This window comes from Chlorocebus sabaeus, chromosome 24, assembly GCF_047675955.1.
Source record: "Chlorocebus sabaeus isolate Y175 chromosome 24, mChlSab1.0.hap1, whole genome shotgun sequence".
Lineage (NCBI taxonomy): Eukaryota > Metazoa > Chordata > Mammalia > Primates > Cercopithecidae > Chlorocebus > Chlorocebus sabaeus.
The window spans coordinates 22,954,185-23,026,273 of NC_132927.1; the positions used below are offsets into that span (position 1 = coordinate 22,954,185).

General features: G+C 33.9%; 1 long non-coding RNA gene across 1 annotated transcript; it reads left to right on the forward strand.

Annotated features, from left to right (window-relative positions):
* Positions 1-15,927: 15,927 nt before the first annotated feature.
* LOC103228916 (uncharacterized) lies at positions 15,928-45,024 on the forward strand. Its single transcript, XR_005235350.2, has 3 exons — positions 15,928-16,080; positions 32,880-32,974; positions 44,453-45,024. It is a non-coding gene; the product is annotated as an uncharacterized lncRNA (long non-coding RNA).
* The last annotated feature ends 27,065 nt before the right edge of the window (positions 45,025-72,089 follow it).

Below are 72,089 nucleotides of genomic sequence, written 5' to 3' on the forward strand. Positions count from 1 at the left end.
TAAGTGAAGTCCGATTTTATCATTTTTTTTAGTGCATCTTGATTTTTAATTACAGTAAGAAAGTCATTACCCATATCCAGGTCCCAGGTGAATCTACCCATGCTGTGTATATACGCATTCTTTTGATTCTTTATGATTTGAGGTACAGATCCAATTTTACATTTTCTTAAATGAATACTCAACTGATTTATACCATTTATTAAATATTATTATAGCATTGGCTTGATATTTCATCTTTATCACAAATTAAATATCCGTATTACTGGGTGGGTCAGTCTATTTTGACTTTCTATTTTGTGCCTCTCTCTACTCTTGAAGCAATATTGCTTAATATAGAAGCTGTAGGGCAATACAATCCAGTAGACTTTCAGAGATAATGGAAATGTTTAATAGCTGCATAGTGCAAAATGAGAGCCACTGGAAATATGGCCAATATGACCGATAAACTGAAGTTTTATTTTATTTACCTTTAGTTAATTTAAATTTTAACTTACAAAGACATTTGTGGCCAGTGGCTACTGTACCAGAGAGTATACTATCAAGGGTGTTTTATATTTGTCAGGGGTCAACTGTCCTCATTACTTTCATTTTTGATAGTTTTTCTAGAATTTATCGAATATCCATTTTGCCTTACATAATTTAGAACTGACTGTTCCCTAATCCCAGATAAAGAATGTTGGTATTTTATTGGCATTATATCAAAACATATAAATTAATTTAGAAAAAATTAGCATATATGTTTCCATAGTAAACAATTCAACCTTGTCCAAAAAGAGGTCTGACCTTTGCCTTCAAATTCTAGGATGTGACTTAGGGTGAGGGCATTGGGTCATGCAATATCAGGTTGAACTGGCAGACGAGATAGAGACTGAGGTCAACCTTCCATAAAAATCCTGGACACCAAGATTCAGGTGAACTTCCTTGGCTGTCAATGTTTAATGCCTATTGTAACACAGTGTTAATGTACATGACTTTACTGGAAAAGGACACCTGAAAACTGTATTTGGAGCTTTCCTCTACTCTGCTTTGTGGGTTTCTTCCCTCAGCTGATTTTAATGCATGCCCTTTCACTGTAATAAATGATAACTATGAGTATTGACAGGTTTCTGTGAGTTTTGTGAGTCCTTCTAGTCAATTATCAAAGCTGAATGTAGTCTTGAGTACCCCAATACTTGCAACTGATGTGCGAAGTAAGAGTGGTCTTGAGGACTAACTCTTCAGTTGGTGTCTGAATTAGAGTGATCTTTTGGACTGTTTTCTAACCTCACAATGTGACAATGCATTTCATCCAAAGATGCATTTTCAGTTGCTTAAAGCTATTTTTATATGATTTGAATTTGTTATGGTTTTTCTTATATAGATTTTGCACTTTTTTTTCCTAATTTTATTCATAAAAGTTTTTTCCTTTCTTTTATTTTTGGAATACTGCTAGTGTTAGAAGAGTTTTCCCTTCTGGCTTAACTCCTAACTACTTTTTGTTTGAGTATATGAAGGCTACTATGCTAATTGTATGTTTGGTTACTTTGGGAATTATTTGCCTTTAGTTCTATGATTATCAGATATTCTTCAGGTACATTATTAGTTCTTGTGGAAATAGGGATCGTTTTATTTTTTCCTAATTTTTGCCTCAAATTCTTATCTCTTTTCTAATTGTATTGGATAAATTGAATAGACACAGATATAAACTATCTATATATTCCTATTTTTATTGTTCTTTTTCAATCAAGGATGAGAGTTGCATTTTATTATTGTCTTTATATCAATGAATATGATGAAATATATTAATTTATATCATAATATAGAATTGTCCTTTCACTCTTGTATTCCTAGGGTAAAATCCTACATGGTTTTGCGGTAAGAAATTCTCAGTGTACTGCTTTAATATATGTGCTAATATTTTATTTAGAGTTTTTACACTGATATTTGTAAGTGAGATAGGTTAGCTTTCTTTCCATTTTCTCGTATCATTTTTTGTAAAATTTATCAAGTATGGATATCCATGCTACATTTAAATGTACATTTGAGGTTTAATACGTAAATTTGAGGTTTTTCACCATTTTTATTTTCTGGAACAATTTATATAAAATTGGGATGCACTGGTGTTTGAAGTTTGGCATTGTAAAAACATCTGGACCTGGTAAATTGGTGAATTGTGCATGTGTATGTGTGCGCGCTCGCGAGAGAGATGCCATTTATTAACAACTTACCTTCCTCTGAAAGTTTACCTCTCTGAACTTTTAATGACTGTGGGTCAATTTTGGTAAACTGTATTTCCAGCCATGTTTCTTACATTTTGTTTAACTTGTGTTGCACTTAGATGTGAAAAGAGTATTAAGTTTTTAAAATGTCCTGCTTCATTTGGAGAACATTTATCCCTGTGAATTTGTTTAAATATTATGGCTTAATGTAAGAATTTTAGGTTCAACATGAAATCTACCAGCGCTTGTATGTTAGGTTTTGTTCAAATTTCCAATGCTGTTCAAGGGCTAGTATTTACCTTCTGTGCTGTGTGAAGTCATTAATACAGAAGTGCTGGGGATTGGCTGAAGCTCCTCGGTAGCCTCAGACTTAGAAATTTTTTTACTTCTGACCTTGGAGATGTCTATTTATTTCTTTACTAGCTCAGTTATGTGCAAATAAAATAAAATAGATTATATATTTCATCAGAACTTTTTTAGTAAAAACAATTTCAGTATGTCCAATCTGCCATAAAATTTGACATAAAAGAATACAAATAACATTTTCCAGTTTATATTAAATAAAATGAATTCACGTTGATTGCTTTTTTCACTATTATCTGTTGTGTTATAGCACTAGTGATCCATTGTCTTCATCTATTTTCACTAACAGATGATGTAACATTGAAAATGCATCTTAGGATTTCTCATTTATAAGTTCACTTATTTTGTAAATCAGTCAATACTGAGGTTTTACATTTGAAAACACAACCATATTAATGCAAATAATTCTATTAAATAATATAGATTACTATGATTATATAACATCTTTACCAAGATCATTAAATTTAAACTATTATTTGTTTATACAATTTCTACATCTAATTCTTCTCATTTGCAACACTCTCCATCTGTAATTCATAATAAATAAGTAATATCTTAATATCTGCCTCTTCACATTCCTTTCATAGAACATCATATAAATATTTGGTCTTCATGGCAGTCAGTAAGTTTTATGGATTCTGTGTATGTTATAGAGTTTTTTAAAACATAGTTTTCTTGTAATTCCAGAAAAAAGGTTCTTGCTGTCAGTTCAAATAGAATAAATGCTAAATAACTAATTCACTAATGAGAAGATCAACTCAAGATCAACTATTTTCTGTGCTCTACCTAGAAATGTTACTGTGAGTAGAAGAAAAATTCTAACAAATGACTGGAGGTTATTTGTCATAAATAATTACTCTTGAATACAATACTAAAATCTGCATTAAAATAAAATATTTTATATCTGTACACAGAATATTCAGGTGTCAAAAGGAGGTCAACTTCATAATAGGAAAATTTAAATTATAAGTAACTGTTAGAAACATTTTTCATTGAATGCTTATTGCTTTATATATCAACATAAACTTTTGACTATTTTCCAGTTTTATTGAGGTATAACTGACAAATAAAAATTTTATATATTCAAGTTATACAACATGATTTGATATATGTATACACTTTGAAGTGATTATAATCAAATTAATTAATGTATATAATCATGCAATTACCCTTGTGTGTGTGTCTGTCTGAGTGTGTATAGCAAGGATCTTTCCCGAAGATTTACTATCGCAGCAATTTCAAACGAAGAATACATTATTATTAGCTAAAGTCACCATGCTGTACATTAGAATATTATATTTTATTCATCTTATAACCGATTTTTTGTACCCTTTTGACCAGTATCTCCCCATTTTCCCTAAGCCCCAACCTCTGACAACCACCATTCTACTCTGATTCTATAAGTTTAATTCTTTTAGTTTTCACATATAAGTGAGGTCATACAGTATTTATCTTTTTGTGGCTGGCTTATTTTACTTAGTATAATGATCCAGATTGTTGCAAATGGCAGGATTGTCTTCTTTTTATGATTTAATAATATTCCACTCTACATACACACCACATTAAGAAAAATTAAAATTATATCAAGTGTTTTTGTGACCACAATAAAATAAACCTGGAAATCAATAACAAAAACTTTGAATAATGCACAAATACAAACAACATCTCCTGAACAACCAATGTGTCAAGGAAGAAATTAAGAAGGAAGTAAATAAATTTACTGAAACAAATAAAAACAGAAATACAACATGCTAAAACCTATGGAATACAGCAAAAGTAGTACTAAGAGTGAAGTTTATACCAATAAAGGCCTACATCAAAAACTTAGAGAGGTTTTAAACAACCTAATGATGCAACTCAAGACACTAGAAAAGTGAAAACAAACCAAATTCCAAATTAGTAAAAGGAAAGAAATAATAAAAGTCAGAGCAAAAACAAATAAGATAAAGACAAAAATAATACAATCAATTAAATAAATTTGTTTGTTGAAAAGATAAATAAAATCAACAAGCTGTTAGACAACCTAAAGAAATAATAAAGAGAGAAAAACCAAATAAATAAAATCTAAAATGAAATATGAGATGTTACAGGAGATACACAGAACTACAAGGGATCTTTACAGACAATTATGAACAACTATATGCTAAATAAAAATGGAAAACCTAGACGGAATTTATAAATTTCTTGACAGATATATACTAGCAAGATTGAACCTGGAAGAAATAGAACAGTAATGACTAATAAGATTGAATCAGTAAAAAAGAAAAGAAAAGAAAAGAAAAGATCATTCTAACAAAGAAAAGCCCGGGACAAGATGACATTATTGGAAAATTCTACCTAACATTTAGAGAAAAATTAATAATATTTTTGAAATTATTTCAAAATATTGAAGGGTAGAGAATTCTTCCTAACTCATTCTATGTGACAAGCATTACCCTGATACCAAAACCAGAAAAGGACACTCCAATAGCAACAACAACAGCAATGAGAAAAAAACTAGAGGTCAGTATTTCTGATGAATATAGGTGCAAATATCCTCAAGGAAATACAAACAAATCCATAAGCACATAAAAAAGATTATACACCGTGATCAAGTTGGATTTTCCTAGGGATGCAAGAGTGATCCAGTATACACAAATCAATAATGTGACACGTCATATCAACAGAATAAGGAATAAAAATCATGTAATCATTTCAACAGATGCACAGAAAGCATTTGATAAAATTCAACATTTCTTCATGGTAAAACTCTCAATAAATTAGCTTTAGAAGAAACATACCTAAATGCAATAAAGGCCATGCAACAAGTTCACAGTCAACATCATAATGAATGGGGAAAAGTTGAAACTTTTGCTCTAAAAACTAGAACAAAACAAGGATGTCCACTTTTACCACTCTTAGTCAACATAATATTGAAAGTCCCAACCAGAGCAATTAGGGAAGAGAAAGAAATAGAAAATATTGGAATTGGAAAAAGGAAAGTAAATCATCTCTGTTTGCAGATGACATGATCGTATAATAGAAAAACCTAAAGGATCTATCAAAAATCTCTTGGGTCTGACAAATGAATTCAGTAAATTTTCAGGATGTGAAATCAATATATAAAAATCAGTAGCATTTCTATATACCAACAATGAACTTATAGACAAAAGTATCAGGAAAGCAATGCCATTTATAATAGCTACAAAATAAATAAAATAATGTAGGAAGAAATTTTCCAGGGAGGTTAGAGATCTCTACAATGAAAACTATAAAACATTGATTTTAAAAGTTGAAGAGCACACACACACACACAAATAGAAAGACATCCTATGTTTATGGATTGGAAGCATAAATTTTGTTAAAATGACTGTACTACGCAAGATGATCTACAGATTCAATGCAATCCCTGTAAAAATACCAAAGACATTCTTCACCGAAACAGAAAAAAAAAAATTCTAAAATTTATATGGAACCAGAAAATACCCTAAGTAGCCAAAGCAATATTGAGAAAAAAAAAAAAAAAAAAATCATAGTTAGAGGCATCAATTACCCGACTTCAAATTATGCTACAAAGCTATAATAGTCAAAACAGCATGGTGTTGGCATAAAAACAGATGTATAGACCAATGGAACAGAATAGAGAAGCCAGAAATACTTCCACATATTATAGCCGGCTGCTTTTCAATAAAGGTGCCAAAAACATTGGGGAAAGGACAATCTCTTGAATAAATGGTGTTGGGAAACCTGGATATCCATATGCAGAAGAACAACTCTAGCCCTCCATCTCTTACCATACACAAAACCAATTCAAAATAAATTAAATACCTAAATGAAAGACTTGGAAACTATGGAACTACTAGAATAAAACATAAATGAAATGCTTTAAAATACTGATCTTAGCAAGGATTTTATGGTTAATACCTCAAAACCACAGGTAACAAAAGCAAAAATAGTGGGATTATATCAAACTAAAAGTGTTCTACAGAACAAAAGAAAAAATCAATAGAGCTTAGAGACAACCTGAAGAATGGGAGAAAATATTTGCAAACTATTCATCTGATAATTGCTTAATATCCAGTATAGGTAACTCAAACAACTCAACAGCAAAAAAAATAAAAATAAAAATTGATAGAAAATATTCAAATTATCTGAATAGGCATTTCTCAAAGGAAAACGTACAAATAGCCAACTATATGAAAACATGTTTAACATCACTAATTACTGAAAGAAAACAAATCAAAACCACAATGAGATATCTCACTCTGGTTGGAATGACTATTATTTTAAAAAGCAGTGATGAGGATGCAGAGAAAAAGGAACTCTTATACATGATAGATGGGAATATAAATTCGTATGGATGTTCCTCAAAAAGATAAAAATAGAATTATCATATGATCCTGCAATCCTATTATTGGTTATATATGCAAAGGAAAAGAAATTTGTTTGTCAAAGAGATATCTGCACTCCCATGTTTATTACAGCACTATCCACAACAGCCAAGATATGCAGTCAACCTAATGTTCATCAACACATGAATGGATAAAAAAAATGTGGCATATATATTCTTCAACCATAAAAGGAATGAAGTCTTGTCATGTGCAGCAACATGGATGGGCCTGGAGGACATTATGTTAAGTGAAATAAGTCAGGCATGGAAAGATCAATACAACATGTTCTCAGTTCTAGGTAGAAACTTAAAAGTCGATCTCATAGAAGTAGAAAGCAGAAAGCAGAATAGTGGTTACTAGTGGCTGAGAAGAGTGTTTAGGAAAGTTGGTTATGGATACAAAATTATAACTAAATTGGAGGAATAGTTCAAGTGTTCCATAGCACTGTAGAGTGAATATAGTATACAATAATTATTTTATTTTTTCAAATAGCTAGAAGAGAGGATTTTGGATGTTCCCAACACAAAGTTTTGAGGGGATAGGTATGCTAATTACCCTAATTTGACCATTACTCATTGTATACATGTATCAAAATATCACATTGTACCCCATCAATATGCACAATTATGTGTCACTTTAAAAATATGTATTTTAAAAAAATTAAAAATATTTATTAGGCCAAGATCTGTGATGATATTATTCGGAACTTCTATAAACTTATTAATTTTCTGTGTTTTTTTTTTTGGAGACAGAGTCTTGCTAAGTTGCCCAGGCTGGAGGGCAGTGGTGCGATCTCGGCTCACTGCAAGCTCCGCCTACTGGGTACATGCCATTCTCCTGCCTCAGCCTCCCGAGTAGCTGGAACTATAGGCGCCCGACACCTCACCCGGCTAATTTTTGTGTATTTTTAGTAGAGACGGGGTTTCTCCGTGTTAGCCAGGATGGGCTCAATCTCCTGACCTCGTGATCCGCCAGTCTCTGCCTCCCAAAGTGCTAGGATTACAGGCGTGAGCCGCTGCGGCTGGCCATTATTTTCTATCTATTCTAGTAATTACTAAAATACGGGTATTAAAATATCTAGGTATGACCACAGATTGTCTATGTATCTTATCTGTTCTGTTGGTGTTCTCTTGATATATTTTGAAGCTTTGCTATTGGAAGTATGCACATTTATGGTTATTACGTCTTCTTTATTTAAAATTACCCTTTGTCTTTATAAAATTATTTTCTTTATCTCTAATCATCTTCCTGTCTTGAAAATTCACCTGTTTTTGTTAAAACAGTCCAGCTTTCATATGATTATTGTTTACATTGTATGTCTTGTATTCATCATTTTACTTTCCACCTAAGACTTTATCTTAAAAATACTTGTATTATAGTCACCATATAACTGTTGAGCTCTTTTTTAAAAATCTGGTCTCAAAATGTCTACCATTTAGTGGCATGTTTAGCCCATTTACATTAAATGTAGTTGTTGATATTGTTGAATTTGTAGCTACCATTCTGTCATTTGTTTATTATTTAGCTCTGTATACTTTGTGTTCCTCTGTTTCTCCTTTTCTGCTTTACCTTGGGTAAGTGGAATGCTTCTTTAAGATTCAAGTTTAATGTTTATATTTTATTTTGCATTTTTAGAGGATCCTCCTTGAACTGTACTGCTCAATACAGTAGCTTATATGTACCTATATGTATCTATTTAAATTTCAAATTTAATTAATTAACTTAATATAATAATTGGTCTATCACTTTCCTAGAGATAACATAATCAAATTTGCATTTTAGAAAATAATTCACATTAATAATGTTATAAAGGATATGCTCAAGGCAGAAACACACAGAGGATAAGAAAATGAAAACAGGAACATAGAAAGAGAGGATTTTAGAAAAATGTATTATGATTAAATAAGCTAATATAATGAGGGTCTGAATTAGAGAAATGGCAATGAGTTTAGAATGGATTCTAGAGATACTTGAGCAATAGAAGCAGTGGGAATTACTGAATGGTGTTAGTGACAGGCTTGTGAAAGAAAACAATGTCAAAGATGAGATCTGTAATTAGATCCACTGTTCTTTTGTTAATGTTTTGACAAGCATCAGGAATACAGAAGGAGGAGACAATTTTAAAGTGGGGCGAATAAAAAAATGAAATTAATTTTGAACTTAAAATTTGTGCCTATGGCTTTTGAATGTGTCCAATAGGAAGGATGGAAGAGCAATATATTTTAATTTTGTGCAGTTATTAAAATAACATCAAAGTCTCTAAAATTATACATCTCAGTACAGAAATTTATAAAATAGAAGCAAATAGGACAGTCTAATAGAATATAAAAATAATGAAAGGGCATCTCACTGATTGTCTGATCATTCTCTCTTTTTGGAAATAAAGATTCCCAAACTACCTAATGCTGATTTCATTACTATTTTGCTCTTGTTGTTTTAGAGTCTTCTGTTTCTGTTTTGGGTAGCCCTTTTCCTTGCCCAACTCCCTATTGCACTCAGTGAAAAGGGCTCTCAAGTTAACCTGTCAAATTCAATTAATTGCTGTAAGCTGTCCATGGTGACAGTTGCTATAATTAACTAAGAAAACCAGCATGAATGCACCCGTCAGAGTACTCTGTAATTGAGTGTAAAGTCTCATGAGATCTCTTGCTCAATTCCAAGTGCATGGAGGTTTTGGATGGTGTGTGGGTTGTGCCATAGAAACCATTTACAAACAAGTTATATGTGTGTTGCCCAAACTTCCAAATACCAACAGGTTTGCACTCATGAGTCATGGTTTGAGAATACTGAGAGTTTTCTGTGTAAACAGGCAGTTTTAACTTCTTTCTTTGCTTATTTATCCAAATAAGTATTTCAGATTTTTCTCTTCTTCTTACTCTCACCTGTCTATAAAAGAAAATTACTTCAATTTTCTGTAATATAATGACTATTGAATTGAACCGTGTTTAATTCTAGGTGATAATTACATAATAATTTAATAAAAATAAAAATAATTTGCAAATTACTTTCCTTGTTGTCCACAAAATTTGATATATTTTCATAGTAGTCAGATTCATTAACACAACTTCTCAAAAGAGAAAATATTAAAATGTGCAGAAATAGTTTAAAATGCCGTTAAAATCTAGGATTTCATGCTATTTTCTAAACAAGCCTTGAACGATATAACTTTGTCTCTGTAACAGAATTTGCAAACCTTTCTTGGAGTGCCAGAATGACAATTCTGATTAAAATTTAAATTGATCACTACTAGATGGTAGCCTAGGCAGGGATTATTGATCCATATTGTTAATTCCTAAGTCTGTGTTGGGACAATAAGATAATAATACATATATTATAATTATCATAGTTCTAGGCATAGAGTGGGCAGTTGGTAAATATTAGTCATTTTTATTTTTAAATTAACATTTAATAAACATTTACTGTATATCAGTCATGGTATTAGGTAATCTAAAAATTGATTTATTAAGCAACTATTTTAAAATTTTCAATTCTGAATTTTTACTAAACTTTGATTATATAGTCCATATATTATATAGAAATATATTTAATTTTATAAATTTTAGCACAATTATTTTTAACAATAAATTGATACTTAATTATAAGTACACTCTATCAATCTAAATTAAATACTAAGGCCTTAACATATTTTTCCTATTTTTTTACTTCAACATTTTCACACCATTTTTAGATTGTCAAAGCTCTACATAAAGATATTATCCAGAGTTACTTAAAACATTCATTTCAAAATCTCATGATATCAATGATCATAAGTTATAATGTTTCATGTAGTGTACCAAAAAAACGCCACACAACTCATAGAATAAAAACTACTTACCAGACTCTGTAGAAGATACAATGCATGACCTTTTCCTCAAATATTTAAATAATTTTTTAAATGTTTCCCCTGCATTTTAATAATTTGACCTTAGGTATTTTAATTTTACAAATGTAGATGTGCATTAAAAGACATTAAAAGTCTTATAATCAATTAGATATAAAAGATAAGATAAATAAAAATTGAATTCAGTGTATTCTTGTCATATTTTAACATTAAGACTTTATTTTTAAAATAAAAATAATGTATGTAGGTTGTAAGGAATATAAATCATTCTGATACAGAGACACATGCATGCATATGTTCATTACAACACTAGTCACAGTAGCAAAGACACAGAATCAATTAAATGCCCATCAGTTATAGACTGGATAAATAAATATGGTACATATAGGTCATGGAATACTATGCAGCCATAAAAAAGAATGATATTATGTCCATTTAGGTACACGGATAGAGCTGGAGGCCATAATCCTTAGCAAACTAATGCAGGAACAGAAAGCCAAACACCACATGTCCTCAATTATAAGGGGGAGCTAAATGATGAGATCACATGGACACATAGAGGGGAACAACAAACACTAGGGACTATTGGAAGGTGGAAGCTGGAAACTGGGAAGTGGAAGAGGATCAGGAAAAATAACTAATGGATACTAGGCTTAATACCTGCATGATGAAATAATCTATACAACCAACCCCCATGACACATGTTTACCTGTGTAACTAGCCTGCACTTGTACCCCTGAACTTAAAATAAAAGTTAAAAACAATAGATTTTTCTCTTAGCAGTGATGTATCTAAACTAGTGGATTCATTTACAATAAGAATCAATACTGCCATGATAACCACACACTCAGTGTCTAGGATTGGTGCATACTGTTTCTATAAGGCAGACTGGCACATAGTTCAGATTAACAAATGAAGATTGCTGGGGAGAGAATGACTTGCTGAGTCAGCTTAGAAAACGATTTTTTAAAAGTAGGCTACAGCTGCTTTAAAATGTACACAATTGTATGATTTCTTTATGGTGATTTTTAATGCATAATGCATTAAAATGTTGATTAATGTTGATTTCACAATTCAGTCTCTGAGAGCAACATTCATATTCCTCAATTCTTAGGGCTTTAGCTCACATTAACATCAAGATAAGGATAACAGTGTTTCTGTTTACTCTTTTTGTTTGTTTTAATCTGCCTGCTAATTCTTATCAGTTCCACTCTCTTTTAACTATGACAGTAGTTGAATATATTTTAATATCTAGAGAAAAATTTAATTTTTACTCTTCTATTCAAAACTGTTTATTTATTTTTGCCTCTTTCTTATTCAACAATAATTTCAGAAGTACTTGTGTTTTTAAATTTTTAAAAGTGACATTTTAAGATCATTATTGTTAAAGCCAGGCATGGTGGCTCACACTTGTAATCCCAGAACTTTGGGAGGCCGAAGCCGGCGGATCACGAGCTCAGGAGATTGAGACCATCCTCACTAACACGGTGAACCCCCGTCTCTATTAAAAATACAAAAAATTAGCCAGTCGTGGTGGCTGGCGCCTGTAGTCCCAGCTACTCGGGAGGCTGAAGCTGGAGAATGGCAAGAACCTGGAAGGCAGAGCTTGCAGTGAGCCAAGATAGCACCACTGCACCCAGCCTGAGCGACAGAGCGAGACTCTGTCTCAAAAAAAAAAAAAAAAAAAAATTATTGTAGTTAAATGAATTACATACATATTAGAATAACTGAAATGTTTAGACCTTCAGGCCATATCATTCACAAACACGATTTACTTCTTCATTGACTCAAGGTTTTTATATTAATAAAGTTTTATTTTCTTCATTTAGGTCTTACGTAATGTTCCTCTATTTTGTATTCATGTAGAATTATGAACAAGATTTTTTTTCATTATAATGTATTATTGCTGGTATTCAGAAAAAATCTTTATTGGAGAACTGGAATATTGGACTATTGGAAAAATTCTTTATCTCCATTTGAAATGGTCTTATATCCAGGCCATTTGTTGAACGATCTCATTATTCTTATCCATTTATACCCACCAGATCCAGCTTTATCCAAATGCTTTTATTCATTGAGGGAAGATGTATGACCATATAGCAGGCATTGTGCGAACCTGTGAAGATACAGAGATAAAGAACTTTTATAACCAGTGCATGAGGGCAACTTGTTCTAGTGAATGGGAAAGGATGAAAAGAAAAAAAAAGTGGATATTAAAGGTGGCATTGAAAAAAAGAACAAATATACAGCCTAGAGAATCAGTACATTACCATGAGATGCTTTACAGACTTGCCTCAAACCACTTTACTTGCCTTCAATTATAGATTGTGCTTGGCTGTGATTTTCCTTTCCAATATGTGAAACTGCTCTATCTCATTTGATTCATAAAGTGTTGAACATCTTAAAGATGTTTAATTGCCACATAATTATGCATATTAATGGGTTACAGTGTGATATTTCAATATATGTATACAATGTGTAATGATCAAATCAGGGTAATTAGTATATCCATTACCTCAAACATTTATTATTTCTTTGTGTTGAAAAAATTCAAAATCTTATTTTCTAGTTATTTGAAAATACACACTAAGTTATTGTTAACTATAGTCACTCTACAGTGCTATTGAATGCTGGAACTTACTCCTCCAATCTAGCTGTAATTTTGTTTGTATTAACCAAACTCTTGCTATCCCCTTACCCTTTCCAGACAGTATATATAATAAAGTCTTGCATTACTACTTTCGACAGATATTATGTTATTCTTAAAATTTATCATGCCAAAAAGACTTGTCTCTAGGCATCACAGTTTAGAGATTTTTGAATTTTGGGGCAAAGAATCCATCTGTGAATATGGATAGATCCTACAAAAATCATAGATATTCATTTGGAGTATAGTAGTATAAAAGCCTTTCTTTCTACTTTCAGAAAATTTCAAGTGATGATTGATTACTTTTGGGTGACGATGTTGAAAATGTATAGTATAAGAAAGCAATACATGACCTATGAAGCCATGAGCTGTGAACCCCAAAACTTTGATAGTAAAAATAATTTTTTTATATCCAGGGGCTAAAATACTAGTATTTATCTAAACAAAGTTAACACTATTTCCATACAGGACATATCTGTTTTGAAGAGACATTGATCTCTTCCAAGTAAAATAATGCCAAAATCTATTGATTTAATTGACATTCACCTTTTTAACCCCGAGCCCAGGAAAATTTCAGGCTTCATTACACTTCTCGTCTGCAATATCTCTTTTTATATGTTCATATATATATATACACACACACACACACTCAATATATTTATAAGTTAGAACCTCTAAATAATGTATATTCAGCTTTCTGTTTTCATATTTTTTTCTAGTCTGGGGTAAACAGTATGCCAATATGTATCTGATGGGGTAACAGAGCAGTGTTGTTTGCCCTACTGCTCCCTGATTTCAGCAACAAGTCACAATTGTGTGAAAATACAAAAAAATTTCCAGAAAGCCATGGGGAAATACTGCTGGGGTATCACAGAACCATTAGTAAAGTTACAGCCTCTGGCTTGCTGGGGCTGTACTTCTTCACTATGTTATTGGTGCTATTGTGCTTCTAATTTGAAAAGAAAAGGAATTATGTTGTCACTGGGGCAGCTTTTGGATATATGACTAATATATATTTTTAAATTTTCTGGCACAGAGGAACATCCTATACATTTATTGACTATTTTGTTTTAAAATTTCTAGGATTGCATTTGCATATGAATTACAAGAGAAAATATAAAATTTGGGTAAATTACACACAGATATAGTTTTGCAGTTTATCAATTATTAACAAGTATTTTTAACCATGAACTGAAATCACAGGCACAAAACCTAATGGGCCTTCAATCAACCATTATATTTTGGAGCAATGTTAGCCTTACAGATGTTTTTTGTGACCAACTATCTGGCTATCTGGCATAGACTTAATTAGCTCCAAGACCAATAATTTACTTTGTTATTTTTAAAGAATTACTTCTTTGTGTTACCGGGGGAAACATTCAAATGTCAAATCTACAAGCAGACTAGGAACTCAAAACACTGTTGAGAGACAATAGGGAAATGAATTTTCATCTAGAAGTCAAGAGACACAGGTTCTTATTATATTTTAACATCAGGATTACATGTGTGACACTAGGAAAATCAATCCTTCTGGTTTTCAAGTTTTTCCTTACAAAACAAAATGGTTGGCCTAAATAATCAATTTGAAAATGTTTTGATATTGTCACATAGCCGTGTTTAATGACTATTGGATATTGTAGAACAAGAATTACAGAAGTGAATTACAGAATTTCATTTACCACAATGAAAAATCATATCCTTGGGCTTATACAAGGATCAGAGTTCAAATAAAAATTTAAGATTGTTGAAATAAATTATTTTAGTTCTTCTACTTTCATTTTCCTTTCTATGATTATGTAATCTCATGAATTATGATTAGTTTATGAATAGTAGACAATATGTTATGCTATGCCACTGTAGCGGAAACGTAGACTCTAAATTTTTCAAACGGCAGGGTGAACATAACTAAAGACCGATGTTTGAATTCATATGGCTTTCCTACATGTAGAAATTTCCTTCTAAGAAAATTAGCTCAGCCCCATTTGAATCAAACTTTGGAATGTGTGGTAAGATATAAGGGAAAGTTTTACCATTGCAGAGTCCAGATTCTGCTGACTAGAACTCTGACACAGTACCTCCTGATTCAGAAAAGAATAGTGTACAAACCAAACTCTGCTGAAATAATCATTTTCATTAGCTCGATTTTCATCTGACCCTGAATTGACCCTGGAGCTCTAATTATACTTAAGCTTTAAGTATAATTGTGAACATACGGTAAATGAAGAATACGTGAACCTGAGTAAATTTACAAAGTCAGCTATGTAAAAACAGATTCTTAGAGGTCAAACTAAACTAATATGTAAATCCATAATGGTTTTCACCTCTAGAAATAGAGGTTATTCTTTCCTTCAAAATAATTACTATCATTCTAGCTTTATAAGTATGCATTGTTATTGCTTTGTAAGACAAGCTGATTTCAAATCTTACTTTTCCTCTATTTTTGAATCCTTATTATAGTATTTTTATGTTGCTCTAATCTCCTTTTAAAATGTTTCTATTTCCTTAATGCAGAAACAATTGATCTTGATGGAACAATCTTGTTTTTATATAAAATTTCAAGCTGGTGATGACACGTATAAAAGGAAAAGTGCTGCAAGCAGTAAATTCTGTTCAGTTTTCATTCCATTACATCAGCATATCTAAATGATCCTCTTTAGCCCAGTAAGTACCTATCCTGTGCTTACTCTTTCCAAAATGTTTTCCATTTCTTTAAAATCCAAGTTGATGATAATTCTTTCATAAGGCAGAATTCAAGTAAATATTGTAAAGGAAAAAAGACTTTGCAATGACCTTTTTATATGTGATTATACAATGTAATCCCAAATTATTTGAAGAGCTAAAGATTAGGCACTAAGCTGGGAGTTGAATGAGGAGACCTAAATCAATGATGATAATTTACATTTTATTTTTTAATGTAGAAAATATTTGAAGTATCATGTATATTTTTCTCTCTGTTACTATTTAATACTAATGAGACTTGGCCGTGACTAATTTATTTTTTGACTGGCAATTTAATTATGAATAAGCCAACAAGATTATCTCATACTTCAAAGAAATAGTCATTTTCCTAACAGTCTTTGTATTATCTGATGTATATTTAGGGAAATTATCACACTAACTTACCACCAATTATAGTATTATTGATATAAAAATGAAGACCACATACAGAATGATTACAGAAAACTAACTACAAGACATTTGAGGTTAGTTTTCATGGAATTATTAAATGAAAACCAAAGAAAGCATTTGATTTAGATCAGGCAAATAGAATCTTCTCAACTCAAAGCTCCAATATCATTTTATTTGATATTAAAGCATTAAAGTAACTAATTAGTAGTTCCAAACACATTTGCTACAAATCTAATCATGTTTACCTTTTAACGAAACTATGGCTTCCATGCTCTTCCAGATTTGACGTCCAAATACTTGATGCAACTCCTCAATTATCTAGCAAAGCAATGGACAACAAATCAAGACAAGGTATAGGAGACTATAACACAATTGGAGAGCATATGCAGTTTTGAGATAGAGAAATAGAATGTTAAGACTAATAAGACATCTGGCATCGTTCTTGGAACAGTGGGTGACAGATTATTTGTTACTTGATTGTAAGATTGATGCAATGACAATGTATGAATGACTGACTCCATTTGGCTAACTAGGATAACCCCACATGTAACGCAAACACATTCAATCACAGTGTTACTATAAAGCCCAGTACCAAGGCAAAAACACAAATTAGAAAGACATATGAGCAGCATGTGAATTATAATGTTAAAGATTTCACTTTTGAGTTATTTCATTTATTGAAGAATGAATAGGTTTATTCACATCTGGATTTATTTTGCCTACTAGCTTAGCCACAGATACCCATAATGCTTGTCAATCAACTATGCTGGTTCTCTGTGGCCATCACAGTGAATATTTTTATAAAAAATACTGTGGAACAGATGCACACATAATAGGAATACAACAGTAGGAAAACCATTTCTGCCACCTAAAAAGTACTCTACAGAGATTCTTGACTTTTAATGACATAAAGAGAAAGGATTCCATGAGCTTTAAGTCATATAGTATTTATATTTTATTCATACTTACAAAAGGGATTATATTGAGTATTTAAAATTCTTATACAAGATTACAATGTTTCTATAAACATTGCATTTTGAATTCTATCCTGAATAGACATTTGCAAACAGTGATGTCTCATATTAAACTATAATTTGTATTTTTTCCAATTTTCCATTATAAATTCTCCTTGTAACTTATTCTAATGCCTTAAAATGTCCTAAGTGAAGATCATTATTATACAATATAATAAAGATTTTCTGCTTCAAATGAAACTAGTCTCTTTTTTTTTTTTTTTTCTGAATGTTGAATATCTGGTCATTATTTTTTATAATATGTGCTTAAATTCTTTTGTTTGGTGAATGTTATTAAGTACCACATTAGTCCTATGTCTACAGCATCTGTAAATACATGTTTGGGAAATTAATGAGATTCTTATTTAAAGCAATTTTTTCTTTCATTTGAGTTTTGCATTTTCTACCTATAGTATTCTTGTGCAATTATGATACTTCCCTTACTAGATTTGTTTTCTTATTGAATTTGTTTTCAGTAATATTCTTTCTGATTTAACAATTTGGATAGAAATTAGGAGACTGATAAGATGGTGGCCTGATAATTTATGATAACTCCATATTCCTTGTGGAAAATTTAAAGAAAAATTGAACATGGTTGGCAGAGAGTAGGTACATCGGGAGCGTCTAAGACTCTGCATTCTTTTTTGTTCTTGAAGTATCTATATTTTTAAAGTTAAAAATGAACTCTAATCATGATTTTGTGTATACTAACTTTTTAAAGTATCTAAAAAATATGTCAGTTTGCCTCACTAAGATTACACCATTACTCGCCCATTCATTTATCACTCAATTTTTACTTGTCTTCAGCCTTCTTCTTTTGACTGTGCTTTATTACTAATAGAGTTCTTAATATTTACTCTTTATTTAAAGAGAATTCCTGTGGATAAAAAGAGCCCTGAAGGACTGAAAATAAGCAATTTCAGAAAAATATATATCAAAATTTGTTAAGTTCAGCAACAGTAATACCAATTAAATTAATATTTAGGAGAAATCTTGTCAAACTGATAGAAATTATAGGTAAATATATAGCAACAAGTACTATAAAAATACATTTTGAAAATTAACGCAATTAAAAAAATTAATGAACACTAAAACAAATTAAAAGAAAATTTAACAGCAATTAATGTTGATAAAATGAAATATTGCTTAAATTGATCCCAAAACAAAGGTTAATTTTTGGTGCTTGTTCTTTCCAAACAAAAAGTAAAATATTACACAAATGTCGAGTAATAATAATCAAAGGGAATTAAAAAAAGAAAACAAAAAAATTAGAAATAAAAAAGGAAACAAAATTGTAATATAGTAGAAATTGAAATATATGTGAAACAATAACCAGGATAAATTGCGTGCCAATACATTCAAAGACTTAAATGTAACCAATAGTTTTACAGGATTATAATAATTAATAATTTTAACTCATGAATTTATAGCAAACAAAATATAGCCATTAAATAAATTGAATTTGTAGTAAAACAGTTTTATAAAGGACAATTTATATTGGTATGTTTACCAGTCCAAGAGGCAGTTGGTTCCTATTTTACACAAAATATTTCACACAAAGTAGGAAAGATATCCAACTTGTTTTTATACTAAAATTGGAAAAAATACAAGAAATTTGCAAACATTTTTTCAGTTACAAATTTGAATACAAAATATTTTCAGACAAAATGCAGCAGAGTACCAGAATTTATATATCAGGGATAAAGTAGTACAAATACCATGAATATGTCATTCACCATCACATAAATTTATCAATGTAATTCACCTCATGAACATAAAAATTATTTTGTCAAGTGCAACAACTCTTCTTACTTTAAGAAAAAAAGACAGACAAAGCAAAAAACTTGGTGAATTAAGTGTAGATGAAATATATTATCTGTTGAAAATTGTAGCAAATATACTTTTTATATATTTTGTGTATTTGTACTGTTTTCTTTTTTAACTAATTTATATATTTTTAAAATTATAATATTGATTTTTAAATCATAGATTTTTAAATGATAGATTTTTAAATGATAGATGTGTTTGTGTGTCTATGTGCCCATGTATGTCTGTATGTGCATACACATATATTTGTGGGTTTGTGTGTGTGTGACAGAAATAAAAAATAAGAGAGAGAGAAAGTACCCAAAACTGGCTACCTCTAGAATACATACTGAGATTGGCAAGAGAGAAAGATGTGTTGGAATTTTCTTATTTTATTGTGTACAATATTTAGTGTTTGTATATTTACATAATATACATATTTTTTATTTTGTTTTGGAAACTTGTGAGTTGTTTATTTCTGGACTGTTTCTTTTTTAAAAACTTTTATTTTAAGTTAAAGAGTACAAGTGCAGGTTTGTTATATAGGTATCATGGGTGTTTGTTGTACAGATTATATCATCACTCAGGGATTAAGCCTAGTACTCATTAGTTATTGTTCTGATTTTTTCCCTCCTGCTACCTTCCACTTTCCGATAGGCTACTGTGTTTGCTGTTTTCCTCTATATGTCCATGAGTTCTCATCATTTATTAGGTTGGTGCAAAATCAATTGCAGTTTTTGTCATTAAGAGTTCCCACTTATAAGTGAGAACGCGTAGTATTTGGCTTTCTGTTCCTGCATTTGTTTGCTAAAGATAATGGCCTCCAGCTCCATCCGTGTTCCTGAAAGGATGTGATCTCATTCATTTTTTATGGCTGCATAGTATTCCATGATATATATGTACCACAAATTTCTTTTCCAGTCCATAATTGATGGGCATGTAGGTTGATTCCATGTCTTTACTATTGTGAAGAATGCTGCAATAAATATGTGCATGGATGTGTCTTTATAATAGAGTGATTTATATTCCTTTGGGTATATACCTGTAATGGGATTACTGGGTCAAATAGTATTTCTGTATTTTGGTCATCGACGAATAGCCACACTGTCTTCCACAATGGCTGAAGAAGACATTCATGTGGCCAACAATCATATGGGAAAAAAAAAGAGCAATATCACTGATTATTAGAGAAATACAAATCAAAACCACAATGAGATACCATCTAACACCATTGGAATGCCTACTATTAAAAGTCAAAAAAATAAAAGATTCTGGCAAGATTGTGGAGAAGTGACACTGTTGGTGGGAATGTAAACTAGAAAAGTCTATTTCTGATGTATTGACAAATCATGACTCAGACTATGGCAGTCAGAAAGCCAGTCCCTGTATTACAGTAAATTTATCATGGAAACGCCTTTCTAGGAAGAGTCTTGGGAGGAGACATGATAGCCTTCTCCTGGTGATATCTGACTTGACTGCTGGGTGCACATGACTTTTCTTCTGTGATTTCACATTTGATATTTGATATTTAATAAGTATCATGACAGAATGGTGAAATTTTGCTTTGTACAATAAAATATATTGAGAAACTATGGTGTTCAACAATAAATTAATATGTCTATTTCTCCTACATTCAAAAAACTTAATTGCTCTGAAGTGCTTAAATGTGAAAATAAATTGGCTAGATGAAAATGTGTGTGAAAATTTGCCTCATCTCTGGATGAAAATCACTTTCAGGGCATAAAAGTAACAAAATACGGTTGAACGCGGTAGCTCACACCTGTAATCCCAGCACTTTAGGAGGGCAAGGCAGACAGATCACTTGAGCTCAGGTGTTTGAGACAGCCTGGGCAACCTAGTGAAACCTTGTCTCTACTAAAAATACAAGAAATTAGCTGGGCATGGTGGTGCATGGCTGTAGTCCCAGCTACTTGAGAGTTTGTGGTGGAAGAATCACCTGAGCCTGGGGAGGCAGAGGTTGCAGTGAACCGAGATCCTGTCACTGCACTCCAGTCTGGGTGACAAAAGTGAAACTCTGTCTCAATAGTAATAATAATAATAATAAAATATTTTTTAAAAGTTAGTAGATTTTACTTCAACACATTACAATTTTATCTTAATATCAAAAAGTTAAAACTACAGCTGAAAAGCAAACATTAACTATTAAAAAATAAGGAAAAAAGATAATATATATAGTAAATTAACATTCAAAAGAAAATATTGGGTCAGGTGCTGTGGCTCAGGCTGTAATCCCAGCACTTTGGGAGGCTAAGGCAGGAGGATCACTTGTGGTCAGGAGTTTGAGACCAGCCTGGCAAACATGGTGAAGCCTTATCTCTAATAAAAACACAAAAATTAGCCAGGTGTGGTGGCGGGCAAATGCAATGCCAACTAATTGGGAGGCAGAGGCATGAGAGTCACTTGAACCTGGGAAATGGAGATTGCAGTGAGCCAAGATTGCACCACAGCACTCCAGCCTCGGCAACAGTGTGAGACCCTGTCTCCAAAAAAAATAAAAATGAAAAGTCAAAACCCACTATTAATAGACAAAGACTGTAAAGAGACAATTCACAAAGGAGGAAATATATAGGATTAATAAAATTATAAAAATGTGCCCAATGTAGTAGTAAAATAAACACAACACAAAAATGAAATATCTTAACTGTCAAATTAGAAATAACAACAATATTAACATTTAAAGATTGAATGAGACAGGTAAAGCTGATACTACTATTTGGAAAGTAAAATAACAAACTTTTAAAGAAGCAATTTGTTGATATTTACTTAATTCTGTTGATCCATTCTTTATAAGGAAAAGAAAATTGAATTCTATGTCCTGCAGGAAAAACAGTTGCAATCTCAGGCAGCCATTCAAAAAAATACAAAAAATAAAGAGCAATATTAAACATGCAAATTTGTATTGCTAGTATTTTGTTGGTACTAATACCTCTGAAGTTATCACCAAGCTACTTTCAGAATAAGTCTGGAGACAAATCTCACCTAATCTCCCTCTCCCTCTCCCTCTCTGTCTTTGGTGGTGATAACGATGAACGAGAGTTAAGAAACTAGTTCTCTAAGTGGAATACACACACAGGGAGTGCAAACACACACACACATGTTGCAGTTTGGATTCTTTGGGACAGTTGGAGGCCATGTCTACACGTCTAGGTTTTTGAGAGTGTGCTCTAGAGAATAATTAATTTTCTTAATGACTTCTCTTATTCTTGCTCTCTTAGTTTGTTTCTTCTTTCTTCTGTTCTGATCAATTCATTGTAGCACATAGCACATTCTCATAACCAAATACCAAACATGATTTTGGCAAGAGAAATTAAAGTATTTGAATCTTAACATACATCATTATAATTCTTCCTTGGAGATAATTTCTTCTGGAATTCTATACTTGTGGTGTTTGCCAAGGGCATGCCCATGGGGAACATGAAATAAGGCAGCAGATTTAACTTTAGGTGACTGTAGAAGTAACTAGTAACTTTTATGCCACATGAAATATTTACATGGTTAAAACAAGCTCTCTCATATTAAGTGTTAGGCCTCTGTGTGGGCATTCCTAGAACATGTGGATTCCTCATTTCTTAAGGGTTTCATCTCCCGAAAGAAAAAATATTATACATGTTTATATAAGAATTTAGACTATTAGCGTGCATCTTTTGGGATCCTTAAGAGGATTGGCTCCAGGACTGCTTGAAGATAGCAAAATTTACAGATGCTCAAATTTCTTATATACTTATCTCTATCCTGGGACTGCAAGAAAAATGGAGTAAGCAGAGCATTGACTGGAATGACTGTGAGACCATATGTGACAAGGCATGTACAATAAGGATACTTTTAATGTGACATTCAGTCATTAAGAACTCCATCTTTGAAGCCTTAATAAGTTTCAGAATCTATTCAAGGAGTTCAATATGTATTGACTTGTTTTATCCTCACAACACCACAAAGATAAAGGTAAATTTATTATCCTTATTTTAAAGCTAAGAAGATTGAGTTACAGAGAGTTTTGCTTGACAAGTTCACCCAGATCTTAAGTGACAGAGCAGGATTCAAATCCAAAAACTGTGTTCAATATACTGATCTCTGACTTCATTTCAGTGAAGGTATGTGCACATCTATCCAACTGCGTTTAATTTGGCATTTATTTTTAAGCAAAGATTTTGTAAAATTTATTATCTGGTTGATTATAAGAACAATTGATAAAACACTATTTTAAAATCTTCATAGGTTCCATAAATAAGCTAATTTCCTTTAGTTGCTTTATTCTGGAGATTTTATAGAAGGCAAAGAGTTGCCAGTGAAGCACCCTTTTTTATGTATACTTAACCCAGAATGTAGGACAAGTTTGAAGATCAAGGTGCTCAGAGTGCGTTTCTGGAACTTCTTCATGGATCAGCTTCTGTGTATGGAAGTGCTGTGACCTGAAAAATAGGAGTATCTGTGATAGAGAGAGGCTGTGTAAACCTTTCCCTTTTGTGTCTGGACACAAAACCAGGCCTTGTTTGCCAGTAGATGTTGACACTGGTGCGTGAGATAACAAGGAGGGAGTCACCCCTCACTCCTGCCCACCTCCAGTATCTCATCTGTAACATGATTACTATAGCAGTTCTCTAAAATTCTTTGCAGCTAGAAAATTTACGCATTTAAGTTGCTGTGAATATTCTCACTAAATCTCTAACTTTCCTAGTCAGAAACTTTTAAAAGGCAACCCCTTAGCACTCCAAGATTGTTAAATTCAATAGAATGCTTACCATGAATTCTAAAAGTTTGCCAATGTGTCATTCAGATATTTACAAAATTTTCTCTTGACTTGAATAGAAAATACCTTACTTCTAAATTAAGATCCTTTGCTTTTGCTATCAGAACAATTATGTTAACGGGAATTATGAAGGCAGTAAGAGGGGAGGGGAAGAGAGAAGAAGAGAGAGGGATAGGGAAAAAGGGAGCTGGAGAGATAGTGCAGGTTTGTAGCACTGCAGAACAAAGCTAAATGCTAACTGTGACAGAGTAAGGTTTATATGGCTATCACTTCCCATTGAAGTTACAAGTTTCATTTATTCAAAATGTTTTTAAAGCAGTCAGGTATTTAGCTAGCCACCCCCCCCCCCAAAAAAAAAACACCACCTTATATCTTCCTCCAAGAATGAATTCAATTCTGATTAATGAATAGCAGAGAGCTAGCTAATTTTATTTTTATACTAAATTTCACAGCATTGAATACTCTTGATAGAAAAATCAATCATGTAAAATACCTCCTGTCTTCAGGAATAGAATATTTAAAGTGCTTCTGAAGAGAAAGGCATTAGATTTTAAATAATTGAAAACAATTTTTTCAGGAAATTTATCTTCCTTCAGAATTGTTTACTGAATAAAGGCTTAGAATAAAAATGACATTACATGTGAGAATTACCTTTCCAGGAAAGGTTCTTTTCAAGAAAGAATCAAGGAGAGAATACAAAAGGGTAGCATAGGAGGGATTTGAAACTGTCATTATGATGACAGATAGGACAAAATTTAGATAGGAGAAAATGTGTAGTCATTGATACTGTTTGGTTTCTGTTTGTTTGAAAATATGGAGAGGTAGACATGTTTGGAAGTGATTATAATACAACTTAGAGATAATTTGATAATGAAGGAAAAAGAACTAGGCAATAAGAATGATGGGTATGATCAAATGAACAAGAATTATTACTGTCTCAGAAAAGAAGAGAAGAGGGAAGAGTGAAAAGAAAGGCAGAAAAGTAATTTCAGTGGTTTTAATATCAATTTAAAAAAATAAATTTATATTTTCAGGAGTGAAAATAAAGGAGATACGACTTTGGGAATCTTCTCATAACTGTTCCTTCTGGTTCTGCTGTAAAATAATCAAATTTCACCATATTCCTGTCTAATAGCAATAGTGAGGGCAGTGACCCATGCCTAACACCAAACGGTAAACTATGAAAGTTCAGCAAATACTTAATTAAATCACAGAAGTCTATTAGGAATACTTACTGCAAATTATTTGAAACTGGACCAAATTTTAATAAAAAGCATCAAAATAGGTTATATTACTTGAATTTGTTGATTTCTAAGTATCTTAATTCCTAAAATTATTTTATACCCTAATTAATTAAAGAATATAATTTGATGTTATAATTTCTAAATTCCAACTCAGATGCACATGAAATATGGCAGTATGACAAACTTCAGTATTGTAAGAACTCAGCTACATCTTTATGACATTTAAATTGTTCTGAGCATATTCTGGAAGCATTTTCTGTGAAAAAAATTAACATTTTAGTTATCAACAAAAATATTCATTTCAATATATAGAAAAGTAGACAATATTATTCAAGTGATTTTTTCATTCTTATTGATAGCAGGAGTATAATGATAGCTTTGTTAATAAAATCACTCTAACAAACTTATTTCTTAAAGTTGTAGAAACTACAAATAAAGTATCATATGTAAAGTTCCTGGTACAGGACTTGGTATAGCATAATTATTTAATGATTGGTTGATAAATAATTATTTAATATTAGCCTCATTGTATTCATTCATCTACTTATCTATACACAATTTACATACATGTTATACAAAGCATATATAATGTAAATATATGCATATATATGTATGTGTGTAGGCACACATATGTAGATTATTTTAATTTGAACCTGTGAAAGGGCACTGAATAATTCTGTTGCATATATTTTTTCTGTGTCAAATTTCTTTGTAGGAAAATATTTAGGTTCTAAATATCAAGGGCTGCAACCACTGGCTCTATGCGCTCTCTGTCCCAAGTGCCTGGCACATAGTACATGCTCTATCGATATTTATGGATTGAATTTGAAAATAAATGCAGTGTTTTGAAGAAGCACACTTCCTTGAGGTAGCTTAATATTCTTCATATATGCTTAATACCATGGTGTCTTACTGGCTTTCCTCTGTCTTTCCCATGACCTTATCAATGCATGTCCCATATATTACAGCCACACCCATCATGTTTTTGCAGATATGGCTTTTCTTTCTGAGGTTTTGTCATCTGTTTATTCATAGGGTCTTCATTTTCTATAAATTTTTGTCACCTAAAAACTGCCACACTCTTTCTCATCACTTATATTGCATTAGCTTCCTTCCGTATAATTATTTAACTTTTGGGGTAATTATCTCTAATTTCTTAATAGACTTTGAAATTAAGAGCAAATACTGTGACCCATATTCCTTTATTACAATTTGTATTATTATTATTGCATTTATTTTTATTTTCTCCAACAAGAATTCAATAAATATTTAATGTCTTGGGAAGTTTCCCAAAGCAGAAAATTATTTCTCAATAATATACAATGGTGTGGGGAAATTGTCACTCTCATGTACTGCTTGTGGAAGTAAACTTAGTTTAGTTAAATAAATATCATTAGATAGGCCTCTGTGAAAACCTCTGCCCCTTTTCATCTCAGCCACTATGAGAAGTTCCTCCATTTGTTCTTATGGCAAAGAATGCACAATCCTAGCACTTAACTGTGTTTCTCAATACTCTGAAATTTCTTTGAAAATGAGGACAGGGAAATGTTCTTGTTGTGTAGTCCAATCCCTATATAGCACTCACTGAATTAACGTCTGTTAAATGGATTCTAAAGTTATAGAATTTTTCTGCTTTTTTTTTATTATCTGCTATTACATTAACAAGAAATATTCTAAGATCATATGATGTTATCATGGAGTGATCAAAATAGTTATTTTCTAACAAATGAATTTTTTTGTTAACCTCATTATTCCTTATTTTATGTAGTAAAAATAATCTGAATTTATATGATTTTTTCTTTGTTTTGGGGGAAAATTCTACTCTAAATTCAACTTTCTATGTCTTCCTATGACTAGTAAGTGTAAGATAATGAAATTTTTCTCCTGATTAGAAGAAATAATTTTATGCCAATCTAAATACAGCACCCATCCAGAGGGGGCAAACTGATTTCCTCACGTATAGCAACACTGCCTGCCAGCAAAAAGTTTAGTTCCAATCTGTCAACATGTTTATCTAAAAATAGTATCTGTATAATTATTTGTGCATTTTGCGGCATTTTCTTAATAAAAATGATTAACAGTAGTGGCAAGAAGCATATCTCATAAACTGAATGCAAATTAAACAAAAATAAAAACAGGGTGCTTCTCAAAATGGCTAGCCCTGGTTAGAAGGGGCTTGAGATTTAATTCCTCCATCTGTGAAGGAAAAGAAACGAATTGTTAAATGTGTGTGAAGTATTGTACTAAAGAACTATTATCAATAATTGTGTCTAAAGTTAATTTTAATTAAGGTGGTTGTAACATTTTAAGCTCTTTTTAAAACAAAACCATGTTCATAGCTTCCAATTCAGTTGTTCAATGGTAACTATTCTTTCAAGAAGAATTTCAAGAACCCATTAATATTGAAACTGACTATACAAATCCAGATTATTACCTTAGTCTAGCCTCGAGTTAAAAGTAAACTCTGGGCAGCGCCTTAGCATACAACTAAATAATACTCAGAATATTATTCAGAATGAATAAATGTGGAGTAGACAACTAAATAAATATTTGACTATGAAAATAAATTATTGAGAAAATAAAAATAACAAATAAAAGTCTGACTTTTCTAGAAAACATGAAGAGCTTGCTCTTATTTTGATACATACAAACTTATATGTACCCCCACTTTAGCATATATTAGCTTAAATTTAACTGTTTTCAATTTTTTTTTCCCTTTTTTTCAAGACTATGGATATTTTGTGAGAAGAGCCAACTCTGTATTTCTTTTTTATTTTTCATTATAACTTTTATTTTAGGTTCAGAGGTGTATGTGCGGGTTTGTCATATACGTAAACTGCATGTCCTAGGGATATGATGTAGAGAGTATTTCATCACTCAGATAGTAAGAATGGTATCCAGCAGGTATTTTTCTAACCCTCTCCCTCTTACCTGCCTCCACCCTCAAGTAGGCCTTGTTGTCTGTTGTTCTGCTCTTCGTGTCTATGTTTTCTTGTTGTTTAGCTTCCACTTATAAGTGAGAACATGCGATATTTCATTTTCTGTTTCTGCATTAGCTTGCTTGAGACAATGGCCTCCAGTTCCATCCATGTTACTGCAAAGAACATGATCTCATTCTTTTTTTCTGGTGGTGTAGTATTCCATGGTATATATCTACCACATTTTTTTTTAATCTAGTCTACCATTGATGGGTATTTAGGTTGATTCCATGTCTTTGCTGTTGTGAATAGTGCTACAATGGACATATGCTTGCATGTGTCTTTATGGCAGAGCAATATATATTCTTTTGGGTATATATCCAGTAATGTGATTGCTGGGTCAAATGGTAATTCCGTTTCAGGTTCTTTGAGAAATTGTCACACTGCTTTTCAGAGTAGCTGGACTAATTTACAGTCCCACCAGCAATGTATAAGGGTTCCCTTTTCTCTGCAACCTTACCAGCATCTGCTATTTTTTGACTTTTTAGCAGCAGTCATTCTAACTGTTATGAGATGGTGTCTCACTGTGGTTTTGATTTGCAGTTCTCTAATAATTAGTGATATCCAGCATTTTTCATAACTTTGTATTTCTTTATGAATTCTTATCACCTAAAAGATACCACACATTTAGCAGGTGTTCAGAAAAAAATGTGTATTGAAAGAGAGAGATAAAAGAAAGAAGTTAAAGCAAATAAAGGAAGATCCAAGAAGCTTATTAACGGTAATATTTTCACATATTTGCTGTGAAGTATGAGACAAAGGTTAGGGAATAAAAACAGCTCTTACTACACAGCAAAAGTATGTATAGATGTTGGTACTTTTTCCTTCACCTCTGTCGGTATAATTGCAAAACTTTTAAGTAGTTCAATAGGGAATTCAGGTTTACTATATACTTTGTTGGGAGAAAAAAATGTGAGATAGTTTATTTGTAGCTTTGTCTGGATAAATTATATATTCTAATCTTGATACAGATTATTGCAAAATAATCCTTATGCTATAGTGTGCTAAAATATTAGTTGGAAACTAATTGCTGTGAACTTTTTATCTGCACCCGATGAGCTTCCTACGAATTATTAAAAGGCTAAGCAAGCCAAAATTGTTTAGTTAGCAAATTAATCTATAATGCATAAAATGCAAGCTTCTGCAAAGCTCAACCTTTTGGCTAAAGATTTTAGGTCACCACATTCCATATTTTGATCTCCATGACATTCAGATAACTGGTTTAAATGTTAAAAATTCAGTCAATGCTGAAGTTGTTTATACCTACCTCATGCCAAACATCTAGTTTGACATTTTGTACTGAATTCTAGAATTGATCATTTGTCTTGACATCAGGTGATTACAGTGATACACCTCAGATACACACATGCATGTACACACACGCACAAACACGTGCACAAACAGTGATGGCTTTTCTGCTTTATAGTAAGTTTTATTCATTGTAGGAAGTTACAAAATCCAGGTAATTGTGAATGTAACTGGTTTTTGGCATGAGTTGGCCTTCTTAGGTTGCAGGCAGAAAGTAATTTTATAGTTTTCTGTTAATTTCAGTTTCTGAAACAAAATGCTAGGGTAATCCCATGTTTTTAAGATAATTTTTAGTAAGTACAAATTATTTTGGTCATTATTAGTGGCAAAAACATGCTCCTTTCACTAAGTAAATCCCCATCTACCACATAAATGAAAATTCCAAATTCACATCTTTATTGGAACGTTCTCATCCCCCATGTGCCAGCCTGCCTCTGAGTGGACAGTGAATCCTGAAGCAAAGGCAGAACTGGCTTCTGTCTTGCTCCGACTTCTCTCCTAGCTTGCAACTGCTTCTGACACCTACGCGATTAGGCTAGAGCAGCAAGTGAAAAAAACAAGCTTTTCATTAGTTGAATCATTTGCAGTCTGGGATCTGGTTTGTGTGTGTGTCAAATGGACAATTCCTAGCTCTTTGTTTCATGGGAAAGGGACTGCTGTGATGTCTTTGATGTGGGTCTGCCTCCCCTGAGGGTGGTTGCTTAGCCCTCTCCTCAGCCCTTCTGGCAGAGCTACTTCTGTTGTGCTCTCTTTAGTCCCAGTAGTCATTGTTGTTAGTGTCTCTTATAAAGTGATTACAGGCAGCCTGTCTGTTGCTGCGTCCACATTTGGACCCTGGAAAACATTGGCCATTGCCTACACATCAGTGGAAGTGCAACATTCATCTAGGTCAGCACTTCACAGTTGTTTCTTCCCAGATACGAGAAGTGCCAGCCACGTAACCTTTCCTCCTGCTTGCTAAAGGGTGAGTCAAATGGCAGTCCCTATGTCCTGCAAATTCTAGGATCACTGATCAAACTCTCTGAGTGATCTTGTTGAAACTCCCTTCACCTGAGGCAAAAGGAAGCCACCTCCACGTGCAGAGCACACGAAGTCTCTCAAAATATTTCCTTTTCCCTGCCTCCTAACCGTCAATCTCTTTCATGAGCCATATCTCAATGACAGGCCAGTTCTAGCTGAACTCGATTTGGACTACATCTTTTGCAAATCCTGGAAAAGAGGTGCAGCAACTCCTTAAGATGCAAAGTTTGTAGAATTGATTGGTTGTTCATTTTAGACTCTAGAGTCTCTTTGAAAACGCTGAACAAAGAAGACAATTCACATTTAGTATCCAATTGCATGAAGAATAACACAAAAATTACTGTCCAAGTACAAATGTTACTTATTTTTCATTCTTTTTTTCTCCTTTAATATAAACAAAATTGAATTCATATTGTAGGTAGGGTTATATATATCATTTGTTGTTACTCATTGCTGTTTATGAGGTCATGAGCATTTCTCCACATTGCTAAATACTCATCCAAAATGGAAGTATTTAAATAATTGAATAGAATTATTGGGTTTGGTATATAGGGAACAGATAACTTCTTTCTAGTTCATAATTGCTGGGCTGCATGGAGCCATGTCTTGACCTGTTAAAGAGGATATGTCTACAATCTGAAGTTCCTGAGCGTTGACTGAATTGGGCCAGTGACTGCTGGCTCTCTGCATTGGCTCACTTGGGAAGGAAATGAGTGATTTTTAAGTATAGTTGGGAGAATGAAATGGAAATGTAGGCTATTTCTCTTTTCTTCTGATACGGAACAAAACTACATTTTTGAGCCTCTTTAAAAGGTAGATACAGCCACGGGAGTAAGACGTGGGTAACAGATGTAGGCAATCTGTCCCATAAAAACCTCCTCAATGATCTCTACTCTCTTGTTTTCTCCACTCATGTTAGAGTTCCAAGCTTAAAGCTGTATTAAATGACTTTGTGTTGAAGATAGTAGTTTTTTTTTCAACCTTTTTATAGCAGGCTCCTGTTACAGAGCAAATAGGCTCATAGCCCAGTGCTCACAGAAATTAATACCTATGGTTCTGGCTTTTGAGAAAAGAAAAGCTGTACTGCAGAAACAACCTGTTGAAAGGCTTTTGTTGAGCTTAAATATATCTATGCAATTTGAAGTGTGGGGCACATTTTAAGAGATCAGAGGGCAAGAGAAAGGATTTAGGAATGTTGACTTGGCAGGGTCTGATTGGAGGGCTACAAATTTGAACACTTACAGTAAGGTATGTTGAAGCAGATTTTACCTCAGATCTTCTGGTCCAACATACTCCTCACTTCTGAGAAAGTTCTGCCATTCTGGCTCCAGTCATGCATCAATCTTCTTGGCTCTGAGAGGAAGAATCATTTATTCCAGGTGTTGTTAGAAGTCAAAGCTTTTGCTATTGTGCATGCCCAGGCTGTATAACATAGTTTTTGGGTCTGTCTTATTGAATGATAATTTTTTTTTTTTATTTGAAAATAATCCAACCCTAAATCAACAGAGATCTCCAAATGAAGAAAGCAATACTTTTCCATCAATTTACCTTTGCACTACTTCTTAGTAGACTTTGTTTCCTAGAATTCTTATAAATAAGCAGGAATATATTGTGACATACTGGCACTGGAATTACCAATCATTATAGTTAAGAGCATATTCTAACAATAAAATGTAAAAATAATTGGTCAGGTAAAATAAATGTAGGATTTTTTTAAACTAAAGTAAAAAGTAAGACATTTGTTTTAGAGATTTATCTATGTTAAAAAACCAAGGGTGGCATATAATATAATTTTGGAATAATAACTTTTAAAATTTGAATGTGGCACTTAAAAATAGGTATGTTAGCAATATTTGAACTTTTGCCAATCTCCAATGAAGATTTTGTAAGTCTAATTTTTTTAAATTAAGAAATTTACTTAAAAATAATTTATTTTGTTTTATGTGGAAACTACAAGAATTTTTATTTGAATCCAAATTTAGCCTAGTAGATTGTCATTCAGTTAATTGTTGGAATACATTTGTGAGCTATGGGAGAGTTCTTGGATTAAAATAGAGAACAATTATAACTCTTGGTTGGGGGTCAGAGATCTAACAAGAAGTGAACTTAACTTTATCAACAATTTAAAGCTAAGTTAAATATTAACAATTTATATTTTTCAAAATTCTTATTGTCTTGCTGATAAAAATTATAGAACTATCAGAATGAATATTCCATGTCAGCCATAACAGTGACCTTCTGGCATATAAGACACTTCTTACCATGTAATGCAAGGAAAAAAAAGTTCAGGTAAGGGGGTTCTCCCTAGAAACCACATAATCTCTGTCACTTCCACTTTCTGTTTTGAAGGAGTTCTCATATGTAAATTACCTGGTATTTCGCAATGTGACATTGCCACATCTCATTGGTACGGGCGGCCAAGTCTACTCTGACAGGTGAACAAAGATTCTATACTAGCTAGTGACTGAACGAACTAAATTGCCTCTGTTGGGGGTCAGGGATTGAATGTTGACCTAGAGATCTAACCAGAAGTGAACTAACACAGACTTAAAGAAACCAAGAGACAGAGGGTAAAAATGGAAGCTGTGAAACCACAGAAACCATGGGTAAGCAAAAGTCACAAAGGGGAGCAATAGGGGAGAGAAAGTAGGTGATCATTGAAAGTGTCAGTAGACATAAAAGCAGAAACAGAATAATTGAATCACCGTAATGGGAACTATAGAGCTCTAAGCATTGAACACCTGCTGGTGAGGTGAGAACATGATTACTAGGTGGTTAGAACTGAATACAACCTGAGAAGAATTATAACTTCATTACACATGAAGGCATGCAGCCATTGAGGCTCTACAGTTCTTTCTTACTTCTCTGGTGGCGTGGAGGTGGCTTTAAAACAATGCCTCATTAGCTGCATTTATGTACACATATCTCTTTTACTCAGAACCCATCTGACAATTCTAACACAAATGGCTAGAATGTTATTGAGTAGTCGTTTTTTATTTCTTGATAAAGAATTGTAATTATACTCATTCATTCTTGATTATAACCAGTCAGAACATTTGTGTTGTTTCAATTGTTTTATTATTATTCTGTCTTGTGAAAAATTTTGTATTTCTTTCATAGATGAGATAATAGAAATAGAGAGGTCAAATACCTTGCCCAAATAGCTCTGACAAGTAAATGGAGAATAAGGATAAATGCATGAATATAAGTGCATATGATTTTTGCAAAAAATGAGAACATACCCCACAATTTGTTCCATAAATTGCTATTTTACCAATTATGTTAGATAGTTATTCCTCCATGTAAGCATACACATTTCTTCCTCAATCTTGTTAACTATTGAATAGTATTTCATAGCATTGAAACACTGGAATTTGTTTAGTCATTTCTCTACTTATGGCTTATTTATTTCCAGTTTTTTATTCCTGGAAATGTAGCAAGATATCAAGTGATGGCTTATTTATTTGCAGTTTTTCATTCACAGAAATGTAGCATGATATCAAGTGAGACTTTTCTCATGCCTGGATACAAATCTGAGGACAACAGAGCTAAGTAAGTCACAATCTATGGAAAACTACAGAAATCTGGGACTAGTCTTCCTCTTAAAATGATTTAGAGGTGGCCCAGTCCTTCCTTAGAATGAGTACTAAATAGGAGGAGAAAGAAAGAATATTGTAATGTGAGTTGTCAGCCTGCCAAAGAATACTGAAACTTTTCCTTCATAAATTGGGAGTATGCTTGTATGCTTCTGCTTACCCATGGTTTCTGTGATTTCACACCTTCCATTTCGCCCCCTCTCTTTGGTGTCTTTGAATCAGCATTAGTTCACTTGCTGTTAGATCTCTATGTCAACATTCAATCCAAGTTGAGTAAGAAAAGTCCAACATTTGATCCACGTTGAGGGAAAAAAAGGTCCAAAAGTCCAGGTTGATTCTCTGAATTTGAAGATGCCTGAGGAAAGGAAAATAAGCATCCCATTCACAGCTATACATCTGCAAATGTTCAGGTCCTCAAGCCCACTCCTTGCCAGTATCCCTCTTCTTTATAAACCAGGATGGTAAAAAGAGTTTGCCCTGACAAACATACTTGTCAACAGTGGTTAATTTAAAGATCCCAATGGCCATCCAGGATAAGAAAGAAAGTAACCAATAAGGAGGGATGAGTAAATGCCAATAAAATACAAATATTTTATCAATATTTTGTCTTTTTCAATAGTTTACCCTGCTACATTACCAGAAAAGAGGACTGTAAAGGGGACTTGAAGAGTAGTTCATTCCCCTCCACCATCTGAGTACCTCAAGCCATACTTTAACCTGTTCTGAGAGAGGGAAGGACATAGTCTTATAATTGGATTTGAGATATTGACATTCAGTGTGATAATGTAACCCCTCATTCAGATCATCTTTCCCACTGAGAGCAACTACAAACTCCAGATAAAACAAAACAAAAACAACTACCTAAGTATTCAGTGATTCAGTGGAGTCAAACTTAGAAAAATGACAAAAAACAAGTTGTCAGTTTCCCATTTTCTTGTAGTTTTTCCCTGCAGGCTGACCACGGACTCAGAGCAGCTCATCACAGACAACTAATTTTGCTAAAAACCTCACTTACTTTCTGGATATAGAAAAAAGGAAAAGGATTCGGGACAACCATGGCCAGCTGTCAGAAAGTGAGGGGAATTCTCGCAAGGGGAGAAAAAATGGAGGATGAGATCCCTTGATTCTGGGTATGCACACAATCTCCGATTGATCCATAAACAATGTTAGTGGGGATGAACTCAAATCACTTCAGCAAAGGCTTAAGTAATAGGATGGAGATTTGAACAAGCATCCACAGAAGATGAGACTGAGCTAACAGAATAACTTGAAAAGATGAACTATTAGCTAAAACAAAAGCATCAATATAGAGGAATATAAAAGATCCTGGATTGAACACAACATACTATCCACAGTGCCATAGTCCAAAATTATCAACGTTAAAACAAAATGAAAGTATATGTCATGACAAAGATTTGGAAACAAGTGTTTATAGCCCTTTCATTTACAATAACAAAAAATTGGAGATAACCCAAATATCTATCAACATGTGAACATAAAATCAAAGAATATTCAATAGAATGCTGAAAAAGTCTGACTGTGCCAAGTGTTGGTAAAGATGTAGAGCAACTGGAACTCTTGTATACCGCTGGTGGGAATGTAAAAGAGCCCAGTTACTTTGGAAAACAGCTTGGCAATTTTATGAAAATTTAAACATATGCTTATTATATGTTTATATGAAACCCAGGCATTCCACTACTAGGAATTTATCCAAGAGAGATGAAGTCATATAACTCCATCAATATTTGTAGATAAATATTTACAGCTACATTATTTGTAAAAGCTCAGAACTGGAAATAACCCAAACATTGATCCACAAATAAATGTATCAAAATCTTTTCCATAGAATGAAATACTACTTGGCAATAAAAAATGAATTATCAACACATGTAACAACATGGATGAATCACAAAATAATTATGCTAAATGAAATAAGTCAGACACAGAAAGCACACATGATATATGATTGCATTTACAAGAATTTCTAGAAAATGCAATCTAACCTATGTAGATCAGTAATTGGCTGGGGATGGGAGCGATGGGAAGATCAGTTTGATTGCAAAGAAAAACATGGAAAATTTGGGGGAGTGAAAGAAGTGTACACTGTCTTGATTGCAGTTATTTCACAAGTGTATCACATATTCCAAAACTTACCCAATTATGTGCTTGATGTATATAGTTTATTGTACATAAAATATAATTCAATCAAGTAATATAAAAATGTAGATTTGAGATAAAATTTAAACTGTAACTGGAACGTTCTGGACATGTCCTTGTTGTAATGAAAGGGACTGCTACTCAGCTGACAAAAGAAATTCAGTGCAGTGTGATTAGAAGTAGTAAAGAAAAATAATACTGTTTGATGGTTGTAGCCCACAAATTTCAAACTGCTACATGCCCTAGATATCCAAATACTTCATTCACGACCTTTACTCATTTTGTATCTTGATAAATACTGCCAAATAGCCCTTCCAAACAGTTAAACTAATTTTAATGTCTGACAAGAAATGCTTGTGACTGCTCGTTTCCCCCTCTGCATCATCATTAATACTAAATAGCTACAATCTCTTTATGGAGTGAGATGATCAATGAAAACCTTAAAATAAAATGCAGCGCAGGAGCCAAAAGCACTAGAGAAATCCAAAACTTGAAAGGTCCTAAGAGAGAGAGGAAAAGTGGGAGAGAGATGCTTTCCAAAGAGTCAGTGTGGATAATGTCAAATGCTGTAGAGAAGTCAAAGTTTCTATTTTATTTAAGAACACGTAAGCCATCAATGGTTTAGTTGAAAGCAATTTCAGGTTATTATGGTGAGAACAGAAAGTGATTATCATTGTTGAGGGGTAAATGAGGTGAATGAGGGAAAACATAATCAGTTTTACTGTTTTTTGTTTCTGGAGGATTTTTTTTAAAAGAATTTTACTGTGAAGGGAGAAGATAGTCATTATAGCATAAATGTTATTTTTTTGTTTATTTAATTTTTGGAAGTGGTTTTACTTTGCATATGACAGATACTTGAGTATGTTACAACATTCACTAGAAGCTTAATGGCAAGGTCATTTTCGTGAGAGGCAATAAGAGAAATTTGATATAATGAGATTCCAAGTGAATGAGATTCAATATGATTATATGTATAATGTTAGGATAAATGCTGTTGCTCTTTTAGTATTTGAGAGGAAGGCAAGCATTTATGTAAGTGCAATAAATTCTGTAAATCTGGAATTCTGATGCTCCTTGTGAATGGATCTTTTCTCTGAGAATTATCAGCTTATTGTAGGTGCTCAATATTGTGAGGTTGAAAAAAATGATTCTTGAGAATGGGAGAAAGAAACAATTTGGCTTGGCAAGTATGAAAATTCAGCTCAGCACTGCTAGGGGTTTCAATAATCAGATAGGATATCCCCAGTCCAGGTATCTGGAAATAACCACAGGGTTTATCTAATTCCTTCTAAAGATATAGTAGGATTTATTATCTTTTAATCTGCACTAAGGAATACAAAACATTTAAATGTAATGACATGGCAAATGTATGGCATCTATACTCATAAGTACAAACAAAATATACTTTATTTTATTTCCTATGATGGAACTAAACTTTTCCTTCACATATTCCATTTTAATTACTAGGACAAATAAGAGAAAAATATTTTAAATTTGCCAATTACTGGTATCAGAGTCTTGAGTGTAAATAATCTACTTTAAATGGCTCTTTATTTTAGATAATCGTTAGTCATGTTCTTTTTTACATCCTTGCCCTTCAGCTTTCCTTCACTTCTTCATTCCTTTCCAAAAAATTTGTCTGAGTATATAGGTGATTTTTATGGCAGTCACAGATGTTGTTCAATCATCAAATTGATAATACCCAGGGTGTGAACAGACTCAGTTGCCCTTTTGAATCACTGTACTGGCACACAACTATGTAGTCTTGGTCCTTTTGGTCCTTTTCTTCAGTTAAAAAGTATCTACATATCACTGAAACCCAGTTGCTATCATTTCATCTTCTTTGCAGCACTGACAAGGCACACATGAATTTTTGGACACAATCTAGACAACTCACTACTCATGGGAGTCTCTCTTGGGTTAATCTAACTGCGACCTTCCTTCTGTTAAAGTAGTGCTATCCTCCTCCCTCAGTAATGAGTAGGACACCCATGTGGATGCAGCCTCCTCTTAGCATCCTGCAGTCTCCCTCAGGCAAGACCAGAGGAAGCAGGCTACTAGCCCACTGTTCTTGGAATCCTCCATGCCCATTTTGATATTTTCTAGTTATGATTGGCACCAGGGCAACACAATAGGTAGAGGCAGATGAGGATGTCTACAACAGGTAAAGATCGATGAGGATGTCAAATAGATAAATTAATTTAAGATCCAAAATACTGCTCCCGTTATTTTTATTTTCTATAAATTTAATTTAATTCTAAATTTTACATAATAAAACATAAAGACTACATGATGTATTAGAAAAATGAATTTTCACTTCTTTCTCAGTAAGTAGCAGGTAACAATATTTAGTCCAGTAAAGATATTTAGAAACTAGTATCTTTTGCGATTCACTCTAAATTCCTCTTCTTCCACTTTTGTTATTCCTATCCTTTGTCTCACAGGTTTTGGCCCAGTGCTCACATTTGCCAACATAATTTTATTCCAGCCTGTACTTTTAATCAGAACCTTAGTACTGTTTTGTTAAGTAGACTGTCCCATCCGGCATAATATTCAAAATACTATCTGCTTTCACTGATAGCGCAAGAACAGCTGTAAAACCTTTCAGCTCTCCTCTCTTGATCTTTCTCTCTAATTTGTGAACTTCACTTTCATAATCAAATACATCTTTTTCAAATACAAATATTCTGGGGGTTTTTTTAATGGTGACTTTAATTGATCCTAGGCTGGAGATAATTTGTGTTTGGATTCAGACTCACAGTAAATTCTCCTATTAGTTAAATATTGAAGGAATTGATGCTGCTGTACATTATCTCTCAATCATGATTTCAACCAGGTAAGGCATGTTACCATCTAACCATTTCACTCTGCCATGGATGTTTGTCCCATATTTGCCTAATCAGCATCCACCCCTGCTTTCTATATCTGTGAGTCATAGTTTAGGACATGAATCCAAGTACAGCCACTGAGAGAAGCCTGTTCCCACCACATGACACCGAGAGCATAAGCATGGGAGCTGGGATGCTGAATCTGGCCTGAGTGGAGGCAAGAATAATGGAGCAAAAATTCACTCACAGTGGCTGGCCTAAGCAATGTGGTATCCACCAGTCGCGCTCAATGTTAGCAGCTGTGGATTACTGCCAAATCATGGATTTTAGTTTTCAATTTTCTATATTTAAATCTTACTCTAAAAAAAACCATTAAGTTCTCTTACACAAAATTCTTTCCATATATTCATATTTGCTCCTCATTCTTTTTAATTTTTGTAGATATTTAGGTTGTTTTTATTGCTTCTTTTTTTTATTATACTTTAAGTTCTGGGGTACATGTGCAGAACGTGGAGTTTTGTTACATAGGAGTATACGTGCTAAGGTGGTTTGCTGCACCCATCAACCCATAACCTACATTAGGTATTTCTCCTAATGTTATCCCTCCCCTAGCCCCCCACCCCCCAACAGGCCTCGGTATGTGATGTTTCCCTCCCAGTGTCCATGTGTTCTCATTGATCAACTCCTACTTATGAGTGAGAAACATGCAGGGTTTGGTTTTCTGTTCTTGTGATAGCTTGTGAGAAATATGGTTTATAGCTTCATCCATATCCCTGCAAAGGTCATGAACTCATTATTTTTTATGGCTACATAGTATTCCATGATGTATATGTGCCACATATTCTTTATCCAGTCTATTATTGATGGACATTTGGGTTGGTTCCAAGTCTTTACTATTGTGAATAGTGCCGCAATACACATACGTGTGCATGTGTCTTTATTATAGTAGAATGATTTATAATCCTTTGGGTATATACCCAGTAATGGGTTGCTGAATCAAATGGTGTTTCTAGTTCTAGATCCTTGATGAATCGTCACACTGTCTTCCACAATGGTTGAACTAATTTACATTCCCACCAACAGTGTAAAAGCATTCCTATTTCTCCACATCATCTCCAGCATCTATTGTTTCCTGACTTGAATGATGGCCATTCTAACTGGTGTGAGATTGTATCTCATTGTGGTTTTGATTTGCATTTCTCTAATGACCAGTGACCATAAGCATTTTTTCATATGTCTGTTGACTGCATAAATGTCTACTTTTGAGAAGTGTTTGTTCATATCCTTTGCCCATTTTTTTTTATTATACTTTAAGTTCTAGGGTATATGTGCAGAATGTGCAGGTTTGTTACATATGTATACATGTGCCATGTTGGTGTGCTGCACCCATTAACTCGTCATTTACATTAGGTATATCTCCTAATGCTATCCCTTCTCCCCCCACCCCATGACAGGCCCTGGTGTGTGATGTTCCCCTTCCTGTACATTTATTGCTGCACTATTCACAATAGCAAAGACTTGGAACCAACCCAAATGGCCATCAATGACAGACTGGATTAAGAAAATGTGGCACATATACACCATGGAATACTAAGCAGCCATAAAAAAGGATGAGTTTGTGTCCTTTGTAGAGACATGGATGCAGCTGGAAACCATCGTTCTCAGCAAACTATCACAAGAACAGAAAACCTTTGCCCAATTTTTGATGGTTTTTTTTCTTATAAATTTGTTTAAGTTCTTTGTAGATTCTGGATATTAGCCCTTTGTCAGGTCATAGAATTCAAACATTTTCTCCCATTCTGTAGGTTTCCTATTCACTCTGACAATAGTTTCTTTTGCTGTGCAGAAGTTCTTTAGCTTAATTAGAGCCCATTTGTCAATTTCGGCTTTTGTTGCCATGCTTTTGGTGCTTTAGAAATGAAGTCTTTGCCCATGCTTATTAACTGAATGGTATTGCCCAGGTTTTCTTCCAGAATTTTCATGGTCCTAGGTCTTACATTTAAGTCTTTGATCAATTTTGAGTTGATTTTTGTATAAGGTATAAGGAAGGTGTCCAGTTTCAGTTTTCTGCATATGGCTAGCCAGTTTTCCCAACAACATTTATTAAATAGGGAATCTTTTTCCCATTGCTTTTTTGTGTCAGGTTAGTCAAAGATCAGATGGTTGTAGATGTGTGGTGTTATTTCTGAGGCCTCTGTTCTGTTCCATTGGTCTATATATCTGTTTTGGTACTAGTACCATGTTGTTTTGTTTCTGTAGCCTTATATTATAGTTTGAAGTCAGGTAGCATGATGCCTCCAGCTTTGTTCTTCTTGCCCAGGATTGTCTTGGCTATGTGGGCTCTTTTTTGGTTCCATATGAAGTTTAAAGTAGTTTTTTCCAATTCTGTGAAGAAAATCATTGGTAGCTTGATGGGGATCGTACTGAATCTACGAATTACTTTGAGCAGTATGGCCATTTTCAAGATATCGATTCTCCCTATCCATGAACATGGAATGTTTTTCCGTTTGTTTGTTTCCTCTCTTATTTCGTTGAGCAGTGGTTTGTAGTTCTCCTTGTAGAGGTCCTTCACATCCCTTGTAAGTTGTATTCCTAGGTATTTTATTCTCTTAGTAGCCATTTTGAATGGGAGTTCACTCATGATTTGGCTCTCTGTTTGTCATTGATGTATAGGAATGCTTGTAATTTTTGTACATTGATTTTGTATCCTGAGACTTTGCTGAAGTTGCTTATCAGCTTAAGGAGATTTTGGGCTGAAACAATGCTGTTTTCTAAATACACAATCATGTCATCAGCAAACAGAGACAATTTGACTTACTGTCTTCCTATTTGAGTATCTTTTATTTATTTCTCTTGCCTGATTGCCCTGGCCAGAACTTCCAATACTATGTTGAATAAGAGTGCTGAGAGAGGGCATCCTTGTCTTGTGCTGGTTTTCCAAGGGAATGCTTCCAGCTTTTGCCCATTCAGTATGATATTGGCTGTGAGTTTGTCATAAATAGCTCTTATTATTTTAAGATACATTCTGTCAATACCTAGTTTATTGAGAGTTGTTAGCATGAAGGGGGTGTTGAATTTTGTCAAAGGCCTTTTCTGCATCTATTGAGATAATCATGTGGTTTTTGTGATTGGTTCTGTTTATGTGATGGATTACGTTTATTGATTGCATATGTTGAACCAGCCTTGCGTCCCATTTTGTTGGAGTGTAAACTTAGGGTTGAACTTCCTCATTCTCTCTCTTAAATAAAATCGGTTCCTTTGGGGTGAGCTGCAGTGCATTCTGTTCCTGTATTCTTTCCCTAAGGAAAAATTCTGATTTATTGCTTCAGAGTTATGATCAAGACAACAAAGTTATGATCCAGATCCTCTTGGAGTTACATACCTGTTTTGTGAGCAGTTTTGAGCATAAGTGGTATCCTCTTATCTTCCCAGCTTGCCTCTCCTCTGTGGAATTTCCATATTATGAGAGAGTTGGGTCAATGGCTATTGCGGTATTAGTGTTCTTGGTCTGTGGTGCCTGAGTTAGAGCCTCTGCTTTAAGGATGGGTGCCAGATCAAAGATTGTAGTCTGAGATATCTTGGCTAAACTAATCTGGAATTTAGCCTCTGCAAAACAGAGCTCAAAGAGATGAAAAATGATGGCAATCTACTTCTTCTGGTGAGATATAGTAGCCTTTGATGGGGAGCTGGGACAAAAAGAATTCTTGTCTTCTTGTCCACACCTGCCTAGTGGAAAGTCTGTCATGCTGAGGTGGAGGGGTGGGGGCAGAAGGATGAGGCTGTAACTCAAGTCTGACAGACTAGCTTTTCTTACAGAGATTTACTAAATTTCCATGACTAAATGTTTCTTGGTTTGCTCTATTCCCTTATGGCAATTTTCAGACTTTGAATGTTTCTTTGTGTTTTTTAAGTAATTTTCACCACTTAATGGTTTTGCACTGGGAATAGGTTAAATTATTATTTATGATGTATATTAAATTTCTTTTTCTAGACTAACAGTGTCATTGAAAGCCTGTTTTATTTTTTCGTACACATAACAAATCTATTTATCTGTGGAAGGCCAGATTATATGAAGAAAATAGTTTCTGGTATTATTTCCAAGATGTATATACTTCTTTTAATGATTTAGATTTTTTTATTTTTTAATGTAACAGCCCTATTGTGTGAAAGGCTTTCAGAGGCATATTGAATTATGTGATACATATCATAACATGCTAATTCTGAAGAACAGAATTTTTGGCAGTAAATTACCAAAAGAATATAGCTCAGAAATTTCTAGGATAAATGTCCATTGCTCTATCTCTTTTTGTGTAAAATGGATATAATCATTCAGTGTTGTTTTGAGGATTAAATTAATATATGCAAAATAGATAAAAAGAGTACGTGGCACATGGTATGCACCCAGTAAATGTTGACAATTGTTGCTGTGATTATTGTAGTTGTTATTCTCGTGAATGAAGATGGCTCGGTGGTGAAACACAGGTTTAACAATAAAACATTTTTATCAGAATAGATTTTGATTTAAAAATATAAAGAAAGTTTCATTTTCTTTTTACTCTAAACATTAGTAAGCTTTCTGAGAGGATAGAGATATAAAATTAGCATTGGCTCATATTCAATCTTTCACAAAGAACAGTTTTTGATACACTCACCCTCTGATTTAAAAGCTCACTTAAATTCAAAGGAATGTAGTAATTTCTTTGATTCCAGTTCACATCATGAAGCCATCTTTTGAGAAATGCTATTGCTTAGCTTTGGAGCTGAATAGAGATTCTTTTTGAATTTCACTTCATCCATGTTTTTAATCTGTTTTCTATACTGATCGCTTTGAGATTAAACAATCTTAAATCAAAGCTTTATTTGTTTGAGCTATAGAATGTGCTGCAATTATTTAAAAATCACAGGCTTCTTCTGTACTCAGCAGCTGGTACAGATTTTCAGAAAAAGAACTCGTGAGTACAAAGGGACAACACAAACATCAAATATGATAATAAATTTGACTTATTCACTACCCTGAGATAAAATTTCTAACAACTTAACTTATATCAAGTATAATATTTGTATTTTTTCCAAAAAATTATTTCAATACAAGCTCAAGAATACTGGTTGAAATTATGAGTACTGTAATATTGAAATTATTATTTGCATATGTGAAACTAACATAAACCTTTGTCATTTTTCATCAGGTAGTTCAATAGGATGTTGGAAAAGAAGACTTCCACTCTAATAGGAGGTAAAAATGATCATCTATTTACCTCATTCTGATTTCTTTTAATTGCTTCACAATCCACTATAAAGATTTGCTCTGACCCTAATATTTTAAATTTTCTACTTTTTTTCTACTTTTCTCTCACATAAATTAGATGTTTCATTCTTTTTCCTACTTATTATTTCATTCACACAATTCTGTGTTGAGCACATGAAGGTGGAAGTATACAGCCTTGTTCTCTGTTTTTAACGCTCTGTATCTTTTTGTTTCCTTTTCTGTGGAATCGGTTTTTCATTATCCTTATAGGGAGATGCCAATTTTTTCAATTCTTCCTTAAAAATATAACTTCTTTAGCAAGTCATTTCTGTTCCTTATAGAATAGTGAATGGGACTGTTCTTAGTGTACTGACTGGTCCCTTTACATCAACATTATAACTTTTAGGCATTAGTTTACTTTCATGTGATTGTTATTTCATATATCACTGTGAACATATTTTTTCCAAAAATAAAATACATATTGACCTAAAAGAAATTTCATCTAAAAGAAAACCTGCCTAATGTGCTACATTTTGATATTTCAGAGGAATTACTTTTAGTCTAATTATTATAATTTATTATAATCTCATAATCTTTTTATATGGTGGCCTGTGCACTAGTTTGTGAACTGATTGCAACTGGTATGGGAGGTAAGGCGCTCACAAAAATATGTAAAATATGTGGGGTGTTTTTTTTTTTTTGTAGAAAGGCATTTTCTATGAAGGATAGAGTGTGTTTATTTCCATTGTAGACTAAGCTCTCTATCGCCTAAAAGACTGGTAACAGTCTGTAGACTGGCACTGGTTCACAGACCTCATTTTGAGGTCTATAGCATTGCTATAGAGAATTTTAATCCTCCCTTTAAACCCATGTACCTGAGAAAAATCTTTATGTTGCCTATTCCTGTAGAAAAAAATTATAAATTTACTTTCTTTGGGTATTTTTTGGCATTCTTAAAATTATAAAATACGTTGATTTTGTCAACTACAAATGTACTGATTATAAAATTGTTCTTTTCCTTCATAGAAATAAACATGGCTTTATGGTTGAGAAATTTTATCTTCAGGGTACAGCATGGAAAATAGAAATATGCTAACTTTTCTAAGGGGATATCAAACAGATAATTGGTTAAAAAGTGTTAGAAGGCCTGGTGTAGCAAAAGGGAGAGTTGTTGGCAGAATAGAGAGAATAAGTGTGTTTTCCAGAAAACTACAAATGCCACTGGACTAGAATCCAGGAACCAGTGCCTACTGCTGGTCTGCAGTAGGGCAGCTCCTCAGGGACTGAAACTGCTAAAAATGGATACCAGAGCTATGTTGGTGCTTGCTTGCCAAGCAAACCCTAAGGAAGTTTAGCCACTGATGGGACTGCTGGAATTCTCAGTCACCTAATCTCATCTGAGCTATAGCAACATCAGCAATTTCCAGCACCTACCAGCAATTGCCACTGCTGTCTATACTAAAAGCTTCTCAGTTCTAACAGCCTTCAAATTACCTTCCAGAGGCAAAGAGGGAGCATGGTGAAAGCAACAGCAAGAGAGAGGAGCGAGGAGCCACATACTTTTAAACAAGCAGATCTCACTATCACAAGGACACTATCTTACCAACAGGATGATACTAAACCATTCATGAGAAACCACACCCCATAATCCAATCACCTCCCGCTAGGTACCACCTCCAACACTGGGGATTAGAGTTCAACATGAGATTTGGGTAGGGACACAGACCCAAACCTTGTCACAGGCCAAGGTCAAGGCTTGGTTTAGAAGAAGGCTCACCGCAACCTCCGCCTCCCAGGCTCAAGCACTTCTCCTGCCTCAGTCTTCTGAGTAGCTTGGATTGCAGGCTCACCCCCACTACCACTAGGCAAATTTTTGTATTTTTAGTAGAGCCTGGGTTTCGCCTTGTTGGCCAAACTAGTCTCAAACTCCTGACCTCAAATGATCCACCCACCTCGGCCTCCCAAAATGCTGGAATTACAGGGGTGAGCCACCATGCCTGGCTCGAGTTTTTTAATATATTAAAATATAGACTAGAAACCAAAGTTTTCTCAAATAAAATTAAGAAAGATGTATAGCAAGAAGAGCAAAAGGAAGTACAAACTTTGAAATCATAGTTTTGAATCTTTATTTCAACATTTGTTCTGTTAACTTCGAAAAGCCGTTTTCTTCCCTAAGGTTCCTCACCTATGGAAATGAAAGTGCCATTTTATCAGGATTATGATGAGAATTGTCTGAGATACTGAACACAAATCATGAAATTATCTTTGACAGGAGTTTGTAATATAAATTTTTTGAAAGTGCTGAATTTCAAATTAATAATAAACAGCAATATATACAGTGAAAGGGTAAAAACTCATTTTGACATACTTAGTAAGAATAGATTAGATAAAATAGTATGATATATAGCTAAATATATGGCCTAATATAAAAAGATATTATTGCCATAAGCCATTATATTTATATGTGTGTATAAGTGGCTGCTAATGACAAAATTTATACACACACACACACACATATCCTCAATAGCCACGTGTGTTAAGTGACTACTGTTTTGGACAGTGCAAGTATAGATTCCAAGTTTGACGTGGAATCCTAATTTTGTTCACTTTTCTTGTTCTGTGTTCTTGGACAGTTATTTAGCACATGTGCTTTAGTTTGCTCACTGGGAAGAAGAAGACGAGGAAGAAGGAAGAAGATGGGGAGGAAACTGTTTCATAATTTATCATGAAAGCTAAATGAATTATGACATTTAAGGAACTTAGAACAGCACCTAGCATATGTTAAGCACTATGTAAGATTTTTCCATTAATTGCAACGTAGTCTTCTGTAAGGAGGTGATACATACCTGTGTTTAAGAGGATCAGTTTAATTCCTGTGGGGAAAATTTGGGAGAATGTTACAATATTTGGGTTGACGCATGATGGCATGAAATATAATAAAAGCCACAGGGATGAAGATAAATGGGACATATTTGAGAACTATTTATGACATGCAGTTACAAAACTTGTTGATTGATTATACATAGCTGACAAGGGAGAGATGAGACAAGGTTGAAACCCAGGTTTTTGACTTGAGCAAAATGTAGAAAGATAAAGGACAGAAAGGGCAGGATAAATAAAAATATACTTAATTTAGCTTTGATAAACTCTTTGAGATTTCTGTGGGTTGTTAAGTGGAGATGTCTTAGAGATATATTTGGAAATCTCTAGCATACGATAGGTAATCGAAGCCTTGAGAGTAAATGAGATGACACTGGAATGGTAAAATAAAAAACTTAGAGGAACCAAGAACCTTATAAAATAATAGTATAAACATCTCTATGCTGTACAGGCTACAAATCATCTTTATCTCTAACTCTTATAGCCACCATGTAAATAAAATACACTTCTAATTGTTCAAATTAGATAAATGGGATTTGGAGGTTAAGCTTTTTGCCAGTGGCTGCTCAAGAATTTCTGCAGGGGAGTGAACTACAAGTACTCTGGTTAGAAGGTAAACACTGAAGCTGGAGTAAAAGGGTATTTTACATAATGTGAAAAGTATCAAACAAATGGAAGGTGTTAGAGATTGTACAAGATGTAATAAGATAACCCCACTCCCACCTGCCTTAGCATCGCTATCAGCTGTTTTGCAAGATCCTCATATGAATAAGTTATGAACTGAGGGGTTATGTGTTGAAAACAAAAACAGTATGATTCACAAGAGATAATTTATTTCAATAGGCCTTGTCATTCATGCTTCAAGCAACGTTTTAAAATTTTCAAGAGGATTAAAATAGTGATGCCATGAATTACTCATTTTAATTATCTAGAGGCATCTGAGATAAACTTCATAATTCAATTATGAATTATAAAAAATGCTTACCTATTTATACTCAGTTAAATGAAAAGAAACTGAGGCCCAAATGGAACACATAAAACAGTTGTTAAGAATATGTTTACCTTTATTTTAAGCAAGCTTCAAATGTAAAATTCACTTTATATCTTATAAGGATTATAGGGAAACACAAAAGGGTCTCTGAATTATGGCTGGTCACTAACCTCTTTATAAATTTTATGAAGCTCCACTCCAGCCTGGGTGACAGAGCAAGACTACATCTCAAAAAAAAAAAAAAAAAAAAAAAAAAAAAAATCATGAAGCTCAACTGATAAGAACCACTACATATTGAAATTCTTTTAGACTATGTTCCCTGGGAAACACAGTCTGTGAAAAACATACATGCTGAGGTAGAGGATAGAAAGCAAACACAAGGTGCTGAATTCCTAAGCTGGCCAGAGTATCACAAGAAAATGCAGCTGCCTCCTCAAGCATATATGGCTTCTTCCAGTCAGTTTATATGAAACTGTTGTTTTTTGGAACAGTCCATCACACAGAAGGAAGGAAAGCATATCTGTCAGTTCCTTCCTATCTTCATATCTTACTCTGAGAGGCAGTAGTCTTATCCTTCAAATACATTTGCAGTTGGTATTATCTGGTATCTTTGAACACATATTTGAGAATCCCATTTTTTTATTCCCCATGTTGGGACAATTCATCAGGGCTCAGAAGTGGTTAAAAAAATAAAAAGCCAGTGAGTCCAGTGTGGTTAGACTTCCTGCCGATGCCCTCTCACTTGGAAAGGGCTGAGTGCCAGCAGTGAGAGGAGATAAGACAAAAGGGACTGTGGCCCAATGTCTCCTATGAAGAAGCTGCTAGGGCCAAGGAAGAAAACAGCTGGAGCAGATCTGGAATGATTTATGAACAGAGTCTGATACGTAAGTTAATTTAATATAATTACAGATGTAGTAATTTAGAAGTCTTTATCTAATCCTAGATCTCTACTCCAATTCTCAAAAGTAAATGCCACATGGAAGCAAATAGCAACAGAGAGAGTAAACTCAGGGAATCAGAATCTACATAGTTCACTGTTTGTTTTCCTCCTGCTGAGAGGAGATTCAACCAATCACTAAGTGAACAAAAGCATAATATACTTCAAACGTCTTGTTCACTTACTATGTGTAAGGTATGATATCGGACTCTGGCAAAATCAAAGATAAATAACATCAAATGGAACTCAATAAACTTACAGCCTTTTGAAAATGAAAGATATCTATTTTATCTGAGGTCTGGTTCCAAGATGGTGGAATAGGAACAGCTCCAGTCTACAGCTCCCAGCGTGAGCGACGCAGAAGACGCATGATTTCTGCATTTCCAACTGAGGTATCAGGTTCATCTCACTGGAACTTATTGGACAGTGGGTGCAGCCCATGGAGTGTGAGACGAAGCAGGGCAGGGCATTGCCTCACCCGAGAAGTGAAAGGGGTTGGGGAATTCCCTTTACTAGCCAAGGGAAGCCGTGACAGAGGGTACCTGGAAAATCGGGACACTCCCACCTTAATACTGCACTTTCCCAACAGTCTTAGCATAACTGCACACCAGAAGATTATATCCCACGTCTGACTTGGAGGATCCCACACCCACAGAACCTCACTCACTGCTAGGACAGCAGTCTGAGATCAAACTGCAAGGCGGCAGTGAGACTAGGGGAGGGGCATCTGACATTGCTGAGGCTTGAGTAGGTAAACGAAGTGGCCAGGAAGCTCAAACTGAGTGGAGCCCACCACAGCTCCAGGAGGCCTGCCTGACTCTGTAGGCTCCACCTCTAGGGGCAGGGCATAGCTGAACAAAAGGCAGCAGAAACTTAAACGTCCCTGTCTGACAGCTTTGAAGAGAGTAGTGCTTCTCCCAGCATAGAGTTTGAGATCTGAGAGTGGACAGACTGCCTCCTAAAGTGGGTCCCTGACCTCCGAGTAGCCTAATTGGGAGACACCTCCCAGTAGGGGCCGACCAACACCTCATACAGCCCTGTGCTCCTCTGAGACGAAGCTTCCAGAGGAAGGATCAGGCAGTGGCATTTGCTGTTCTGCAATATTTGCTGCTCTGCAGCCTCTGCTGGTGATACCCAGGCAACAGGGTCTGGAGTGGACCTCCAGCAAACTCCAACAGACCTGCAGTTGAGAGTCCTCACTGTTAGAAGGAAAACTAACAAACAGAAAGGACATCTACACCAAAGCCCCATCTGTATGTCACCATCATCAAAGACCAAAGGTAGATAAAACCACAAAGACAGGGAGAAATCAGAGCAGAAAAGCTGAAAATTCTAAAAATCAGAGCACCTCTTCTCCTCCAAAGGAACAAAGCTCCTCACCAGCAATGGAACAAAGCTGGATGGAGAATGACTTTGATGAGTTGAGAGAAGAAAGCTTCAGACAATCAGTAATAACAGACCTCTCCGAGCTAAAGGAGAATGTTTGAACCCATCACAATGAAGCTAAAAACCTTAAAAAAAGATTAGACAAATGGCTAACTAGAATAAATAGCATAGAGAAGACCTTAAATGACCTGACGAAGCTGAAAACCATGGCACGAGAACTACGTGGCATATGCACAAGCTTCAGTAGCCAATTTGATCAAGTGGAAGAAAGGGTATCAGTGATTGAAGATCAAATGAATGAAATGAAGTGAGAAGAGAAGTTTAGAGAGAAAAGAGTAAAAAGAAATAAACAAAGCCTCCCAGAAATATGGGACTATGTGAAAAGACCAAATCTACATCTGATTGGTATACCTGAAAGTGATGGGGAGAATGGAACTAAGTTGGAAAACACTCTTCAGTATATTATCCAAGAGAACTTCCCCAACCTAGCAAGGCAGGCCAATATTCAAATTCAAGAAATACAGAGAAAACCATAAAGATACACCTCGAGAAGAGCAGCTCCAAGACACATGATTGTCAGATTCACCGAAGCTGAAATGAAGGAAAAAATATTAAGGGCAGCCAGAGAGAAAGGTCAGTTACCCACAAAGGGAAGCCCATCAGACTAACAGTGGATCTCTCGACAGAAATTCTACAAGCCAGAAGAGAGTGGGAGCCAATATTCAACATTCTTAAAGACAAGAATTTTCAGCCCAGAATTTCATATCCAGTCACACTAAACTTCATAAGTGAAGGAGAAATAAAAACCTTTACAGACAAGCAGATGCTGAGGGATTTTGTTACCACCAGGCCTGCCTTACAAGAGCTCCTGAAGGAAGCACTAAACATGGAAAGGAACAACTGAGACCAGCCACTGCAAAAACATGCCAAATTGTAAAGACCATTGATGCTAGGAAGAAATTGCATCAACTAATGAGCAAAATAACCAGCTAACATCATAATGACATGCTCAAATTCACACATAACAATATTAACCTTAAATGTATATGGGCTAAATGCTCCAATTAAAAGACACAGACTGGCAAATTGGATAAAGAGTCAAGAACCATCAGTGTGCTGTATTCAGGAGATCAATCTGATGTGCAAACACACATAGGCTCAAAATAAAGGGATGGAGGAAGATCTACCAAGCAAATGAAAAACAAAACAAAACAAAAAAAAGCAAGGGTTGCAATCTTAGTCTCTGATAAAACCGACTTTAAACCAACAAAGATCAAAAGAGACAAAGATGGGCATTGCATAATGGTAAAGGGATCGATTCAACAAGAAGAGTTAACTATCCTAAATATATATGCACCCAATGCAGGATCACCTAGATTCATAAAGCAAGTCCTTAGAGACTTACAAAGAGACTTAGACTCCCATACAATAATAATGGGAGACTTTAACACCCCACTGTCAACATTAGATCAATGAGACAGAAAGTTAACAAGGATACCCAGGACTTGAATTCAGCTCTGCACCAATAGACATCTACAGAACTAATGGACCTAATAGACATCTACAGAACTCTCCACCCCAAATCAACAGAATATACATTCTTCTCAGTACCACATCATATGTATTCCAAAATTGACCACATAGTTGGAAGTAAAACACTCCTCAACAAATGTAAAAGAACAGAAATTTTAACAAACTGTCTCTCAGACCACAGTGCAATCAAACTAGAACCCAGGATTAAGAAACTCACTCAAGCACTCAACTACATGGAAACTGAACAACCTGCTCCTGAATGGCTACTGGGTACGTAACAAAATGAAGGCAGAAATAAAGATGTTCTTTGAAACCAGTGAGAACAAAGACACAACATAACAGAATCTCTGGGACATATTTAAAGCAGTGTGTAGAGGGAAATTTATAGCAGTAAATACTCACAAGAGAAAGCAAGAAAGATCTAAAATGACACCCTAACATCACAATTAAAAGAACTAGAGAAACAAGAGCAAATACATTCAAAAGCTAGCAGAAGGCAAGAAATAACTAAGATCAGAGCAGAACTGAAGAAGATAGAGACACAAAAAACCCTTCAAAAAATCAATGAATCCAGGAGCTGGTTTTTTTGAAAAGATCAACAAAATGGATGGACTGCCAGCAAGACTAATAAAGATGAAAAGAGAGAAGACTCAAATATCCACAATAAAAAATGATAAAGGGGATATTACCACCCATCCCACAGAAATACAAACTACCATCAGAGAATACTATAAACACCTCTATGCAAATAAACTGAAAAATCTAGAAAAGTGGATAAATTCCTGGACACATACACCCTCTCAAGACTAAACTAGGAAGAAGTTGAATCCCTGAGTAGATCAATAACAGCCTCTGAAATTGAGGTAATAATTAATAGCCTAACCACCAAAAAAAGTCCAGCACCGGATGTATTCACAGCCAAATTCTACCAGTGGTACAAAGAGGAGCTGATATCATTCCTTCTGAAATAATTCCAATCAATAGAAAAAGAGGGAATCCTCCCTAACTCATTTTATGAGGCCAGCATCCTCCTGATACCAAAGCCTGGCAGAGACACAACAAACAAAGAGAATTTTAGACCAATATCTTTGATGAACATCGATGCAAAAATCCTCAATAAAATACTGGCAAACCGAATCCAGCAGCACATCAAAAAGCTTATTTACCATGATCACATGGGATTCATCCCTGAGATGCAAGGCTGGTTTACCATATGCAAATCAGTAAACGTAATCCATCATATAAACAGAATCAATGACAAAAACCACATGATTTTCTCAATAGATGCAGAAAAGGCCTTCAACAAAATTCAACAGCCCTTCATGCTAAAAATTCTCAATAAATGAGGCATTGATGGGATGTATCTCAAAATAATAAGAGGTATTTATGACAAACTCACAGCCAATATCATACTGAATGGGCAAAAACTGGAAGCATTCCCTTTGAAAACTGGCACAAGACAGGGATGCCCTCTCTCAACACTCTTATTCAACACAGTGTTGGAAGTTCTGGCCAAGGCAATCAGGAAGGAGAAAGAAATAAAGGGTATTCAATTAAGAAAAGAGGAAGTCAAATTGTCCTTGTTTGCAGATGACATGGTTGTATATTTAGAAAACTTCCTCGTCTCAGCCCAAAATCTCCTTAAACTGATAAGCAACTTCAGCAAAGTCTCAGGATACAAAATAAATTCGCAAAAATCACAAGCATTCTTATACACCAATAACAGACAAGCAGAGAGCCAAACCATGAGTGAACTCCCATTCATAATTGCTTCAAAGAGAATAAAATACCAAGGGATACAACTTACAAGGGATGTGAAGGACCTCTTCAAGGAAAACTACAAACCACTGCTCAATGAAATAAAAGAAGACACAAACAAATGGAAAAACATTCCATGCTCATGGATAGGAAGAATCAATATTGTGAAAATGGCCATACTGCCCAAGGTAATTTTGGATTCAATGCCGTCCCCATCAAACTACCAATGACTTCACAGAGTTGGAAAAACTACTTTAAAGTTCATATAGAACCAAAAAAAGCTCACATCTCCAAGACAATCCTAAGCCAAAAGAACAAAGCTGGAAGCATCACACTACCCAACTTCAAACCATACTACAAGACTACAGTAACCAAAATGGCATGGTACTGGTACCAATACAGAGATATAGACCAATGGAACAGAACAGAGCCCTCAGAAATAATGCCACACATCTACAACCATCTGATCTTTGACAAACTTGACAGAAACAAGAAATGGGGAAAGGATTCCCTATTTAATAACTGGTGCTGGGAAAACTGGTTATCCATATGTAGAAAACTGAAACTGGACTCCCTTCTTTACTCCTTATACAAAAATCAATTCCAGATGGATTAAAGACTTAAATGTTAGGCCTAAAATCATAAAACCCTCAAAGAAAACCTAGGCAATAACATTCATGCCATAGGTATGGGCAAAGACTTCATGACTAAAACACCAAAACCAATGGCAACAAATGCCAAAATTGACAAATGGGATCTAATTAAACTAAAGAGCCTTGGCACAGCAAAATAAATTACCATCAGAGTGAATAAGCAACCTACAGAATGGGAGAAAATTTTTACAGTCTACCCATCTGACAAAGGGCTAATATCCAGAATCTACAAAGAACTTAAACAAATTTACAAGAAAAAAATCAAACAACCCCGTCAAAAAGTAGGCAAAGGATATGAACAGACACTTCTCAAAAGAAGACATTCATGTAGCCAACAGACACATGAAAACATGCTCATCATCACTGGCCACCAGAGAAATGGAAATCAAAACCACAATGAGATACCACCTCACACCAGTTAGAATGGCAATCATTAAAAGTCAGGAAACAACAGGTGCTGGAGAGGATGTGGAGAAACAGGAATGCTTTTACACTGTTGGTGGGACTGTAAACTAGTTTAACCATTATAGAAGACAGTGCAGTGATTCCTCAAGGATCTAGAACTAGAAATACTATTTGACCCAGCCATCCCATTACTGGGTATATACCCAAAGGATTATGAATCATGCTGCTATAAAGACACATGCACACATATGTTTATTGTGGCACTATTCACAACAGCAAAGACTTGGAACTAACCCAAATGTCCATCAATGATAGACTAGATTAAGAAAATGTGGCACATATACACCATGGAATACTATGAAGCCATAAAAAATAATGAGTTCATGTCCTTTGTAGGGACATGGATGAAGCTGGAAACCATCATTCTGAGCAAACTATCACAAGGACAGAAAACCAAACACTGCGTGTTCTCACTCATAGGTGGGAAATGAACAATGAGAACACTTGGACAAAGGGTGGGAAACATCATACACCGGGGCCTGTTGTGCGGTGGGGGGAGAGGGGAGGGATAGCATTAGGAGATATACCTAATGTAAATGACGAGTTAATGGGTGCAGCACACCAACATGGCACATGTATACATATGTAACAAACTTGCACGTTGTGCACATGTACCCTAGAACTTAAAGTATAATGATAAAAAAAAAAAAAAAGAAAATGAAAGACATCTAATCAACCTAGTTCCAAGCAATATTAGAAGCCAAAAAACAAAAATGTTCTACTTAGTCACGTCAATATGGTTTATCTAGTTCTTAAAGAAGATAAAATGTCTAATATTTCTCAAAAAGGATATTTACAAATGTTCTATGTTGAAAAGTATGACAGGAATAACACAATATTACAGATTCATATGGGTTCTATGCTTGGTTTTATTATATTTTAGTTCTAGGGCTTCAGGGAATGAGTTACTCTCTCAAAGATTTGTTGCCTTTGTCTATAAAATAAAGAGATTGGAACAGACTATATCTAAAGTAAATATAACCATATATGACAAACCCGCTCCTAGTACATTGAACGGAGAAAAATGGAAAGCCTTTTCTCTAAAATCTGAAATAAGACAAGGATGCTGCTCACTTTCACTATCTTTATTCAACGTAGTTCTAGAAGTTCTAGCCAGAGCAATTAAACAAGAGAAGGAAATAAAGGACACCAAAATTGGAAAGGAAGAAATCAAATTTTCCTTGTTTGCAAATGAAATTATCTTAAATTTAGGAAAATGTAAAGACTCCACCAAAAACTATTAGAACTGACAAATTCTGTAAAGTTTTAGGATACAAAATAAAAGTTTTAGGATACAAAATAAACATACAAAAATCAGTAGCATTTATATATTAAAACAGCCAACAGTCTGAAAAAGAAACCAAGAATATAATCCCACTTACAATAGCTACAAATAAAACAAAATGCCTAGAAATAAACTTCATTAAAAAAAATGAAAGATCTCTATAATGAAATCATGAAACACTGATGAAAGTAATTGAAAAGGAAGAGGACACAAAAAACGGAAAGTTATTCAACATTCATGGATTAGATGAATCAATATTGTTAAAATTCCCATACTATCCAAAGCAATCTAATGATTCAATAGAACTCCTATCAAAATACCAATAATGTTTTTCACAGAAATAGAAAACAATAATGCTAACATTTACATGGAACCACAAAAGACCCAGAATAACCAAAGCTATCTTGAGCAAAAGAACAAAACTGAAGGAATCACATTACCTGACTTCAAATTATACTATAGAGCAATAGTAACCAAGACAGCATAGGACGGGCATAAAAACAGACACATAAGACCAATGAGACAGAACAGAAAACCCAGAAATAACTCCACATATTTACAGTCAACTGATTTTTATCAAAAGTGCCAAGAAAATACATTGGGAAAGGATGGTCTGTTCAATAAATTGTGCTGAGAAAACTGGAGATCCATATACAGAAGATTGAAATTAGACCCCTATCTCTCACCATATAAATAGTCAAATTAAAATGGATTAAAGACTTAAATCTAAGACTTGAAAATATGAAACTACTATAAGAAAACATTGGGGAAACACCCCAGGATATTGATCTGGGCAAAGATTTCTTAAGACTGCTACAGATTTCTTGAGTAAGATCTAGGCAACCAAAGTGAAAAAGGACAAATAGGGTCACTTCAAGCAAAAAAAAAAACTTTTCACAGCAAAGGAAACAATCAACACAATAAAGAAACAACTCACAGAATGGGAGAAAATATTTACAAACTACCCATGTGTCGACAAGGAATTAATAACCAGCATATATAAAGAGCTCGAACAACGCAATCACAATAAAAATAATGCAAATTAAAAATGAGCAAAATATCTGAATAGACATTTCTCAAAAGAAGGCATAAAAATTACAAAGAAGCATAAAAAAAGTTCAATGTCAATAATCATCAGGCAACTGCAAATTGAAACTACATTGTGGTATCATCTCACACCCTTTAAAATGGCTTTTACCAAAAAGTCAGGAAATAAAGGAGGCTGGCAAGGATACAGAGAAAAGGGAACCTTTGTACACTGTTGGCAGGAATGTAAATTAGTGCAGACACTATAAAAGACAGTATGGAAGTTCCTCAAAAAACTAAAAATAGAACTTCCATATGCTCCAGCAATCCCACTGCTGGTATACATAAAAAAACCAATTTATTGAAGCGATATTTGCACTCCCATGTTTGTTAAAGCAATATTCACAATAGCCAAAATATGGAATCAACCAAGGTATCCATCAGTGAATGAAGGGATAAAGAAAATGTCATGCATATGCACGATGGAATACCGTTTAGCCATAAAAAAGTAAAATCCTGTCATTTGCAACAGCATGGTTGGAACTAGAGAAGATTATGTTGACTGAAATAAGCCTGGCACAGAAAGGCAAATATCACATATTCTCACTTATATGTGGGAGCTAAAAAATATTGGACTAATGGAGATAGAGAGTAGAATGATGATTACAGAGGCTTGAAAGGGTAGTGGGGAGGGAGAGATGAAAAGGGGTTGGTCAATGGGTACAAAAATACAGTTAGAAGGAAGATCTAGTGTTCGGTAGCATAATATGGCTACTGCGGTTCACAATAATATATGGTATATTTCAAAATAAGTAAAAGAGTCGAATTGGAATGTTCCTAACACAAAGAAATGGCAGATGTTTGAGGTTAAGGATAGTCCAGTTACCCTGATTTGATGATTATACATTGTATGCTTGTATCAAAATATCACATGTACCCCATAAATATATGAAGCTAGTATATATCCATAACAACTAAATATAAAACATTAAAAAATATAGTTGATTTATCCCTAAAATTATAAATTTCTTTGTGTTTTAGGAATACCTGTCTATATAATCTAAGATCTTGAGTTGCACCTCCTAAATCATATCTCACATTTATATTTTCCCCATTTACTTTACTTTTGAAAATATGGTAAGTTTTAAAAAGAAAATGTTTTTCCTCCCTCCTTTTTTAATGTTACAGTTCATAATTTTTTTACCATTACCATTACTTGCCATGAATGTTTAATACTAAGTCAGTTTTTCTGCCTTGAATCAAGGCATTTGCTTACCTGGCATTTGATTAGTGTCTAGATGAACTCCTAATGCTTTTCAAATAAACTGCACTTTACTATATTACCTTGTTAGGCTTTCTTATAAATAACCTTTTACTCTTTTATTATCTTCATCTTTCAAATTATATTTTCAGATATTGCACAGCTCTTCAGAAAGTAGAATTTTATTTTCCCTTTGAGAAGTTGCTGCCTTGGTGATGATTTAGTTGCACATTAGATTAGGGATTGTTATAAATAATATAATATTAAGATAGAGTAGCATCTATATAGGCTGTCCTGCCTTGAAGTGGTTTCCTGACAACTTGATATTTTTAATTGATTCTTGAAGTTGAGACACCTGATTTTCAAAGAGAGCTACATGTGACATCCATGGTGGGAGCCAACATGAAATTGCCACATATGACATTTAATTATAAGATCTTTATATATAACAAGTCTGGCATATGTATGTCCATATTCTAAGCAATACTGAGCATCTGTGATCTATAAATAAATTTATCTTAAAGATCCCAAAGCCCCTCTAGGAATGAGGCATTTGACAAGTGAAGTGTGGGAACTTTTTCTCAGGTTATACTTGGTGAACTATTTCATAAAACTCATTTAGTGATTGGTTGAATTCCTCTTGGCAGGAGAAAAACAAATACTGAATTATAAAATGGTAACACTAGATTCTGGTTCCCTGAGCTTACTCTGTTGGAAGCTATTTTCTTTCATATGGCATTAAATTTGAAAAAGGTAGGAGTACAGATCTAGTATTTAGGTTAAAATTTCTGGTTCTATTTTCCACAATTTATCCAGGACAAGAACAATAGAATTATATACCTTGTCACATTAGATATCTAGTTGCTGGTGATAAATATTGACAGATACAACATATTGCCTGGTGTAAAGTAGGTTTTAGCAAACGATAAAAAATTGTTATAGGGAAGGCAAAATTCCACCTGCATTCTTTTAGGGTTTCCAGTTCAAGAAATAAATTGACATAAGATAGATTAAAATGAAAAAGGGCATACAAATTTACTTAATACAAGTTTTACATGTCATGGAAGCCCTCACAAGAAAATAAAGACCCAAAGAAGGAATTAGAGTCAATTATTTATATACCAAATTTGACAAAGAATAATAAATTATGAAAATGTGATAAGGCAAAGGGGCTTGAGCCAGGATAGTTAACTGGGTAGAAAAGTGGCCAGGAAGATAGGAATTAAGTGTAACAAGGTTTGCACAAATTTTCTTTGGCTTCAGTTTTACATTTTTGATGATAATAATGTGATTTTTCTTCTAAGATAGGGAGAACATCTTTCACATGAGACTTTCATCTCTTGCTTTTAAGAACACACAAAGGTCAAAGTCATCTTCTTATAACTGCTATTTTTCAATTGCCTTTAACTTAAATAATTAATATGCAAGAATTACAGATTGTGGATGGCATATTCTTAACTCCTTCACTTTAAAACTGAATAAGAAAAATGCCTTATTTTGGAAAGAATCTTGTTGTTTCACTCATTACTATAACTTTTGTGCATAGTATGGTTCCTGGCCCCATCAAAGTTGCTCAGTAAGTATTTTGCTTATAAATATTAAAATGAATTTTAGTCTCTATATATAACCATAGCTATATATATATCCATAGCTTTAAAACCTCTAAGTCAGTTTCAAAATATTTGAAGCCACCTTTTGTAAAGATACGAGAACTGGCCTAATAGAATAGACTTCAAGTATTGGCTCTGCTAAAAATAAGATGTGTGACTTTGAATAAATTACTTATTTTTGTTGATATTCAATTTCATGATGAGTAAGATGAGTGAGTTGAAAAAGAAAAGTTAATATTACATTGATAGCAAACATTCTTCAATTCGTATAGACTTTTAAAAACAATAGCAAATGATATAAAATATAAACCACATGAGAAAGTAAAATATATGAAAAAACATGCAGTGTGCAGTCATGAATAAACGGAATTAAATTGTTGTATGATTCTAGTGTCTTTAGAAAAATATTAGGTTGGCGCAAAAGCAATTGTGTTTCTTGCCATTGAAAGTAATGGCAAAAACCACAATAACTTTTGCACCAATCTAATAGTAAAATAATAAAAGTGCTATAGTAAATGAAGAGTGTATATTTGTAGTTCACAGGTTAACCATTAAAGAATAATACATTATGACTAAAACATATTGTGTATGTGTGTGCGTGTGTGTATGTGTCTGTGTGTTTGTTAAACACTATAACAAATATTTTTAGTCTGGATAAGAAAAAATAAGAAACTTATGCAATTATATATATAAGCCATACTATAAATATTAAGGACACAGAAATATTGAAAATAAGAGGACAGAAAAAAAATACCACACAAACACTAAATAAAAGGAAAGCTAGTCTACTAAAAGAAGAGAGAGTACTTTGAGATGAGAAATACAATTAGTAAAAAAGAGGAACATTTTATAATGGTGAACGTATTGATTCAAAAGGAAGACATAACAATGCTAAATTTGGATGCACCCGAAAAACAAAAGAACAAAATATGAAACAATAAAGGGAGGTACAAACAAATCCACAGTTGTATTTGATACTTTAACACAATGACCTCAGTATCTGGTAGAATGAGCAGATCAAACAAGTAAGGATTATGTATTATTATTATTATTATTATTATTATTATTATTATCGCTAGCAACTTGATCCAGTTGGAATACATAAAACATTACTTCCAACAAATATATAACACATTCAAGTGGACATAGAAAGTTATTAAAATATACCATATGTTGAAATGTAATAAAATTTTAAATGATGTTCTATCTATGTAAACTTAAAATAGAAATTAAGTTGTGAAGATAGACAACTCCTAAACATTTGGACAACACTATGCTAAAAAAACTTAAGGGTCAAAGAAGAAATCACAATGAAGTTGAAAAAATATATTGAACTGAATGTTGATGAAAACAGGTCTTCTCTAATGGCAGCAGTTAAACAGGATTTGACTGCTAAAGATTCACAGGACCCCAAATGACAATGCATATAAATCTATGATTTATTGTAAGGAAATACTACAAAATAGGAACAAGTAAAAATAAACACAGTAGCCAAAGACTGCTTCACAGTTAGAAGTCTACAAAGGATAGGCACAATCTCCAATTCTTCTACTTATGTAGGGTCATAATTGACATTCTTCTCTATCAGATCTTAAAGCACCGACATGTGAATGGAACACCCTTGAAACCAGGGAGCTCAAAATAGAGTGCAAAACCTATTTCCTTCTGATCACGTAGGCATTTTCATACTGCATAGACATCCTCAATGGTAGAGCCCTCCAAGGTTTTACCTAAGATCAGGCACAAATAATCAGTCTCCCTGTTATCAATAAACAATGTTGACAAACCGTTATAAAGTAACCCAGACTTCACCTTGGACACATGGTTACAAAAAAACACTAATCAGTATACTCATCTCTTGACCAGTAATGACTACCATTTAAGCACATTTATTACTTCAACATAGCCCACAACAATTCAAGGCCTAGTAAAAGTAACCCTCATAATACAAGGGCATTATTCCACTTGCAGGGATTCAGCTGAGGAGCTGAGGCATTGTTCAGAGAGAAATTTATGATAATAATTGCATACATTAACAAAAAAGTAGACACCAAAGATATCAACTTCGTACTTAAGAAGACAGTAATAGAAGAGCAAACTTAAACCAGAGGAAGTAGAAAGAAGGAAATAATAAAAATAAAAACAAAGTATAGAGATAAAATCTAATTACAAATATATGATCAAAATAATCAACAGAGATAGATGATTCTTTTAACAGGTTAATAAAAATAAAAAAGCCTCTGTTAAGTTAATCAGGACAAAGAGAGAAGATAAATGATCAATACTGTCAATGAAAAATACATAATACCGCTATGATAATATGTCTAAAATACAAACAAATTGTTGTCAATAAATATAACAGTTTGGAGAAAATGGACAAATTCCTTTGAAAAACACAACTTGCCATAACTGAAATCAGAAGAAAAACAAACTTGAATGAGTTTCTCTTTATTGCAAAATAAAGAGTATACAATCCCAGATGATTACACTGGCCCAGGAGAAATACAGCAATTCCAGACCTAGATAATTATACTGGCAAATTCTTCCAAGTATTAAAAAGGAAATGATGCAAAGCTTCCATGTATTCTTTTCCAAAATGAAAAAAAAAAAAGTGTGTAGTCTTCCACTTCATTTGTGAGGCCCATAATTTCTTAATCAAACCCAACAAGGACACTAATAAGAAAGGAAAATCACTGGCCAATATTTCTCATGAACATGGGCACTAAAGTCCTAAAAATGACATTTGGAAATTGAATCCATAGATATATAAAAAGAATAACTCATCATGATCAAGTAGACTTTATTCCAGGAATGCAAATTTGGGTTCACATTAAGAAATCATTCACTGTAGTTTATCACATTAACAGATTGGTGGAATGAAGCCAGGTAATCATCTCAATAGATGCAGAAAAGCATTTATAAAAGTCGGTACTTATTCATGATAAAAAAAAACTTTCAGCAAACTAAAACTAGATGAGCAATTTTAAAATCTGATGAATGATATTGTATTACTCAGGGTTCAACCAGAGAAACACTCCAGCGGAAGATATATATTTGAGATTTATTGCAAGAAATTGGCTTACATGATTATGGGGCCTGCTAGGCAAGTTCGAAATCCTTGGGAAGGTCATGAGGAAGGGCAACCTAGAATTCAAGGTGTGAGCTGACATTGCAGTCCACAAAAAAAATTGTATCCGTAATGTATAAAGAACTCCTTTAAATAATTATAAAAGGCATAAAACAACATATGCACTTCACAAAAGTGGATATAGAAATAGCCAATAAACATATAAAAACAGCTCAACTTCATTAATGGTCATCAGAGAAACGAAAATTAAACTCACAAAACCTCATCTGCCAAAATGACTAAAATGAAAAAGACAGAAAATACCCATGATTGGGGAGAATGTGAAGGAAGTAAAACTCTGTTAGACTGAGAGTTGTGAGAACTCTTACTCGGTTTGGTACAACCATCTTGGAAAGCTGGGACTTACCTACTAAAGTTGATTGAACACAAGCCCTGTGACTCCCGATGACCCAGCAATTCTACTTAGGTCTACAAAGTGGTAGAAATAATTACATGCAAATACTAAAAGGCATGTACAGAATAGTTCAAAACAGTATAATTTATAATAACTCCAAGCTTTAACCAATTCAAATATGTTTCAACAGGGGAATGGACACAATATACATTATAGCAGAATCATTCAATAAACTACTGCCAGCAAAAACAGTTTTAAAAACTTGTTATACACAAAGTGGATGAATCACACAAACAAAATTAGGCAAAAGAAATGAGTTATACTTGATATGCTTCTATATATGTAAAATCTCAAAACTGGCAAATCTAATCTAGTTATTATACTTTTGAGGAGGGGTATATATAACCAGGGATGAGTATAAGCAGGATTTCTAAGGTGCTGATAATGTTCATTCTTATTCCAGGTCCTGGATTCAAATTTGTTTAAAAAAAAATTGAGCTGTGCACTTCTCTCTGTGTATTTATTTAAAAAATTATTATGCTTACATGGTAGCTAAGAACACAGGTTCTGGGAGTCAAATGACCTATTCCACATTTATGAGAGGTTTGACCTTTGGCAAATCATTGATCCTTCTCATTTTTAGGTTCCCCATAGTAAGATTAGAGATACTAATACTACCTACCATTTAAGGCTGTGGGGGGAAGAAGTGAAAGTGCATGTAAAATATTTAGAAACAGAAAGTGCACAAACAAATTTATCTGTTGTTATTATAAAATCATACTGATCATCAATATGTGCATATTCATGTTTTTAGATGAGCACACATACATACATACATATATATGATATCATTTTTTTTTAAATTTATATCCATGGCAGTTCCTCCTTTTTTGTTCATCCTCATAACTCAGAATCTATCTTTTATTGCCTTATTTCTCCCTTGCAGTCATGTACATAAAAATCTGGTACTAAAGTGTAGTTGATGACAGTGCTATGAGACACAGACATTGCAATAGTGCCCTTTATTTCATTTTTCAGGCATAACACTAACTTCTATGTAACAGCCTAAAGGATAATGTTGTGTCATTTTTAATTCATATAACTGGGGGATTAAGTCATATCATCATTACAAAATCCATCTTTACTACTTGTAAACATTTGACTGGTTTGTTATCCTAAGGCAAAACCAGGTGCTGTTAGCATATTATATATTATTTATGGCTATTGTGGAGACTAGGTCATTGGCATTAAGTTAGAAGAAAATAAAATACCAATGTCAGGCTTTTGAACAATAAATTGTTCAGAACCAGAGAGGGTGATGATGCATTTTTTTTTTTCTAAAATCCTGGAGACTGCATCATGGGCAGGAACTCAAGTGAATTTACATAGAGTGACCATATAATGGTTTTGACTAAACTAGGACATTCTTGAAGACGAAACGGGTGTTAATAATTTTGCTGTGACATCAGAAGTTAGCTAGGACTTCTGCAGGCAAACTGGAAATAGGGTCACCTTAGTTACAAGGTGTCCATTGAAGGGAAATTTAGACCTAAGTGATGTGGGTGGTGGAGGCATCAGTTGGGGGGCAGAAGTGTATTACTACTTGTGGTGGGCAAAATTGTAGTCTAAGCTCTAAACAAATTTGAACATCAAAGGTCCCTGAATAAGGTAGCACAGAACAGATATGTTTCCTACAGTTGTATACTCTCTCAATTCATACCTAGTTCAGTCACAAGAACCATATCCCTCTGTGTAACATTTGTAAGGGGCCATGAGTCTTCATGATTTTAAAAAGATACTATGGAAAATATGTAAGAAGCAACAGGTTCCCATACTCATGGTTAGGTAAATATTGCTACGACATGGAAAACATTAAGGTCAGAAATTTTGGTCTTGACACATAATGCTCCTACTGATTACCTATGACTGACTCTTGTAACATGCAAACCACTTACCCCACTCCAAAGAAGAGTTTCCTCATTCCCATGCCCAGTGTAGACACTTCTCCATATCCCCAGAGCACATTAGGCACACCTCCATCAAGACACTTTCACAAGGTCTCTCAAGCATTGATTACTTGTGTCTTTGACTCTTCTCTAAGACTTTTGATAGTACAGACCAAATCACATTTGCCTATATGTCCCTAAGGCCAAACATACTTTCTAGTGCTCAGTACTTGGTGGTCATTAAAGCTTCATTAAATACATGACTAATGTTTGAATAAAACTTTGTATTTTACAAAGCATCTATTTCACACCCATCTATTTTACTTAAGAATTGCTCAGAGTGAATGCTCAGTTAAATATATGAGTTTAATTTTTATCTATTCAGAATGATGCAGACATTCTGCTAAGTTTATGTTTCAACAAGTGTTTACCATATTTTAAGTGAAAATCATAATAAATTGGTTTGTCTACAACCTGCAATTCAATTTGCATGGAACAGTTAGAGGAAGAAGTCATTCAGGCTTCCATATGTCTGGTAGAATGGCCATCTCAGCAGCAATGATTAATAGATTCGTTCAGTACATTCAAGGAACGTTGCAATATAACAGCAAAAGAACACCAATTTCGTATACTGCATTGTTGATCCTAATGTTTTATACATGATTTCTTAGTTCATTCCAGACACATCAAAGTTCATTACTGACCCCTGATAAACACATTCATCCTTGTCAGAGAACTTTGCAAGAGCTTCCTTCACTTTATTGTCTTATTTAATGTACTCTAGCTACATCATCTCAGTGAGAACTATGTCTTAATGCTTCCATTGTTTGCTGTGGAATATTACTTTTTGTTTGTGTCTTTATTTGGAGTGGCCTTTCAAAATTTTACATTTTTCTCTACATATAATGTTCCAGTTAATGTTTATGTAGATGATTAGATACAGATGTTTTAACTTATTTACTCTAGGACATCTTTATTAGATTATAAAATTTTGTATTCCACTTAATTTCTATCTTTTTAATTTTTATATTATGTAGGAAAATCTTAAAGACTTTAACAGTGAAATTATTTATCTATAAATAGTTTTAAGTTTGTCTTCAATATGTGTTATTGGATTCTCAGCTTTTAGTTCTTGATGTTAATTGCATGTGCCTCTGTTACAGCCCAAATAAAAACTGATGTTTATGGTGGATAATAGTTATGTGTATATATGTATCTTTTATTATATATGTATCTAATATATATGTGTGTGTGTGTGTGTGTGTGTTAGTTTATGCTTATACTGTGACTAAAAGTAGTTGGCTGGTCAAAAATGTTATATTCTATAATTTGTGTATCAGTATGAGAAAATGTAGTCAAGACCAGTTTCCTGAAAATAAATCTTAAGAAGTAAAGCACAATGTTATTTACATGAGACTCTACTAAATATTAAAGATCACCTTTAAAAAATATTGTTGATTGACTTTGGCAACAGAATTATGTAAAAGGCAACAATTAATACTTCAAGTATTCTTTGATGAGCACTGACTTTCATTCTTTAACTGTCATAATTTTTTAATAATATACAATACAACTTTCACTTTTCCATCTTAGTCTTTCAATTTAAAAACTTCTTTTCTGTAGTTAGTCATACATTGTTATCTAGTATCCCTTTTTGATCTGCTCCTTGTCTTTATTCCAGGAATTTAATTGCCCAATTCAGGAAATTGAAGCTGTTAAAGAATCCCACAGAAATCCTGCAGTGTGGATGTTTAGGATATACTGTAGCTTTCTTTTCTGTACTATAAAGCTAACAGTTTCAGATTCTGCCAGACATTGTCATCAATCAGTATAGTGTTGTGCTTCTTATTTTGACTTCAGTGGTATGAGTTTCTGACCAACATGGAGGCCTCCTTTGACTCTCCTTCTAGTAAATGGAACATTATACTAATTTAAACTCGTTAAAAAAAAAATACAGCAACTGGATTAAGTATCAAGTATTTCCTTGAAAATTAGCTTTGCATCTCTGTATGTAGATCACTGTACCTTCTAATATTAAATATACTTACCTATTCAATGTAAATACATTATAGAAAGAATATACTAAAATTATTTAATGAACTGGATTTCTAAAAGGTTAATTTTACATGTAAAATATATTTTATTATTTTCTTATATTAGGCTTTTAGATAGTTTTTCTTCCCATGCCAGTGAAAACCTAGCACTATGTTTAGAGAAACAAAGCTGTGTAGCAAACACCAACAGAAAATAGACAAGCCTAATCAGACAACTGACTAGACACTTTTAAAGCTCACTGACTTAATCAGTTTCATTTTACCACAACAAGTTGCAAAGGACTCACTGGTTTGCTGGACTTGTTCTTAATGAAATAATGCCCATGGAACATTTTAACAGGAATCAGCAAGGGAAACAACTTTCATCACTGAGCTGCTGAATTTGCACTCTAAAACCTCTAAGGCAAGGCTTACTTTAACAGAATCGAGACTTAAAAAAATAAATAAGTAAATAAAAATTTTTAAAAATTAAGAAAAAAACAAAAAAGACATGCAGCACTGTGCGAAGAGAATTATCCCAAATTCAGATGATAATGATTAATAGCCTCAGATTTAAAAGTGATAGCCACAAATCTAAAAAGGATGAATCCAGTTTTAACTTCAGAGCGAAAAGGGAATAACATTAACTTTTTTCCCTCACATCCCACAGTATTATTCATTCAACGTCCTATTTCAACTTCAGGATCATCTCAGTCTGCTCATGTTTGTGATATTTGCTTAATTTTTTGTTTCAAGATTTATATGTTTTCATTTTTTATTTGCTTATGGTTAATACTGTAAATATTTTAAATAATTGATTACTTTAAAGAAGGTTTGTTAAACTTTTTTAATTTATTACTAAATGTTTCTTCAATATAAAATATCATTTGAGGAATGAAGAATTTAGACATGTACTGTGTTATAAAGGAATAAAGGAATCTATGTCTGATGATTATTTACTAATTTACCTGGAGAGCTAATCAGAAAATAAGGCTAACAATCTGTGTTGTATATGAGGCATAAAGAGAAGTAGAGAAACAGTTAAGTAGTTAGGTTATAAATAAGTAAGTAAATAAGTAGAGAGAGGTAGTTCACTACTCTATTAGTTATAGTTACAGGAATAGATTCTGTTGCAGAATTAAGGTTCTGGGTTACATGTGCAGAACGTGAAGGTTTGTTACATAGGTATACACGTGCCATGGTGGTTTGCTGCACCCATCAACCCATCATCTACGTTACATATTTACCTAATGCTATCTCTCCCCTAACCCCCAAGCCCCCAACAGGCTCCAGTGTGTGATCTTCCCCTCCCTGTGTCCATGTGTTCTCATTGGTCAGCTCCCTCTTATGAGTGAGAACATGTGGTGGTTGGTTTTCTGTTACTGTGCTAGTTTGATGAGAATGATGGATTCTAGCTTCATCCATGTCCCTGCAAAGGATATGAACTCATCCATTTTTATGGCTGCATAGTGTCCCATGGTGTATATGTGCCACATTTTCTTTATCCAGTGTATCATTGATGAGCATTTGGATTGGTTCCAAGTCTTTGCTATTGTGAATAGTCTTGCAGTAAACATATGTGTGCTTGTGTCTTTATAGTAGAATGATTTATAATCCTTTGGGCATATGCCCAGTAATGGGATTGCTGGGTCAAATGATATTTCTGGTTCTGGATCCTTGAGGAATCACCACACTGTCTTCCACAATGGGTGAACCAATTTACGCTTTCACCAACAGTGTAAAAGCTTTCCTATTTCTCCACATTCTCTCCAGCATCTATTGTTTCCTGATGTTTTAATGATCACCATTCTAACTGGTGTGAGATGGTATCTCATTGTGGTTTTGATTTGCATTTCTTTAATGACCAGCGATGATGAGCTTTATTTCATGTTTGTTGACTGCATAAATGTCTTCTTTTGAGAAATTTCTGTTCATATCCTTTGCCCACTTTTTGATGGGGTTGTTTGATTTTTTTCTTGTAAATTTGTTTAAGTTCTTTGTAGATTCTGGATATTAGCCCTTTGTCAGATGGGTAGACTGTAAAAATTTTCTCTCATTCTGTAGGTTGCCTATTCACTCTGATGGTAGTTTATTTTGCTGTGCTGAAGCTCTTTAGTTTAATTCGATCCCATTTGTCAATTTTGGCTTTTGTTGCCACTGCTTTTGGTGTTTTAGACATGAAGTCCTTGCCCATGCCTATGTCCTGAATGGTATTACCTAGATTTTCTTCTAGGGCTTTTATGGTTTTAGGACTAACATTTAAGTCTTTAATTCACCTTGAATTAATTTTTGTATAAGGTGTAAGGAAGGGATCCAGTTTCAGTTTCTACATATGGATAACCAGTTTTCCCAGCACCAGTTATTAAATAGGGAATCCTTTCCCCATTTATTGTTTTTGTCAGGTTTGTCAAAGATCAGATGGTTGTAGACATGTGGTATTATTTCTGAGGGTTCTGTTCTGTTCCATTGGTCTATATTCTGTTTTGGTAACAGTACCATGCTGTTTTGGTTACTGTAGCCTTGTAGTATAGTTTGAAGTCAGGTAGTGTGATGCCTCCAGCTTTGTTCTTTTGACTTAGGATTGTCTTGGCAATGCAGAGTCTCTTTTGGTTCCATATGAACTTTAAAGTAGTTTTTTCCAGTTCTGTGAAGAAAATCATTGGTAGCTTGATGTGGATGACATTGAATCTATAAATTACTTTGGGCAGTATGGCCATTTACATGATATTGATTCTTCCTATCCATGAGCATGGAATGTTCTTCCATTTGTTTGCATCCTCTTTTATTTCACGGGACACTGGTTTGTAGTTCTCCTTGAAGAGCTCCTTCACATCCCTTGTGAGTTGGATTCCTAGGTATTTTATTCTCTTTGAAGCAATTATGAATGGGGGTTCATGCATGAATTGGTTCTCTGTTTGTCTGTTATTGGTGTACAGGAATGCTTGTGATTTTTGCACATTGATTTTGTATCCTGAGGCTTTGCTGAAGTTGCTTATCAGCTTAAGAAGATTTTGGGCTGAGACGCTGGGGTTTTCTAAATACATAATCATGTCATCTACAAACAGGGACAATTTGACTTCCTCTTTTCCTAGTTGAATACCCTTTATTTATTTCTCCTGCCTGATTGTCCTGGCCAGAACTTCCAACACTATGTTGAATAGGAGTGGTGAGAAAGGGCATCCTTGTCTTGTGACTGTTTTCAAAGGGAATGCTTCCAGTTTTTGCCATTCAGTGTGATATCGGCTGTGGGTTTGTCATAAATAGCTATTATTTCAAGATATGTCCCATCAATACCTAATTTATTGAGAGTTTTTAGTATGAAGGCTGTTGAATTTTGTCAAAGACCTTTTCTACATCTATTGAGATTTTTGTCAAAGACTTTCTCTGTATCTTTTGAGATAATCATGTAGTTTTTGTCTTTGTTTCTGTTTATATGCTGGATTGTGTTTATTTATTTGCATATGTGAAACTTTTTGATGTGGTTTTTTTTTGTAAATTTGTTTAAATTCTTTGTAGATTCTGGATATTAGCCCTTTGTCAGAAGGGTAGATTGTAAAAATTTTCTCCCATCCTGTAGGTTGCCTCTTCACTCTGATGGTGGTTTCTTTTGCTGTGCAGAAGCTCTTTAGTTTAATTAGATCCCAATTGTTTATTTTGGCTTTTGTTGCATTGCTTTTGGTGTTTTAGTCATGAAGTCTTTGCCCATGCCTATGTCCTGAATGGTATTGCCTAGGTTTTCTTCAAGAGTTTTTATGGTGTTAGGTCTTTAATCCATTTTGAGTTAATTTTTGTATAAGGTGTAAGGAAGGGAGTCCAGTTTCAGTTTTCTGCATATGGCTAGCCAGTTTTCCCAGCACCATTTATTAAATAGGGAATCCTTTCCCCATTTCTTATTTTTGGCAGATTTGTCAAAGATCAGATGGTTGTAGACATGTGGCATTCTTTCTGAGGTCTCTGTTTTGCTCCATTGGTCTATATATCTGTTTTGGTGCCAGTACCATACTGTTTTGGTTACTGTAGACTTGTAGTATAGTTTGAAGTCAGGTAGCATGATGCCTCCAGCTTTACTCTTCTTGCCCAGGATTGTCTTGGCAATGCAGGCTCTTTTTTGGTTCCATATGAACTTTAAAGTAGTTTTTTCCAATTATGTGAAGAAAGTCAGTGGTAGCTTGATAGGGATAGCATTGAATCTATAAATTACTTTGGGCAGTATGGCCATTTTCATGATATTGAGTCTTCCTATCCATGAGCATGGAATGTTTTTCCATTTGTTTGTGTCCTCTCATATTTCCTTGAGCAGTGTTTGTAGTTCTCCTTGAAGACATCCTTCAC